General features: G+C 33.5%; 8 protein-coding genes across 12 annotated transcripts in view; 5 read left to right on the forward strand and 3 right to left on the reverse strand.

Moving 5' to 3' along the window:
* The window catches only part of KAK (HECT ubiquitin protein ligase family protein KAK), a 9,478-nt gene extending 9,134 nt beyond the window's left edge, over positions 1-344 (reverse strand). For 2 of the 3 annotated variants that reach the window (XM_018115572.2, XM_018115571.2), the window contains exon 1: positions 1-248. This exon is cut by the window's left edge and continues 960 nt beyond it. The gene's annotated coding sequence lies outside the window, so the exon portion shown is untranslated. The other variant, XM_018115570.2, reaches the window with a different exon arrangement.
* A 13,387-nt stretch (positions 345-13,731) lies between these two features.
* On the forward strand, positions 13,732-19,805 carry LOC18607556 (synaptotagmin-1-like). Of its 3 annotated transcripts, XM_007041797.3 has the most exons (13): positions 13,732-14,211; positions 15,037-15,135; positions 15,243-15,293; positions 15,397-15,520; positions 16,089-16,207; positions 16,318-16,419; positions 17,152-17,226; positions 17,464-17,540; positions 17,640-17,886; positions 17,969-18,319; positions 18,806-18,937; positions 19,118-19,216; positions 19,465-19,684. In XM_007041797.3, exons 1-12 carry the CDS (start codon positions 14,101-14,103, stop codon positions 19,187-19,189), a joined length of 1,560 nt encoding a protein of 519 aa, XP_007041859.1. In that variant the 5' UTR covers positions 13,732-14,100; the 3' UTR covers positions 19,190-19,216; positions 19,465-19,684. The 3 variants fall into 3 exon arrangements, with proteins under 3 accessions (XP_007041859.1, XP_088659899.1, XP_017971016.1); XM_088803773.1 differs by lacking the exon at positions 19,465-19,684 and having other exon boundaries at positions 13,733-14,211; positions 19,101-19,208; XM_018115527.2 differs by lacking the exon at positions 19,118-19,216 and having other exon boundaries at positions 13,742-14,211; positions 19,465-19,805.
* Positions 19,806-20,321: 516 nt separating this feature from the next.
* APX3 (ascorbate peroxidase 3) lies at positions 20,322-26,613 on the forward strand. The gene is made up of 9 exons (XM_007041800.3): positions 20,322-20,580; positions 20,780-20,904; positions 22,104-22,153; positions 23,474-23,539; positions 23,616-23,664; positions 24,765-24,847; positions 24,937-25,016; positions 25,120-25,222; positions 26,082-26,613. Exons 1-9 carry the CDS (start codon positions 20,468-20,470, stop codon positions 26,277-26,279), a joined length of 867 nt encoding a protein of 288 aa, XP_007041862.1. The 5' UTR covers positions 20,322-20,467; the 3' UTR covers positions 26,280-26,613.
* A 2,049-nt stretch (positions 26,614-28,662) lies between these two features.
* On the forward strand, positions 28,663-30,128 carry MYB4 (myb domain protein 4). The gene is made up of 2 exons (XM_007041801.3): positions 28,663-29,270; positions 29,389-30,128. Exons 1-2 carry the CDS (start codon positions 29,008-29,010, stop codon positions 29,876-29,878), a joined length of 753 nt encoding a protein of 250 aa, XP_007041863.1. The 5' UTR covers positions 28,663-29,007; the 3' UTR covers positions 29,879-30,128.
* Positions 30,129-38,933: 8,805 nt separating this feature from the next.
* Positions 38,934-41,647, reverse strand: LOC18607559 (proteasome subunit alpha type-7-like). Its single transcript, XM_007041802.3, has 3 exons — positions 41,273-41,647; positions 40,597-41,011; positions 38,934-39,301 (listed from the first exon to the last, which is right to left on the reverse strand). Exons 1-3 carry the CDS (start codon positions 41,443-41,445, stop codon positions 39,140-39,142), a joined length of 750 nt encoding a protein of 249 aa, XP_007041864.1. The 5' UTR covers positions 41,446-41,647; the 3' UTR covers positions 38,934-39,139.
* A 4,420-nt stretch (positions 41,648-46,067) lies between these two features.
* LOC18607560 (amino acid permease 4-like) lies at positions 46,068-48,810 on the forward strand. The gene is made up of 8 exons (XM_007041803.3): positions 46,068-46,228; positions 46,321-46,456; positions 46,552-46,785; positions 46,916-47,009; positions 47,147-47,361; positions 47,579-47,736; positions 47,819-48,046; positions 48,184-48,810. Exons 1-8 carry the CDS (start codon positions 46,181-46,183, stop codon positions 48,607-48,609), a joined length of 1,539 nt encoding a protein of 512 aa, XP_007041865.3. The 5' UTR covers positions 46,068-46,180; the 3' UTR covers positions 48,610-48,810.
* Positions 48,811-48,957: 147 nt separating this feature from the next.
* On the reverse strand, positions 48,958-51,799 carry LOC18607561 (protein EARLY-RESPONSIVE TO DEHYDRATION 7, chloroplastic-like). The gene is made up of 4 exons (XM_018115577.2): positions 50,808-51,799; positions 50,059-50,225; positions 49,566-49,650; positions 48,958-49,345 (listed from the first exon to the last, which is right to left on the reverse strand). The coding sequence occupies exons 1-4, from the start codon at positions 51,698-51,700 to the stop codon at positions 49,156-49,158; spliced, it is 1,335 nt and encodes a 444-aa protein (XP_017971066.1). The 5' UTR covers positions 51,701-51,799; the 3' UTR covers positions 48,958-49,155.
* Positions 51,800-52,376: 577 nt separating this feature from the next.
* On the forward strand, positions 52,377-54,656 carry LOC18607562 (pentatricopeptide repeat-containing protein At1g11290, chloroplastic-like). The gene has a single exon (XM_018114715.2). It carries the CDS (start codon positions 52,482-52,484, stop codon positions 54,429-54,431), a length of 1,950 nt encoding a protein of 649 aa, XP_017970204.2. The 5' UTR covers positions 52,377-52,481; the 3' UTR covers positions 54,432-54,656.
* The last annotated feature ends 16,415 nt before the right edge of the window (positions 54,657-71,071 follow it).

Raw genomic sequence — 71,071 nt, forward strand, 5'->3', positions numbered from 1 at the left:
TCCTGATCCAATTATTCCTAGCATCTCAACAACACCTGATCGAAACCCTAGAAAATAAAAGAGATAAAATCACGCTTTGGATAAAAAAAAAAAAGAAAAGAAACCCTCAAATTAACAATAAGGAGAAACAAGGGCCTGTGTCTTGATTTTGACGAAATTGAAATTCGATGATTAATTGGGGAAATTTGAGAGGGAGAGGGGTAGAAGTTAAAGACAAAAACCTGAAACCCTAAAGTGAAGAAGGAATAAAGAAAAGGAGGAGGCTTTCTAGATTTTTATATATATTAGTTGTGAGTAAAGATTTTCAGAGATAAATTTTTTTTTTAGTCTTTTAGTAATTAAAATATAAAAAAATAAAGCAACACTAGGAGTATATTATAATAAAGTAAAATAATAAAAAAATAGTAATTTTTTGTCAGAAAAAGTGAGAGAGAAAATATTTAAGAGTGAGCTTCCATGGCAATGAATACTTCTCAGCTTGGACCGTCTTTATCGGCCACTGTTGCTGTTGTTCATATTTTTTACTTCTTTCTTTTTTGTATTAAAATCTGGTATTTATATTTATTTTGTTTATAAGTAATAATATTTCTTTGTTTTATTTTTTTTTACTTTTTTTATATAACAAAAGTTGAAGTTTGAATTTTTTATCTTATAACCCACATTTAATAATTAAATAAAAAATAAAATAATCTCTTACAACACTCTAATCGATACCATTTTTGTCACGATCCGATACTCTCCTCGAGCCTGTGACAACCATCGCAGTTGTCACGGGCTCGAAGGGAGTACCGAGTCATGACAATTAAAATGGTATCAGAGCTTTTAGTTTTAAAATTGTTTTAAAAATTTACAGTATCAGTGTGGCCCCGGGTTAAGGTAGGTTAGGTTGAATAAAATGCATGCATCTGCATATAGAGCCTGAGGTTACCTAAACTTGCTTGTTTCCTCTTATAGATTATCATGCCTCCTTTACGCGAACACCCACCTCTCACTAGATTGGCTGGGAGGGGAAAAAGTCGTTCCCAACGTCGTCAGTTAGATACGGTAAAAGGGGAATCGGCTGCGTCCACCATTCGGGCAGCACCTGCTACTAAGCGGGCCGAGACTCATCCACATCCTCCACATTCTTCACATCCTCTGCCACCTACTGATATTCCTGCCATGTCTCTTGAGACAGTTCAAGCATTAGCAGCCTTTTTACCACTATTGCTGACCAGGCTCAGGCTGGTCAGGCTCCCCCTATAGTACCACCACCCCCACCTCTAGTTCCACCACTAGTATAAGATGTATCTATTTCTAAGAATCTGAATGAGGCTAGACAATTGGGTTGTGTTTCTTTTACGGGTGAGTTGGACGCAACCGTAGCCAAAGATTGGATTAATCAGGTTTCGGATACACTCTCTAATATGAGGTTGGATGATGACCTGAAGTTGATAGTGGTCACAAGATTACTAGAGAAGAGAGCCCGTACATGATAGAATTTAGTAAAATTTCATTCTACTACTCCTCCGACCTGGTCAGACTTTTTAAGAGAATTTGATGGTCGTATTACACTTATTTTCATCAGAAAGAAAAGAAGAGAGAATTTATGAATTTGAAACAAGAGAATTTAACTGTAGAGGAGTACGAAGCTCGTTTTAACGAGTTGATGTTATATGTGACGGATATGGTGAAATCTGAGTAGAATCAGGCCAGTTATTTCAAGGAAGGGCTCCGTAATGAGATTAAAGAGCAGATGACAGTGACTGGTAGGGAGCCACATAAAAAGGTGGTACAAATAGCTTTAAGGGCCGAGAAGCTTGCAAATGAAAATATGAGAATGCGAGCTGAGTTTGCAAAAAGGAGAAATATGAGTGTATCTTCTAGTCAGTTACCAAAAAAGGGCAAAAACTCATATGCTTCAGGAAGTACTACCTCTGTTTCAGTGACATTTCCTCGACCTCTATTTTCACAGACACATCGGAGGCCTCCGAGATTCAGCAGATCTGCGATGACTACTTCTGAAAATAGTTTCGGAGGTTCTGATAGATGTAGGAAGTGTGGGAATAATCATTTTAGGCCGTGTAGGGGATCAGTGCAATGTTTTCATTGTGGTCAATCGGGCCACATTAGGAGTGATTGCCCACAGCTAGAACGGGTTACTGCAACTGCTCCATCTCCACCAGCTCGTACGAATAACCAGAGGAGATATCCTTCTAGGTTACCACCGAGGTAGGGAGTAGCTATACAATCTGGTGTAGAGAGTAACACCTCGACATATCCACCTTCAAGACCACAGACTCGTACTTTGATAAGAGTTTTCGCTGTAACGAAATATGAGGTACGGGTTTGACTTGGAGCAGTGATAGGTACTTTGTCTTTATTTGATAAAGATGCTTATGTTTTGATAGATTCTGGCTCAGATAGGTCTTATGTGAATATGGCATTTGCATTAATTGCTGATAGAAACCTGTCACCATTAGAGGAAAAAATTGTAGTTCACACCCCTTTAAGAGAAAAGCTAATTCGAAACAGTTGTTATAGAGATTGTGGAGTAATGGTAGGTGAGGAAGAATTTATGGGTGACTTGATTCCTCTAGAGATCCAAGATTTCGATTTGATATTGGGTATGGACTAGTTAACTGCACATCGGGGCAAATGTGGATTGTTTCAGGAAAGAAGTTGTTCTTCATAATTCAGAGGGAGCAGAGATTGTATTTGTAGGAGAACGTCGAGTATTATCGTCTTGTGTAATCTCGGCCATCAAAGCTTTGAAACTGGTATAGAAAGGGTATCCGGCATATATAGCACGTGTGATCGATACTTCAAAAAGGGAACCTAAATTAGAGAATGTCCCAATAGTTAGTGAGTTTTCTGATGTATTTCCTAACGAATTACTAGGACTACCTTTTGAACGAGAGCTTACGTTCCTTATTGATTTACTTTCGGGTATCGCACATATTTCTATCCCTCCATATCGAATGGCTCCAGCAGAGCTGAAGGAACTAAAAGTCCAACTGTAAGATTTGGTGGATAAGGATTTTATTCGCCCTAGCACTTCTCCTTGGAGAGCACCGGTCCTATTTGTAAAGAAGAAGAATGACACTCTTCGATTGTGTATCGATTACTGTCAGCTGAACCGAGTGACCATCAAGAATAAATACCCTCTACCCCAGATCGATGATCTTTTTGATCAATTTGCGTTGTGCTATGATGTTTTCTAAGATTGATTTGAGGTTTGGGTATTATCAGTTGAAGATTAAAGAGCAGGATGTACCCAAAACTGCTTTTAAGACGCGTTATTGGCATTATGAGTTTCTGGTGATGCCGTTTGGTTTAACTAATGCCCCGACAGCTTTTATGGATCTTACGAACAGGGTGTTCCATCTATACTTGAATAAGTTCATGATAGTATTCATAGATGACATCTTAGTTTATTAGAAGAATGATGATAAACATGCTGCCCATTTGCGCATTGTGTTGCAAACCTTGCATGAAAAACAACTTTATGCTAAGTTCTCTAAATGTGAGTTATGGTTAAAGGAAGTGATTTTCTTGGGACATGTGGTGTCCGGAGTTGAAATTTATGTCAATCCCAAAAAGATTAAGGCAATCTTACAATTGGAGCAACCGAGAACGGTAACTGAGATTCGCAGTTTTTTTGGCTTAGCCAGTTATTATCGAAGATTTGTTCAGGGATTTTCATTAATAGCTGCTCCTTTGACTTGTCTGATTCGTAAATGAGTTAAGTTTGAGTGAGATGGTGTTTGTGAGAGTCGATTTCAGGAGCTAAAGAACCAGTTAACCTTTGTTCCCGTTCTAACACTTTCTGTTGGTGGGAAAGAATTTATGGTATACAGTTATGCCTCTAAGTTGGGATTAGGGTGTGTATTAATGTAGGATGAGAAAGTAATAGCTTATGTTTCCCGGCAGTTGAAGAAGCATGAGACGAATTATCCTACCCATGATTTGGAGTTAGCAGCAGTAGTCTTTGCATTGAAGATTTTGAGGCATTATTTATATGGTGAGCGTTGTCGGATTTTTACTGATCATAAAAGTTTGAAATATTTGATCACCCAAAAAGAACTTAATTTGAGACAAAGACGGTGGCTAGAGTTGATCAAGGATTACGACTTAGTGATTAATTATTACCTTGGAAAGGCAAACTTTGTAGCGGATGCCTTAAGTCGTAAATCCTTATTGTCGTTAGCAACGCTTCGGAGTTCTTATTTTTCGATGTTACTTGAGATGAAGTCTATAGGGATTCAGTTGAATAATGGTGAGCATGGAACCCTACTTGCTAGCTTCGTTATGAGACCTTCATTGTTGAATCAAATTAGAGAATTGCAGAAATCTGATGATTGGTTGAAACAGGAAGTTCAAAAGCTGCAAGATGGAGAAACTAGTGAGTTTAGACTTAGTGATAATGGTAATTTGATGTTTGGAGACCAGATTTATGTTTCTAAAGATGACCAGTTGAGACGAGCTATTTTAGAGGAAGCTCATTCTTCCGCCTACGCTTTACATCCCAAAAGCACCAAGATGTATCGGACTATTAAAGAAAGTTATTGGTGGTCGGGTATGAAACGAGACATAGTAGAGTTTGTAGCAAAATGTCTCACATGCCAACAAATTAAAGCGGAACATCAGAAACCATCAGGTACTCTTCAACCTTTACCTATTCCAGAATTGAAGTGGGAACATGTGACTATGGACTTTGTATTGGGTTTGCCATGGACACAAAGTGGAAATGATGCTATTTGGGTGATTGTGGATAAATTGACTAAGTCCGCCCATTTTTTAGCTATCCATAGCAAGTATTCTATTGAGAAACTGGCGAAACTTTATATAAATGAGATTGTGAGATTACACGGAGTTTCAGTTTTTATTGTGTCAGATCGAGACCCCCGGTTTACTTCTCTATTTTGGTCGAAATTTCAAGAAGCTCTCAAAACTAATTTGAGATTTAGCACTACCTTTCATCCGTAGACTGATGGTCAATCTAAAAGGACTATTTAGACTATAAAAGATATGCTACGAGTTTGTGTAATTGACTTCATTGGGAGTTGGGACAAGCACTTGCCTTTGGTGGAGTTCGCGTATAATAACAGTTTTCGATATAATATTAAGATGGCACCATACGAGGCTCTGTATGGAAGGAAGTGCTGAACTTCACTCTGTTGGGATGAAGTGGGTGAGAGGAAATTATTTAATGTGAAATTGATTAATTTGACAAATGTCAAGGTCAAGGTTATTCGAGAGCGATTAAAGACAGCTCAAGATAGGTAGAAAAGTTACTCTAATAGACAGAGAAAAAATTTGAAATTTGAAATTGATGATAAAGTTTTTCTTAAGGTTTCTCCTTGGAAAGGTAATAATTTGAAAATTCCAAGTATTAAATCTTATTTGATTACACTATTGTGATAATTTGTGGTATTTATTAGATAATGAAAGGTGTGATTCGATTCACGAAGCGAGGAAAGCTCAATCCGAGACACATTTGACCCTTTCGTATCATTGAAAGGATTAGGCCAGTGGCTTACAAACTTTAATTACCCCCGGAGTTAGATCAGATTCACAATGTTTTCCACGTCTTGATGTTGAAAAAGTATGTTCCCGATCCCTCCCACATTATAGAGACACCACCAATTGAGTTGCATGAAGATTTGAAGTTTGAGGCGCAACCTGTACGTATTTTAGATCGAAATGATCGAGTGCTAAGGAACAAGAGCATTCCAATGGTGAAAGTGTTGTGGAAGAATGCTCGAATGAAGGAGATGACGTGGGAAGTTGAACACTATATGAGAAACTAATATCCACATTTTTTCTTCGAATCCGGTAAGTGAAATTTTGAGGTTAAAATTTTATTTGAAAGGGGGTAGTGCTGTCAAGCCCGACTTTATAAAATATTAGCCATGTCATTCATGTGATTGACAAAATGCTTGCATACTTGGAAAACCTCGAAAAATCGTCAAAAGTCGATAGTGTACTTAGTGGTGCAACTAAATTGAATTAAGCCTCGAACTAGTCCAAATAGAGATTTTAAGATGAAATTGAGAATTTTAAAATCCCATAATGACTTAAAATGGTGATTTAGAGTCAAACTGGAATTTTCATGACTTAAGAGTAAAATGATCATTTTGCCACCCGAGGTTAAGATGTGAGTGTTGGATGAAATTTTTGACTACGAATAATCATTTGGAGTATAATTTGAGTTTGATAAGTGAAGAATTTTAATTTCGACGTTTTTCCAAGGATAAGGGCAAAATAGTCATTTTGCCACTTCATGAGCAAAATTGTAATTTTACACCACCCAACACTTGTCCAGCACATGAATTTCACCAATTATTATTATGGATAATTGAAGAATTTTATGTGGTGGAGAAAGAAAGCTTAATAGTTAAGAATTTAAAAAAGGACCAGTGGTAAGGTGACAAGTGTCAAGCTTTTATTTCTTTATTATTTTCCTTATAAATTAGCACAAAATTAGCCCATTTCTCTTCATATGGCCGGCCAAAGCAAGAACAAAGGAAGAACAGAAAGAACAAAAACCCTAGAGTGAAATTTTAAAAGAAAATTAGTGGATTTCAAGTAATCAAGCAATTAAAGGTAAAATTTCTTGATTTTGACTTGTGATCTACCTTTCCCATACATTCTTTTGCATTTTTCATGGTTGAATCACATGATTTCATGATGGGTCTCTTGCTGGCCGAACACTTAGAGAGAGGTTTTGATACTTGATTTGGTTAGATTTCAATGTATTTTAGTGTTTTTAGTTGGTTAGTGATGTGTAGCATGAAAAGCCAACAAGAAAAATTCATTTTCTCCCATCACCCATCATTGGCCGAATCTTCCATGTAGAGTGTGGATGGTGGATTTGATTTTATTTCAAGTGAATTGGTTAGGAAAATGATGAATTATTGTGAGAAAATCAAGTAGGAAAAATCATAGTATTGATGCACCCATCATGGCCGAAATTCCCAAGAGAAAATGTGAAGATGATTTTGCTAAATTTTATGCTATTTGACAAGTGTTTGATGGTTTGGAGAATTAGAAGAAAATGGAGTTAATTGGAGTTGAATTGGACATATTGGCCAATTAATCGAGTGATAAATCGAATTATGCCAATACCGTTTTATTTAGATACACATTTGAATTTGTGTAGAACACTATGTTTAGACGATAATTCGAACAATTTGCATTCCATTTCATGCATCATATAGTTTTATAACGGTTTAGCACCAATGTGGTAAATTGCTTGATTGTGCATTATGTTTAGGTGGTGAATCCTCCGATAAAGGTAAAGAAATTGTACCCGATGATCGATAGTCGGAGTACTCTAAAAATTTAACTCTCGAAATAGTGAGTAACCTTATCATCATTTTAATTATCTAAAGTGGTCTTTTTATTCGATTTTGTGAATTTTATGGAAAATGAGTTTAAATGGTTAATTTTTAGGTTTTATAAACAAAATGTGTTTAAATAAAATGATTTTATAAATTGTCTTGAAATTGAATGATGGCTTTGAAAATAGAGTAATTGGAGACCATTTGATGGATTATGAATTTATGGTTCTAATTGATTAGCTTATGACAATATTGGTATAAATGGCTGAATTGTTAAATGTGCTGAAAATGTTTGAACTGTTGATTTGCCTTCAGAGGCTGTAAAATAAAATAATTGCCATGTCATGCTATCGCAAAATTTATTGTATAGTGGGTTTAGCTTGCTGCAGTGGGCGGGTTCTGTGGACCAACCTATTAGAGGGGCACGGAATTCGATTATATATTTACCTTGGTCGGAGAGGTGCGTAGGGTATCTCTTGAGATATAGTTAGAGTTCACGTCACACTAAACCACATCGTGATTATGAACTCTGCTAACGCCAAGGAACGACTGTATTTTTCAAACTAAAAATATGTTTATGTGTATACGAAACTTTTTAACAGTCTTGGTGGACTTGGTTAAATGCCTCGGCCAAAATATTTCCGAGAATGATTTTGGCAAGAGCCAAGCTTTTAAGATTCTCATAAGCCATGTTGATTATTTAAATGAAATGAATATTTATGTTACGAAATACATGTTGAGATGGAATATTTTAATCGTCTCCATTTACTCGACTTTAGATATTTTGGATGATGTTTGTTTACTCACTGGGATTATATAATTTCACCACCCTATTTTCTACCCATTTCAGGCTCAGAATAGGCTGTAGATAGCTGATTTCATCGAGGGCTACTATTGGATTTGCATCCTCAAAACTGTAGGTTCACAGTCTTCCTTATTTTTGGTTATTCGAGGGCCCACTGGTTATTATAAATTAAATTAAATACTCTGGCTCACTGTATTGCAGTATGTATGAATTTATTTTGCTTTTACGTTGTAAAAAAAAATTATTTACATATAACTCTAAAAATACTGTTTTATAAAAAAATATAATATTTTATTGAATATTTTTTTTATTTTTTTATATCCAAATAATCATAATTTCATTTTAAATGAAGGTTTTAGACGTTTAAACTTATTTTTGATTATGAATTACGTGTTTTGTACTCGCATACTACATTTTAGCGGATTTCGAAATTTTTAAAAAAAGATGACCAAAATGTCCCTGTGAGACAAAAATAATTTTTTTTATTGTTTTAAGTTGGAAATAGCTTAAAATCTATTAGAATATGATATTTGGCAACGGTTACTCACAGGGAAAATGCAAAACTGATATTAAAGCCTTGCGGGGTTTCGATTGATATTTTGGGTAATGAGTGTCTATTGGGACACCGTAGCGGTTGTCATGGGCTCGAGGGGAGTACCGGGTCGTAACAATTTTATTTTGCTTTGAGTTAAATGGCATGAAATCTTAAAGTGATTTGTATTCATAGACTTGAATAAATATTTTAATAACTCGTTGCATTTATTTAAATAATTACCAGGTCATAATATATTAAAAATCGACCAATTCCATAAGTTTTAGCCATTGAACCAATTATCTCAAATCATTTAACATTAATACCATGTAATTAATTAATACACAGTATTTGACTCATTGGTTGATGCATTATCTCTGTTTAAATAGTATGGTTCAACTCCTCTTACTTCGATAATATAAAAAAATTAATTAATTAATTATATTAAGTATTTCTATGACTAACTGTAACAATTTTGAATCCAATAATTTTTTAAACCTAAATCACTAACTCCACAAAACTTAATCTCAAGTTATAAGTAGTGATCACTTAAAATCTTATATAAATCTTAACCTTACATTTATGTGGTATTAAATATCGAAATAACGCAATATACTTATCAATAAGTAGTGCTCCATATCATGCAAATTGTAATAGAAGTGTTATACAACATGTTGTAATTAATGTGTACAATCATTTTAGATAAAATTGTGAGGAATGACCTTTCTTAATAAAGGCATTTTAAAAATAAACATCAAAATAAATTTAACTGTTTTTAACTATATTTAGCTATGACTTTACAAAAATACATTTTAAACTATTTTAAATAAATTAAACCATTCATCACAATTTCTTTCAAATTGTGCTTCGAATTTCTCTCCCTCACCATCCCATATTCTCAAATTTTATCGATTTATCTCTTAAGTATTCGTCTGCTATGCTTCCGATTTCTCTTTCCTGCGTTTTTAGATTTCTCTTTCTTGAGCTTTTAAGACACCAAGCAATGCTTTTGACGTGCTTAGGTGGGCGGCTATTTGGAAAATTCGATTTTTAATTATTTTTGATAAAACTAAAATGGTAAAAATAATCACAAATGTATAAAATAGCTTTTAATTGAATCAATTCGTGACCTATACACCAATAAACTCAAAATTTTAAAATTTATAAATATTGGTTTTCAAATGAATTTTTTTTATTTTTTGTCAAAGTAGGTGTTTTAGATACAAAAAATTTATATTTTGATTTATGAAAACATGCTGAAACACTTTAATCGATGTTAAATTGTAAAAAATACAAAAAAAAGTGAAAAGAGTTTATAGGATTCGAAGTTTTGGTTTGTAAGTAACAACAACATTTTAGACATTAAAGTGTAACAAAATGTTTTTGAATATGTAATGTAACAACAATATTTTTTCAACATGACGTGTGAAAACAATATTTTTTTTTCAACACGGTGTGTAACAACATTTTTTAACCATGGCGTGTAACAATAGTATTTTTTTTCAACATGACGTGTAACAACTTAACAATGACGTGTAATAACAGTATTTTTTTTTAACATGATGTGTAACAACCTAACAATGGCTTGTCACATGTTTTTGTACATGACATGTAACAAACTAATCAAGACGTGTAACAACCTAACTATGGCTTGTTACATATTTTTGTACATGACGTGTAACAACCTAACCATGACTTGTCACATTTTTTTGTATATGGCGTGTAATAACTTAACCATGACGTGTAACATATTTTTGCACATAACATGTAACGTTATAGCGTGTAATTTCATTACGAGTAATTTCGTTCAACTTAGCTAAAAATAGCTAAAATTATAAAGAGAACTATTTTTGAAAACATCTTATCTTTAAGAGTTATTTTTTAAAATGTCCATTTTCAAACCCTTTTCAACTATACATATTTTTTGATTTAGTTCAAACCCTTTTCAAAAACATAGTTAAAATATTTTAATTTCATATTGAATAGATACAAAATTTTAAAAAATTTATAAATGTGCGAGTTGTAGATCCCACAAAATTAGTGTTTCTAAACAGAGTACAACTGTTTCGTGACCTAACCTCTAGATAAAGAAAGGCAAGATAGTATAGAATTAAAGAAGAAGTTCAATAAATTAGATGGAAGAAAATATCGCGCTAATAGAAGTAAACAAAATAATTTAATCCCACATCAAACAAATAAGAAAATTTTAAAAAATTGCAATTACGTATAGTCGTCTATCATAATTAAAGTAATAACAATTAAAATTATATTTGACATAATTTTAAGGAATCTAAATTCATTTAACAACATGATGACTATTAAATCCTGTCACAAATAATTAATCAGAAGTTTCTACTAAACCTTATAGTTGGTGAACTTGTTTATCAAGAAAGGCTATAAAAACGATGGCATGGTTTTGTGGAAGGCAATCACTTTGGAATTGGTTCAAATATAAATTTTGCTCAACAAATGCCCATTATTGGGATAGACAATCAACTGCTCTCGGTGTAATCGATAGGTTATGGCCCTTTTTGATGAAAGTGCTTAATGCAATGAAAGCACGTAATGTTAATGTGGTGAAAATTTTGAAATGTGGGGCGACTATGCTAGCACTTTATAAAGTAAGCACGAGGTACGTTTCTATTTAATTTATCTAAAAGTAAAAAAAAAAATCAAAATTTTGTTATTATATTAATTACATTAACTATTAAATTGAATGCTTGAATATCAATCAGTAATTAGAGTGAAAGATAATTTGATAATTTAATTTTGATTAAACCGTTTTTACACTATGATTTAATTAAAATGATGATGTAGTCAAGCACACTATGTGACCATCCCACTCATGACATGGACAGAGAAAGTAAACTTTATCTTAATTTCAATAACACCAAACTATCCTACTGTTAGTGTCACATAGGCCAGCCAATAATGGAATAAAGCATTTTGGGTATCGGGAATTATCAAATGGTTTTGACTGTGAGTAATTGCTTCACCGACATGCTAAGCTTGTAATTATCCATAAGACAACAATAATGATTCATGGTATGATTAAGCCATCGGCTTTTGTTTATATGAAAAAAGCGGTTTAAGTTTGAGGTCTACCCAATTAATAAACACTTAGTGAATGGAAAACATGGTAAAGCTCTTTTCCTTTCCTCTTTTTTTTTTTTTTCTCAATGACTTTGTTCGTTAAGGGGAAAATGTTGGATCTGAAAGGAAAGAATTCGGATTCCCGGGTAACATTTTTCCTTCACAGGCAACATTGGGTAACCAAATTTGCTTTCTGTTGTTTGCCATTTTCGTTTCCCCTTTTACCGCAGATGAGAGTACCATGGAGGCTCTGGAACGAGCATCTGCCTGTTTGTTTTTAGCTTTCACTGGCTGGGACAGATACGTGAAGTATGAGCGACTCGTCGAGTCGTCGCAGTTATACAAACTAGGCCGCGTTTCAAACCCAGTTTGCCTTACAAGTTGGGCTTGGGTTTAAAATTTGCCCTATTTGGAATTCTACAATTTATTTGGGTTTGGAAATTTTATTAAAAGGGAAAAAATTAATTAAAATGATCCTAGTAATAAAGCTTGTATTATTTTTAATTAAAAAATTGCATACAAAAACAATAAGTAGAGTAGTTAAAAACCCAATCAAATATGATAGGTTTGATGTACAATATAATAAATAAAATGTAAAAAAAAATCATCTTATTTTTATATAATATTTAACATTTACTTAAAAAAAACGACAAAATGATATATTATAAATAAGACGAATTATCCTTTCAATATATAATGACTCAAAGTTGTAGTGTAACCGATAACAACATATTTATATGAATGAGAAAAATACTATGTACATATAACGGACATCCATCAATTAAAAGAAATAAATGATATACCTTATTTATTGCCCATTTATGAACTTACAAAACGTTTAAATTTTAAAAACAGTATATTATTTACTTATTTAAAATCAATGCTTTCCGAGATTTTATTCACTCAACGTTAATTGCTATTCATTTTCAAACATGCATATGATTTGATAAATTAATATTAATTAATATTTTGTGTCATCATGCATATGATTTGATAAATTAACTTAGTCACCTTAAACTACTCATAGAAAAAATCATTTGGTATTAGTTCCGTTGATTAAATTTTTAATTTATTTAGACACAAATTAAAAAAATAACTTATTTGAGTGTGATAAAATTTTAAAAATAAAAAATTTAATTAATAAAAACAATAATTAATAATTTTTTTTGCTATTTAAGCTTTTAATGATCAAACGTGCAAAGAGTAGGCTTTTTAGCCCTTTGGACATGTGTCATATTTTTTTTTTGGACTGGACATGTGTCATATTTTTTAAACCATTAATTACGTGGAAAAGTGTATCCTTTTACTTTGAAAATATGCGACTTTTTTTTTTTAAATAATTGGAAAATGGAGCAAAGAGAGGATCTTGTCTTTGTTTACGACAAACACCATTTGAAGAAGGTTGATAAGGACACCTGGACGTGGAAAAAGAAATTGACGGAGACAAACTAGATAGGGTGGATACGTCAAAGCGATGAAGCATCCAAATGTAGATATGGAGAGGGTTACTCTATTTCCTTTATCATCCTTTGCCCTTCGGACCCATTCAATTATTTGCTGACTTTTTGTTGGTACGTAGCCACGATTCGGACGCAAAAGACCTTAATACCCATTCCAATTTTATATTATTTATTAAATCACATGGGTAATATCGGTACCTTAGTTTCCGCAGTCGGCAACTCGTGTGCACGTTATTTAATACAGCTAGCTAACCGAACCCCCTTGATTAGAAAGGTTCAACCCACGTGTCAAACAATGTAGTCATTTCAACCATGGACCTGACCTGACCCGATCACGAAATCATTCCCCAAACTCAAAACGCATCCAATGATTTCTCGCCACGTAGTATGGCCCCACAGGCGGTGCCCCAAAGAGAGAAAAACCAAGTGAAGATTAATTGAGAAAATAATTATACTTAGCTTTGATTATCCGCCACTCTCCAGTGTCCAAGAAACACCTGTCAGAAGAGGTCGGTGACCTGTTCGCCTTCCCTTCCTTTAGATCTTCCCTTCAGATTTTTTTTTTTGGTCAATAAACGTACAAAATTTCGTTACGAAATGAAAGACACATAGATCGGTGAAGGACAATACCGTCATTCCATTTTTTCCATCGGTGTTGTAATATTTTAACTGCATAGTATCTCCATTTTCATTTTCCATTTTTTTTTCATTTGATTTGCCGGCGTAAACAGTAAATTCTGGGGAACACGAGGAGTTTTCTTTGAAGAGAGTGATTGATCCGAAGAAAGTTCCAGAAACTTTTTGATTTTAGGGATTGTTTGGTACACAGGGAAACTTCAAACAAAAAAAAAGAAAAAGAAAAAGGATTATTGGTTTTTTGAATTGATGGGGTTTTTTAGTACTGTGTTGGGATTTTGTGGATTTGGAGTTGGGATTTCGGCGGGTCTTGTGATCGGTTATTATTTCTTCATCTACTTCCAGCCTAGCGATGTCAAGGTAATCTTTGGTTTTTTTTTTCTATGTTCTCTTTGTGTTAAAAATGTACTAGAAAGCTTATTTTAAGCTCAGAGTTTTCTCATGGGATTGAATTTTTTTTTTTATGCTTGTTTCAATCATTTTTTTGGCAATCAAACGAACCATAGTTTGATGTTATGCAGAAATTGCTGGTTAAATATGTGCATCGCTTTGATGTTTTCTGTTGGATAATTAGTTTATTAGACGATTAATAGTTACTCATTAGGGAGAAACGGCTTTTGAAAATTTTAAGATTGCATAAGAAAATAGCATGCCAAATCATTTGACTAAAGGATATGATTTACGTTGGATATCTGATGCTATTAGTGTTGTTGCTGGTTGACAGTGCAGGAATTTGTTTCTTTATTCATTCTGCATCCACCTGATGAATGAATTAACTAGTTAAATTTTTCACTCTGTTAACTGGTGGGAGTTGTAGTGATCAAATGCAAGTGAATCATATTGGATTAATCACATGCATACACTTTTATTATTTGAAATTTTGCATGCGTGTATGAATTTCAGGGTTTAGTTATGATTCTAGTAGCAGGGTCCGAGAGCTGGGTTTAAGAAAAAAATAAGCCACAATTGGGGTAACTTGAAATCAGGGTACCTCCCTCATTTTCTTGATGCTAAAGAAAAGAATAAAATGTTTGTTATTTGTTCATGATAAATGGGGAAAAAGGAACATAGAAGGAGAGCTGAAGGAAATAATGTTGTATGTTCTGCATCCTGTGAATATTTGAATATCTGTCACCTTTGTTTGCATTTCCTGGAGTTTATTTAGGTTCATGCTTGGTTTATCAGGATCCTGAAATCCGTCCATTGGTTGAGCAAGATTCAGAGACTTTACAAAGGATGCTTCCTGAGATACCACTCTGGGTTAAAAACCCAGACTATGATCGTGTATGTCAATGCCATTAGTATCTGTCACATTCTTCCCATGTCCTTCTACATGTGTTTACTGCTTGTATTCTGAAAACTGCCTTTTTTCTGTTGTGTTGTATGTGAAGGTTGACTGGATAAACAAGTTTTTGGAGTATATGTGGCCTTATCTTGACAAGGTTTCTCTTCTATCCCCCACTAACAGTTGTCTTTTCTTGGTATATTCTTGCTTCTTAATATGTTTGTTCTGAGCTCTTTCTTCATTTACTCAATTTTTTTAAGGCCATTTGTGCAACTGCCAAGAATATTGCCAAACCCATAATTGAGGAGCAAATTCCTAAATATAAAATTGACGCCGTTGAATTTGAAACACTTACATTAGGATCTCTGCCACCGACTTTCCAAGGTTAGTCAATCAATTACTCTTGAATGGTTGTTCTACCACCTGCAAATGCTATGCTACTTTTCTTTTTATTTAGAAAGGCATTGCCAGGAGAAGCTGGATAAGATTTGAGAACTCTGCTTGTTAATGTCAAATAGGTATTGGAGATGGCATAAATTGTATTGTATTCGGCATGAATAATTATTTTCGAATGCCACTTTCTAGGAATTACTGCTATGATATATGCTAAATTATTGGAGAAGTCAGCTTGTCACATAAAAGACAAAGATAATGTAGTTATCTATGTTAGTTCAAATAATTTGCTCTGCATTCCGAGATAAATTTTGGGCCACAAAATAAAAGGTAGCTGTCCTCTTTACCTTACCCCCAAACTAGAGGAGTAGGTTCTGGATTTTTAGATGTGGAAACAACATATTCCCACCACAAAGGATTGGTGCTTAAGTCATTAGACAAGCCTAGATATTCAGATCAAAAGCTATATTTGTGCTGTTTTGACCTAGTTGATTTCTTTTCTTTTCTTTTTTTCCTTCAGATTTTGCACTGATCTTGTTGCTCCTCTTCTCCTTGACAGGTATGAAGGTTTATGTCACGGATGAGAAGGAGTTAATCATGGAACCTTTAATAAAGTGGGCTGGAAATCCTAATGTTACTGTTGCTGTAAAGGCATTTGGACTGAAGGCAACTGTTCAGGTTGTTATTTTCTCCTGCAACATCAAGGAATATCTTTTGACACTGAACTACTTGTGCTGGAGAACTAAGAGGAGGTTGTTTGTTAAATTTGTGTTGCTTGGTTATTTCAGGTAGTGGATTTGCAAGTGTTTGCTCTACCACGCATTACCTTGAAGCCTTTGGTCCCAAGCTTTCCGTGTTTTGCAAATATCTACGTGTCCTTGATGGAGAAGGTTTGAGATTATGGATGAAATTACATTCTTTCTTTTATTTAGATCTTTGATGCATCAACATTATAATTACAAAATGCATGGGTATCCAAATAAAGTATGTGCCAAATGTGCCCGTTGTTAGACATGTATTTATTAGGTAAATAAATAAATGGAAAATGGAATGGTTTTCAATATGCTACAAAGGAAGCCAGAGTACTCTCATTTAGTATCAAATGGGAACTTTTATACACTAGTGCCAGGTTTCCACTTTAGGATATCATGTTTTTCATATTTCACGATGGAAGTGTTATTGAGTTTTGGAATGATATTTGAATCTCCAAAATTTATCAAATAATTTATTTCCCTTGCACTTTTGGTATTAAGCACTAGATAGTTCTGAATTTGTGACAAACCAAATTAGCCTTAAAAAAAAAAATCATAGCTTCCCCTGGGAATGCTTTCAACACTATCTTATCTAATAGGGATGTTGAGGTAACGTACACAGTTCATATGTTCAGGTATTCTTGTAAAACCATTAGACCACCTTTGATGAAGGACTAAAGTATTCAAGTGCGCAAATTATATTCAGGAAATGGGAGAACCATCTCATTGCCTCTGTTTTATTACCCTATATATATTAGTTATCTTTCTCTCTTTTGGTTGTATTGCCTCTCTCGCTTTCTCTCTCTCACACTTTTGGATGTTTGGTGATTAGTTCTCTTGTCTCTTAATCATATGTCTTCTAATCTGCAGCCCCATATTGACTTTGGATTGAAGCTTATAGGGGCTGATCTCATGTCAATACCTGGTCTCTACAGGTTTGTCCAGGTAAAATTCCATATAATGTTTTCTTTCTCATCTGGGTAGTTGCTATATGACGCTTTATTAAATGTTTGAAATTGCATTTCTTTTACCAAAAATGCAATCTGTTTTAGGCTTCTTGAAGGATGAGATCATATATTTTGCAGACATAGGAAAAAATTTCTCATTAATGCCCCAGCAAGCTTTGTCTATATGAATTCTGTAGTTCATAGCTTTGAATGTTAATAAAGGGATGTAATGCAGGAGCTCATCAAAGATCAGGTTGCAAACATGTATCTTTGGCCTAAAACCCTGCAAGTACCAATTCTGGATCCGGCAAAGTATGCTCCAAGATGTTCTCATATATTATTATGAGTTATGTTGTCATTTTTAACTTTCACCTTTTTGGTCTTGGCTAATCAATCCATTTGAACTTACAGAGCTTTTAAGAGACCTGTAGGAATTCTCCATGTGAAAGTTGTAAGGGCAATGAAGCTCAGAAAGAAAGATCTTTTGGGTGCATCAGACCCTTATGTTAAACTAAAGCTAACTGAGGATAAGCTTTCATCTAAGAAAACCACTGTGAAGCACAAGAACTTAAACCCCGGATGGAATGAGGAATTTGATATGCTTGTTAAAGATCCTGAGACCCAGGCCTTAGAGTTTAATGTTTTTGACTGGGAGCAGGTAAGTATTCCAAACTTTTTATTGATTTGAAGTTTAGTGTTTTGCTTGTATTGTTACCTCAAAAGTGTGTTCTCTTTCTCAGGTTGGCAAGCACGACAAGATGGGTATGAATGTGGTTCCTTTGAAAGAACTTACTCCTGAGGAGCCAAAAGTTATGACCCTTGAACTCCTTAAAAATATGGACTTAAATGATCCTCAAAATGAGAAGTCACGTGGGCAGCTTGTGATGGAACTAACATATAAGCCCTTAAAAGATGATGAAATACCAAAAACTTTTGAGGAGTCAAAAACAGTGCAGAAGGCTCCTGAGGATACACCTGATGGTGGAGGTGTGCTTGTAGTCATAGTCCATGAGGCACAAGATGTTGAAGGAAAGCACCACACTAATCCATATGTGCGGGTTCTTTTTAGAGGCGAGGAGAAAAAGACTAAGGTATATTATGGCATTAGCATTTAAATTTATTTTTTCTTTTAAGAAATTAGTATCTCCCTTTTTGGTTGTTAATTTGATTTGTGAAGTTTCTAGGTTTTATTTTTTGAAAGACTTCATACCTGTAAAACCTCTTGTTAAACTGTTTTAACTTTTGCCTGTATTTATTTTGCTCCTTCCATATTAATTTGGTCTTTGTAGTTTGCACTAGGGAGCATGCTGAGTCCTTCCAAATTCATACATTCTGTTTTCTGTTACTAATTTTATCTTTTACGGAAAAGAATCAATGATGGTGGGTGGTAACTCTCTTTTGTCGAGAAATAATCAACTCAACTGGATGAAGAAATATTGAACAGCAAGGCAACATTTGTGGAGGGAATCCTTTTAGTGATTCATGTTTTCTTTTATGTTGAATAATTGGGTTATTGAGAGTTTGTCAGTTGTTTGTATTTCCTATAAATGACATGTTTTGTAATTTTATTGGTGCAGCATGTAAAGAAAAACAGAGATCCAAGATGGGAAGAGGAATTTGCATTTATGTTAGATGAACCTCCCACTAATGATAAATTGCATATGGAAGTTCTCAGCAGTTCATCAAGGATAGGCCTGCTGCACCCTAAGGTACTGGTTGCAACGTTGCTTGCATGCTGTGTAGTAATTATCTCTTTCAACTCAGTATACTTGCCAGATTTCAGTATGTCATTTTACAGGCATACTTGCATTAAACTATGTTGCTTGGACTTGGATTTGGGTGTTGGACATGGACTAATGTTTGACTCTTAAGTGCTAAATATTTCATAGTGCTCTTCCTTGTATTTGGACTTGGAGGATTGTACCCGAATACTACTGTTTATTTCGAGGGGTGCGCTTTGAATGCATGAAGAGTTCAAGTCTTTATAGGTATTAGATTGTAAAAATCGTTGTGGTTCTTTTCTGTGTTTGAACTTTGAAATGTTTTGAATAGCATGGGTTGTCAGGAAGTTTTTACTGTTTTATTTTCACAAGGAAAAATGGTAAGCTGGCACCTCTCTTTATTGGGGCCTGGTTGAATTCTGTGATATGGTTGGTTGATAGTGTATTTGGATATATAAGTATACTGATTTCCCAGTTTGCTATTACCTGTTGACCGATTTTCTTCCTGCAAACAGGAATCATTAGGTTATATCGACATCAATCTTTCAGATGTTGTTAGCAACAGAAGAATCAATGAGAGATACCATCTTATAGACTCAAAGAATGGACGGATCCAGATAGAGTTGCAATGGAGAACTAAATGAGCTTAGTGTATCTCTTTCGTTTATACCCTTGAATATTGTTGGATTTTTCTGAATTTGAGGATTTACTGCACCACAGCAAGCCATTTCTTAATCTGTCTTCAACATTATAGGTCATTTTATTTGTTTGTTTCTGTACATGATTGTAATAATAGCACCAACTACCGAGGACGACCCTTTCTATTTTTGAGCTCGCTTTGTCTTCTTACGTTTTACTTCACGTGTCCCGCAACTTATAGCCTTGAACTTCCATGCAGTTGTTGCAAGAAAGAAATGAAACGTTATGCTTGGGCACCATTAAACAGTTCAAAGCACACACGGTTTTGGGCCGACATTGGCAGGTGGACCTGGGTAAGCCCCCGGCGACGAGCCCGCACCACGGCCTAGCTTGCTGATCTTCTGTCATGGAGTGGGAGGCACAAATGTTAAGCAGTCTTATCCTGCTATGCTTGGAAGCAGGAGTGGCCCAAAGTGGCCTTCTGTTTTAGAAATTCAATTAGTTGTATTTTTAAGGTAATAATGGTCATATAAGAAGAATATTTTGAGAAAATTAAATTAACATTTGAAAGTTAATGGACAAAATAAAAAATAAAAAAATCTCTGTGCTCACTCGTCTTAAAATGAGCTTGACCACACGTGATTGCTGCTCTCAGACGTCAGACCATATCTAATCCCGTTTCATTGGCTTACCTTCTTTTTCGAAATCCAAAAAAACAAACCAAAAGGTGAAAAGAGTTCCTCGGCCCTCTCCTGTTTTCTATTTCTATTTCTATTACACAGTTTAATCAGTCTTGACCATTTGGTTTCCTCACTATCCTTAGGAAAGGCTAGCAAAATCAGTTGATAGTTGATACTCTGAAAAGAGAGAAAGATTTCAATGGCGTTTCCTGCAGTCAATACAGAGTACCTTAAGGAGATCGAGAAAGCTCGTCGCGACCTTCGCGCTCTTATCGCCTCCAAGAACTGCGCTCCTATCATGCTTCGCTTAGCGTATTTCTTATTTCTTCTTCTTCTTCTTCTACTTTGTTTGTTTCTAGTAAAGACGCAAGAAATAAGAGAAGAAAATCGACTTTAGTAGTAATCAAGAAAGAAGAAATACACGGGAAAATAGAAGCAAAGAAATATTGTTAATGATAAATTCTACTTTTGAATTGATTGATTTTCTGTTTTCCGTCTTGTTTTCTTGAAGGTGGCACGACGCGGGGACGTACGATGTCAACACCAAGACCGGTGGACCAAATGGCTCCATAAGGAATGAAGAAGAGTACACTCATGGCTCCAATAGCGGCTTGAAAATCGCTATTGATTTTTGTGGTCAGATTCAGTTTTTTCTTTTTATTTTCTTTAAAAAATATCCTAGTTCCTTAAGCTAACCATCGCACTATTATTACCAGTATAAATTTGCGTTAATGTTTATGGATTAATTTTGTTAATTGTAATTAATATCAAATGCCATAGTAGAATCACGTTTACCATGAACGACTCTTAAGTGGAAACGTTGCTTTAACTATTAATTAGGTAGTGAGCATTTCAAGATTGGAAGATTCTAGATCAATTAGTTCAACATAATCTTAAAGATTTTTATCCTATCCGCAGCAGTGGGGTTTGCAAATTCCATAAGTGACTTTTATGTTTTCATTTGTCTATTTAACTATAAATAATTTAATCAATTTTGAATGATGGAGTTAACATATTTAATTAAACGGATATGTGACAAACATTTAAAATCATTTGTTGAGTTTTTAGATTCCACTACCCTAGATATGGTAATGATTCTCATTTTAAAGGTATGAGAAGTATGAGCAGCGTTGCTATGGGTTCAAGTCATCATGTTGATCAAGAGGTTTTAGAATCTAGAATGCTTGAATAATTGTTAATTTTTCACTTACTAGAGAGGGTACTTTCTTTTCCTTGTTTTAAAGGTTAGAAATCTTAGGGGTGGAAGCAGGAGTGGCAGGTATGTTGGTGAGTGGTGTTGACTTTGGGTTTAACAACAGAATCATTTGTTCCAAAATCTCAAATACGAGCTTTACATGATTGTTAGACAGGGAGTACGGCAGATCTGCACCAATTGCTTAGTAAAAAATTAGTTTGAGGGTACTGTAATTTGTATGCTCGTTTTGCAAAAAATGAAAGATATTGTAGGCTCAAAGTGATTGGGTGATCTTATTTTGATTGCACTATATAAGGTTGAACTTGTGTGGTTCCATTAGGTTTGAAGGTGAACTTTTATTGTCTGGTAGTCGGTTGTCTCCTCCATCAGAAGAAGGTGGTAGAAATATATCAATCTTCGCAATTCATCGGTGCAAATTTTGTCCCAGCTTCTGTCTGAGTCTGAATTGCTAACAAGCGTTTGAGGATATATTACTACATTTTTGTATTTTCATGCATGTAACTTATCTTCATATGTATTGTATGTTAGTTCATGTTAGAATAATCTCAAAATTAAAACAGGTTTTTATTTATATATTTATTTATTTTGACCAAAGAGTATTTTCTTTTTCACATTTCAGAGGAAGTGAAGGCTAAACATCCTAAGATCACGTATGCAGACCTATATCAGGTGATTATGGAGTTGAAAGAGTTAGCATGCATTTCATTTGAGATTTACTTTCTTCATTGGGGAATCAAAAAGTATACAGTATATTCTATTTGATTTTATATGAAGAATTCTGTGATGAGGAAATTAAAAGACAAACATATAGCATTAAGAAATCATGATTATGTTGCTTGAGAAAATTATTCTCAAACTAAATTTATTTAAGTCTTTTTCCTTTTAAAGGATATCTTGCATGCTTCCCGCTACTGGACTTATATGAGAAAGAATTTGTTTCTTTTCTGTTATAAGCGCAAATTCATCACAGAAATAAAGAAACATTTACTTGATGATTAGATCCAAAAAATGAATCTAGAATCCATGCTGGTGTTTGAGGCAAAGGTCTGCGGTTTAGATTCCTCAGAGGAAGGCATATGGTTTATTTAATTAAATTAACTAGATTCTCTCTATAATAGCATATGTGGGCTAATTCACTATTATGTAAAACTATTTCTTACCTAGGATAAATGATTGTCCTAATAGAATTCTATTATGAAAGATCTTGGAGAGTTAGATGTTGAGATGATTGGTGGTGCTTGAAAAGATAGACGAAGCTAGGAACTGTAATATGGTGTTAAAATGGCAAAAAAAGAAAAAGGTTATATATTAAGTGGTAGAAACATTGAAACCAGAACCAAATAAGAAATTAGTTCAGAGGTATTGTGGAATTTGAGAGTGTTTGTTGCATTTATGGAAGCAACTCTCTGTTTCTTATTATGAAAGATCTTGGAGAGTTAGATGTTGAGATGATTGGTGGTGCTTGAAAAGATAGACGAAGCTAGGAACTGTAATATGGTGTTAAAATGGCAAAAAAAGAAAAAGGTTATATATTAAGTGGTAGAAACATTGAAACCAGAACCAAATAAGAAATTAGTTCAGAGGTATTGTGGAATTTGAGAGTGTTTGTTGCATTTATGGAAGCAACTCTCTGTTTCTTATTATGAAAGATCTTGGAGAGTTAGATGTTGAGATGATTGGTGGTGCTTGAAAAGATAGACGAAGCTAGGAACTGTAATATGGTGTTAAAATGGCAAAAAAAGAAAAAGGTTATATATTAAGTGGTAGAAACATTGAAACCAGAACCAAATAAGAAATTAGTTCAGAGGTATTGTGGAATTTGAGAGTGTTTGTTGCATTTATGGAAGCAACTCTCTGTTTCTTAACGAATGTGTTCTTCATGTGCCACACCATTGTCCTTACATGAATTACTGCACTTAGATTAAAACCAAAGTTGTTGACTATGTGATGCATGATGAGTGAACCATATTGTATCATTTTCATTTTTAGCTTGCGGGTGTTGTTGCGGTTGAAGTCACTGGAGGTCCCACTATTGACTTTGTACCGGGCAGAAAGGTATGTTATAGTGGTGTATTCTTGCAAATGTAGTTTCCTATTTAATTCATTTGATTGACTATGTTCTGTTTAATAGGATTCAAACAGTTGTCCCAGGGAAGGGCGACTTCCAGATGCTAAAAAAGGTAATATAAATTTCTGAAGCCATTTATGAAATTGAGAACTTGAATTTCTGATTTCAACACACTGGAATTTGTAAAATCTGGGTAATTGGGCACTTCGAAGATTTGTATATTTTGATAGTCAGATGATCTATCTAATTATCCAGTCATCGCTTTCACTACTTTTAGCATTCTTTGTTATTTGTTTCCTCAAACCAGATGAAGAGATAGAGATGAGGGCATTTGGCACCATGTTACCATTGCCTCATGGCTAATATTTGTGTGACTTAATGGCTGTAGTGTTGTAATTACCCTGTTTTTTGCAGTTCTAATGAACTAAATATGAGCTTCGTAGAATATATTATGACTGTAGTGTTGTCATAATCCATTATGATAAAAAAAATTATGTACTTTAGGCATTTATTGCTGTCACTTGGTCAGAGTAAATATTCTCTTGTAGAATGCTTATTTTGGATGGAGCATAGGTTACTCTTAACGGATCAAAAGGTTATCCCTGTGACCTTCTATTTCCCTAGTTCAGCTTGGATCTTGCTCTTAAAATTATTGGTATATTGGCAAACAAATGTCTGGGTTGGGAGTCTTGACCAGACATTCACCGCTTTCTTTTGGTGGTTTTAGACTCCACCAAGTGAAACAAGTCCACAAGTTACTGGTGTGGTTTTTCTGTCTAGAGCCAGGAATGGGAGTAAGGTACCATAGCGACTGGAGGTCTTCATGACAGCAGCAAGCTGTTCCCTATGAGCCTCTTCTATACCGGTCAAGTGACACCAGCTCGATTAGTTAATAATAGTTACATCTGATCAGTATGCTATACAAAAGGAAATTGTCTTCGTACATATCATTTTATTCATTGACCAATCATTCTGTTGTTTCTAGAAACTAAAATAGACAAAATTTCAACAAATTTTTGTTGTTTTTTTCCTTGGTAATGAGTTCTGGAGTAATTGTGCAATCAATTGTTGCACCTAATATGGTATCAGTAGAAACCAAATACAATTCATTAATCCATGAGTTCAGCAAACATTTTTGAGTATCTTATGTTTCCATTGAGATAAGTTATATGGTGCTAAATGTTGCATTTTTTTTTTGAATCCTTGTGATAGGTGCACCTCATCTGAGGGATATCTTTTATCGAATGGGTCTATCTGACAAGGATATTGTGGCATTATCTGGTGGTCACACTCTGGTACTTTTCTTTACATGCTTTTGTGAAGGTCTGCATTTGTTGATTATAGGTTCAACATCAGACTTTTTGTGTTGGATTTGGTGTTATAGGGAAGGGCTCATCCAGAGAGATCAGGTTTTGATGGCCCTTGGACCAATGAACCACTGAAGTTCGATAACTCATACTTTGTGTAAGATCAAATCTGTGATTGGCAAGCTATTATGTTTCTTTCTGACTCAGAAATATATAGATCCTTAGAATTCATGTGAAGCCATTTACTATTATGGTACCAGGGAGCTGCTAAAAGGGGAATCAGAAGGGCTATTGAAACTTCCAACAGACAAGGCTTTGTTGGATGACCCTGAGTTCTGCCATTATGTAGAGCTCTATGCAAAGGTAATGGTACCAATGAATGGCTGCCATTTGTGTTATTTGTACATCATTTTATGGGGCCTCTTAAAGACATTTATCCAAAACTTTGTATGCAGATTTATCTTCTTTGTTGTTACTTTCTGATGTTGCTAAATTTGTAATGTAATTGCCTGAGTATTTAATATGGTTTAATGCCTGTTTTTGGTAGACCTTGTTCTTGGTAGATCTTGTTGTTGCCTTTACTGTTTCTTTTTGGGCGACTGGTGCACTGTTATAAGTGTCAGAATCTTACCTAGAGCCTATCCTGTAAACCTACTTGAAATAATTAGATGCTGGTTGAACCAATATTTGAGCAGGTAATTCATTTGTCCTCATCTCACTGAATTCAACCTTATCTTCAAGTGGGTTTGTGATGTTGTAAAGACGCTTTACTTACCAACCTGAGTCCGGCCTGTGCTTCTTCAAAATTAGGAATTACTTCTGCCTATGATTTTTCTGTGTGATCCTAGCCTAATGTTTACCCAAACTGGATCAAACACTGGCTAATGCCAACTACTATCAACTATATCGCAAGAAGCATCCCATTAGGTAATACAGACCAATCTTGGACTGAGACATTATGCAAATAAATATCTATTCTTCTATGATTACTAGACTAGTAATTACCTAACTCCTAGGTTGGTATTCGGTTAAAATGATTGAAGTTGTTGGTTGGCATCCTCCAATGCTCTGTCATGATATTGTCTTTAATTAAGCTATCAATGGCATTCTATTTCTTTTGAACTTCATCTTGTCATGTTAATTTTTTAGGTATATTGGCCAATCCTATAGCTGACACGTATGATTTTTCACATCATTCCCTCCCATTTCTTGCATTTGGCAGGATGAGGATGCATTCTTCAGAGATTATGTAGAATCACATAAGAAACTTTCAGAACTTGGGTTCACTCCTAGTTCCTCTCGCTCCAAGCTAATTGTGAAGGACAGCACCGTATTGGCACAGAGTGCTGTTGGGGTTGCAGTTGCTGCTGCCGTGGTGATCCTCAGCTACTTTTATGAAGTCCGCAAAAGAATGAAGTGAAGCTAGATTACTCGGGGTCTTTGTAGAACAAAATATGGATTCTCCCTTATCAATTAGCACAACTTGGTCCGCTCATCTGGCTAGCTATGTAGTAGTTGTTTCTCTGACATGATATCCCCTCCTGCAGGCCGCATTCATTGCCATCTAGACATATTGGTAATTAGAAAAAGATGAACACACCGAAGTCCTCCCATCCGAAGTGAATAACAAACACATGGATAATGCTTCAGAGCAACTTAAATCTATGACATTTTCTGATACAAAAATCCTTTCTCTTGTACTTTGGCATAATGAAGTTGGAGATTGCTCTATTAGTGCATGTTTTAGTTTTTAATGCTGTATTTTCATGTTATTGTTCATGGCATTGCTTTTCGATGCTGACTCCTTTTGATTATTTCTAACTGAGCCGACCTCGTTGAAGCCACGGGTAATGCAACCAAACAAAATACTGACCTTCCGCTAAGGATAATGTGTCCCACAGGGTAGGGGAGGAGGGACAGCCAAAATAGAAAGAGGTTGGTAGCTCTCCCCTCTCCTTATTCCTCAAGTCATGCTCAATACCTAAGCACATGACATCCACGTGCTGCTGCGCTGGCTGTCACCACAATCCGATTACTGACAATCCTAGGGCTCAAACCCTCCCTCTTAGGACCTAAACCAACCGCGTCATTATAAGAGTCCGTCGTTTATGGGTTTTTTTGGGTCAATCAAAAGCAGTTGTGTATAATTTTTTAGAGCAGTCATGTGGTTGTGCTGGGGGAAGGCTGGTTGGGAAAGAGACGTGTTAAAAAGCCAACCTAACTGACTGCGATGATGAGCGCCGTCTGATTGAAACAGGTGAGGCATGATGAATTAATGCGTTTAGGTATATGTTTGATCCATCATTTTTAGGAGTAATTGCAAGTTGGTTTTCTTGTCTTTCTCCTCACCCTTTGCTCTCCATCTAATTGCTTCTGTTGAGCAGAGTTGATGTTAAGATTTAATTTGTTGTTCGTTCGAATTTTGAAAGCCAAAAAAGGGAAATGGATAGGCTTAGGTGGGTTTTTGTTAAAAAAGATAAAAAGTTCTGAGGGAGAAGAATAAAATCTTATATGGGTGCCCATATGGTTCAACATCAAAGTGAGGCCAGCCTTGGACTAGGTGCAAGGACAGTCAGAAAGGTGAAAAAGTAGGTGAAAATACATACAGATTATTACAAAGGTGGACCTCTCTCTCTCTCTCTCTCCCTCCCTCCCCTCATGTCAACCTGATCCTTAGCTCTTACCATCCACTTGAATTTCATGATGAGAGAGAGACAGAGAGAAAGAAAGTCTTATGTGTGGTAGTGGGTAACAAATAATATGCAAATTGGGAGGGAAGGATAGAAGATAACAACAAAAAGGTGAAATGAATCAAGCTTTCCCATCCCTAACCCTTGCTCCCTCTGCCCCTTGTTGCCTAAACTTGCACCACACGGTTTGGGGGAAAGATGATATATATATAAAAAAAAAAAGGAAAAGTGGAAGGTGAACCAAAGCCCACATACAACCACAACCACACTCAAATCTTTTCCTATTCTCCCCTTTTCTTTCATCATCCTGCCCTGAACCCAACCTCCCAAGTCTTCTAGAAACCCACTCTCTCTCTCTCTCTCTCTCTCATGCATGATAGTACATCAATAGAATAAAGAACCGCAACCACCATCTCTATTTTATGATTTATGCACGAGAATAGCCAATCCACTTTTACATTTTCTTTCCCATCTGACCACCACAACTAACTAATATGGCAAGATTTTTATATTTTTACCACGAAAAAAACGCCACTCCCACATATATATATATTTCCATCTTTAACTTTGCTTCAAGATTTGATTTAGCTATATTATCAGAAACCCACTTAAGCAATGAAGACTGTCAGGATACAAATAAGCACTTCAAATATGATCAAAAGAACAAAAATCTTATATTGGAGTCATAGCACTCCCCTCCTCTCAACTGGCAAACAAATAAGAAATGCACTTTAGCTGGAAACTAGGCCGGTATTAGGGGAAACAGATGCAGCTTTCCGAAAACCTTTGGCTCAGCATGTTAGTTCCAACAACATGATAAAATATTCAAGTTGTACATGTATTCTGGTACATGTTGTCTAGTGAGTTGGGGAAAGATTATGAAAGCTAACTAAAATTACTAATCTAAAGCAGTACAGGTTTAGGCAGGGGCCAAGGAAAGGAAGGAAGGAAGGAAGGAAGGAAAAGAAAAGGTGAGGGCAGAGATCACACTTTGTCCTGCCTATACTTTAATACCTTACTTTACACCTACCTGAGGGTTACCTACAGTTTAATATACATAACCCCTTTATTTATATATATATATATATATATGATTGATGCTAATATCATCAAGACACAGGCCACCAGCCACTCCCTCAAACCTGTCTCACCAACTCACATCTAGAAGAAAATTAGGGTCACCACCCTTTTTCTCTCTCTTTCCCTCCCTGTGTGTGAGAGTAATAGTCAAAAGGCTATATAACCGCATCTAAAGTTCTCTCAAAGGGCCGGCCTCAATGTTCCAGCAACGCAAAAAACAAGGCCTCCATTCCATTTTCCACCACCACTATTCTACTTCTTCTAAATTCTAAACATATAAATTTATACTACTTACTGCTACTACTATTAAAAAAAATAACACAGCAACGTAGCTACTACTGCTAGTTTCCACAACTTGGAAAAGTTTCTAGTACTCAAATGGGAAGGTCTCCTTGCTGTGAGAAAGCTCACACAAACAAAGGTGCATGGACCAAGGAAGAGGATGATCGCCTCATCGCTTACATCCGAGCCCATGGTGAAGGTTGCTGGCGCTCCCTCCCTAAAGCTGCGGGCCTTCTCCGTTGTGGCAAAAGTTGCAGACTTCGCTGGATCAACTACTTGAGGCCTGACCTTAAACGTGGCAATTTCACTGAAGAGGAAGATGAGCTCATAATCAAGCTGCATAGCCTTCTTGGTAACAAGTAAGTATCCATTGATTCAACTTTGGCTGTGTACTGCAATTGCATATATATGCTACCTTGAATATATTGATTCGTTTTTGTTGGTCTTAATTTTTTTTTTTTGGGGATTCTTTTATAGGTGGTCTCTTATAGCTGGGAGATTACCAGGAAGAACAGATAATGAGATAAAGAATTACTGGAACACACATATAAGAAGGAAGCTTTTGAACAGAGGTATTGATCCTGCGACGCACCGGCCACTCAATGAGCCAGCTGCTCAAGATGTAACAACAATATCTTTCAGTGGGGCTAAAGAAGAGAAAGAGAAGATGAATAACCCTAGTGGATTTGCCAACATAGATGAGAAGAAAAACCCAGTTCAAGAAAGGTGTCCAGACTTGAATTTGGACCTCAGAATCAGCCCTCCTTACCATCAAAGCCAGCCAGAGCCATTGAGAACCGGAGGGAGGAACCTTTGTTTTGTTTGCAGTTTGGGAGTGAAAAACAGCAAAGACTGCACTTGCAGCATCGCTACTGCTGGTAGCAGCAGTAGCAACAGCAACAGTGGATATGATTTCTTAGGCTTGAAAACTGGCTTCTTGGATTATAGAAGTTTGGAAATGAAATAAGAGATTGGAATTTTTAATTATGTAGCTCAAAAGAAATGGAGAGAAATGACAAGGAGATTGTTATTAGTTTAAAATCCCCTCTAATTTGCTCTTTATCTCTAATTTGTATGATTATTATAACTATATCTAGTATTAGCATCTATATAGTAATATTACAGGTGATCATTATTGGTGAATGTTTTTGCATTTATTGGATTATGTATACTTTCTTTTCTTTAATGTAAATTGTTTTTGAACTTTCAAGAGATCAGGGAAGCCTCTTTACAAATTTGTTTTTACCGCTCTTTTCCAACAAAAAGTTGAGCTTTGTCAGATCTCTATGATCAGATCTTCGAAAGGGTCATGGCTCCGATCTTGCTGTTGTTATTCTAGTGTTTACTACTTCTCCCAGAGAGGGAGAAAGAGAGTGAGGGAGATCCTTTTCTTACATTTCTTTCAAAAACAAATGATGACCCTTTTTTCTTATTTTCCACACAGGAATAATGAAGTAATTTGGAATTCATTTGCATGGACACAAGAAGGTCCTCTCTCCTACCCTCTAAAAGAAGATCTTTCAAAAGCATATTTCCCCTTCTCTTTCTTTTGTTTTCTTTTCCAAACTATTGTGATGTATGTTGATTCATGTGACAAGGAGAGGATTTTGTAACCTCTTTTTCCCATTTTAGATTCTTTTCGTTGGGTTTGTCTTTTCTGGGAAAAAATAAACCTAAAGGGCTTGATTTTCATTTGGAAGCAATGGATAAGCTGTGAGAGGAGGAGAAATCGAGAACATGGGAGTGGTGGGTAACCCATCTCTTCCACTATAATAAAAGCTCCATTCGCTAAAATAAAAGGCGTGAAGAAACTAACAACTATCCGTAGTACCATCCTTCTACCAACCTAGCATTAATCATCTCGGCCATGAGCCAACCAACCGAACTAAGTTCAGATATCAAACCCCCTCCCTCCTCTAACTAGCTAGCCTGCCTTTAGCTTGTACCCAAGTTCTACCTTTCAATTCATTTCCCATCTCCGCCCTCATCCCACTTTAATTATATCATCTTTGCTATTTATTGTTTTGGAGCTTGGCTAGCTAATTATCAACGAAATATACTTAATAGTCTCGCAGAACAGAATAACATGCTCCACACTTTCTTACTAGTACAAAATCTTTTATTGGTATATATGATTAAATCAGTTGAAGCTTCAGTGGTTGCATTTTACAATTATTTATATGTCATTACAACGTTTGACAAAAGGCGTGTTGCCGTCCCAATTATTGTCAGGAAATTAGAGCCCATTTTCAGAGGTTCAAAAGAGAGAAGAACGATGACAAGAATTGCAGTGAAGAGTGTCAAACCTGACATGGAAAGTAGGGAATAGAAAAATGTGGATATGGGAAAGTGAAACTGATGAAGTTGGTAGGGAGAACATGGCCCGTTGGTGAAGCCAGGAGGTTCGAATGTTGACTTTATGTAAAGCTTAATGTGATAATTTAAAACTAAAAATAAATAAAATCAGTTAACTACTTCAGTTGTTCTAGAAACAATGTTAGGTGAGGGACTCCAGAGTGTGATTAAGTTCCTCGAATCAAGTCAAATTATCGTGGCTATGACTATATTATATGTTGGACTATGTATTAAGGTATCGACATCCTACTTCTCTAAAAGGAGATTTAGCTTTGAATCTTCCACGTTTCAACTTTCAATCCAACTATTAAAGACAAATTAAGCTACACCAAAAAATTATTATTTAATGCTCATTGCCATTTTCTTTTGACCGTCAATTACAAATAATTATATTTAAATGTTTAATTTAATAATAAATTCATATATTTTCGATTTAAAATTAGGATTTTAATTTTTTTTTATAATTAAAAAAAAAATTCGAACTTTACTCTTTAAGTAAGAGATTATATACCAACTAGAGAATCAAATGTTCGAGTGCATGTTTAATTTTTTTTTTTACAATTATTTTCAAATAAAACGGATATCGCAAACAATCGTACATTTGTTTGTTATTATTAGTTTTTTAAGTTTTATATGCATATATGAAAATATACATGAATACAATACCTAAATTGTACCCATGTCATTGTAGTGGGCCAATAGCAATCGACTTTAGGAGTTTGGCTACATTTTTTTTAACCAATTGTATAATCCTTTTGGATGACATGTCTAGGGTTTATATATTTGTATATTTAGCAGTTAATGAATTGTGATTATGCCCGAGGTAACGTAATTAACTACTTCACGGACTTATTTTATTTGGTACCCAAACTTCATTAGAAATACACTTGTTTGATACTCGAATTTTTCAGTGCTTTATTAACCCTAATATAACTTGATTAAGTTAAGAGGTCAAGGTGATAATTTATCAAAGACCCAAAATTGAAAATTGGCAAAGCTGCAAGAATCAATACATGGTCGAGTCACTAAGGTCGTTAAACTTGGCCTTTCATCAGTATAAATAGGATGGCTAGCTTCACGAACAACCGGATAACATAACAAATATAAGAATAGCAATCATTCTATCTATTATGGATGTTGTACCAACCAATTATTAAATCACATTTCATTAGAATCATCTATAAATAATGAAGAGAGAATATGATAAATAAATGTCCCCAAAATGAAAAAAGAGAAGAGAAATGAACATTATTATAAGAATGAAAAAAGAGAGAGAGAGAGAGAGAGAGAGAGGGATGAAGATGGAAGAAGCCCCATAGCCTGCAAAGCAAGGGCAAAGACAAAAGATCAAGCAAAGAGCAAGAAAAAGACACATGGGTGTTAGCTTGTTTGGAACAAAATCCAAAAAACAGTGGCCCTTCACAAACAGAAAAGGGGGTCACTTTTCCACAATTCACCACTTCCTCTCTCTCTCTCTTTCTTTCTTTTTCTCTTTTTTTTCTTTTGGGTTTTGGCCTTTTTCAAAGGTGTTAGGTAGAGACATTGGAAGCTTCCATGGGATATTTTTTCTCATCCCCCCCCCCCCCCCCTTTTCCTCACTTGCTCTGAAAGAAAATTATTTAACAAGTCTCCAGTTATTAATAATTATAGCTGCTCTCTCTATCAATAGGGTAATAATTGTTCCATCTTCATTTTTAATACTTCAACTCCCACCAACATCACATGCATGACCCTTGGGGTGGGACCTTTGGATTTTTCTTGTCTTACCCATTTCACCCCTTCTATCTTTAATTTATCAAGTTAATTACAAGAACGCCTTATTCTTCATACATATACTTCCAATTATAAATACTAGGCTCCGTAATGGGTCTTTTTTTTTATTATATTTTAATTTTAATTTAAAACATACTTTTTGTTTTATGAATATTGTTGTACTATCTTTTTTTTTCTAAAGTTTTGAATTTGAAATATTAAATTTGATGGAAACTAAATTATATTGAGAATCTTGCTATCGTATTTGTTTCAATTGTTTTTATACTTAAAACTAGAAGTGTTAATGGAATTTATAATTGAATATTCTGCATTATCCGAATAAATAAGATTATGGTATTTTTAATCAGATTTGAATAGTATTTTAAGAATATGCAGTGTCCCAATTTTGATTATAAATAATGATTTTTAATATTAAATTTTAGTTTTTTATATATTGTTTTTTATTTATAATTTTTTTTATAATTAATGTAATTCTTACTAAAACTCATTATTTGTTCTAAATATGATTTTAAATTTTAAATTATTTTTTATAAACTAAATTTAATTTTTATTAATAATATGCATAAAAATTGTTTTTAAATTTATGTTAATCTGGTATTTAATGTGTACAAGTATTTAACAGGTAGTGTCTAAGATATTCGAGTACGAGTTTGGATAACAATTCAAAAGTTTAATCAAATATTTATAGGGTTTGGTACCTATTAAATAATAAATTTGGAATTAAAGTATTTTGAAAAAATAGTTACTCTACTCGTTAAAATCCTTACTTAAAGAACCTACTAAAATATTATTATATCTATATTCTTATTACTAATCATTAAAACTGTAAATAGTTAGTTCATGAGAATAAATGCATTTATCTATATCATTCCAATGCTCAATACTAAAGTTAGGTGATAAATCCTAGATTGGGTTAGTTAGCTTCTATAATTTAAATTCAAATCATTTCATCCTCTTTTCTTTTTTGCAACATTCTAATGGAGGAATTTGATGAAGAAAGATGCAAAAAAATTATTATTATTATTATATATATATATATATATTTCAAAATGATCATGATCATTTTAGGCTAATTAAACACAAATTCAACAATCATAAGACTATAATTAAAATTTATTTTTCTTTATTTTTTCCCCTATGGGTGGACATTATGAGATTAGTTAAAAGTACATGGTGGACTGATGAATGGAAGCAACAGAAGATTGTGCTCCATAAAGATGGTACCACTTCTAAAAGGTAGGTTTGGCTTCCTTTCTTAAGAACTATCTTTTGCTTTTGAAAGCAATTTATGCTCATTCAATCCAAGTTATGAATTTGATCTAACTTTTGGTTTCATAATCTCATATATCAAATATAACATATTCAAAAACTTTTTAAATTACTATAAAATTGAAGAAGGTGTTATCTAGTTGACTGATATGGTACGCAATTTCCTTTTTTCCTTTTTTTTAAACTATAAGTAAAAAAAGGATATGAAAATAATTAAATTTTAAATTTTGAAAGTTTTATCAAAAGAACTGTAATTGCAGAATTGAATCATATTGTAACTTCATCTATATTCAATTATTATGCTAATTATAATAAATATGTTATTTATTGTGCTATGATAATATATGCATGTATCTCAAGGGGGGAAAAAAGTAATAAAATATAAAGAAAATTGATTACGTGATTTATAATAATTATTGTTATATAAGTAGAAAAATTTGGGAAAATGGGATGGCAGAGTTGTGGTTAGGGCGAAAAGAAGGGGGAAAATGGTAAAAGGAATGAAAACGTCTGTATCCCACACGGTACCAACTCCTCTCTTTTTGGGCGGTGGTTGGAAGCCGTCCGACGTAGGCTCATGTGCGCGGTTGCGGCGTTGGGACCCACTCGCACACCACTTGTGGGCCCCAATCCAACACCCTCCTCCTCTTTCTTATCTCCAGCTCAGCTGCCCCACCCCCCTCATATCCTTTTCTCCCCTTTTTCCCTGGCCCTTTTCGTCCTTTTCTCTGCTTTTATTATTATTATTATTATCATATTACAATTAATTAGTCAAAATAAAAAATCTAATGCTAAAAATATTGATGGGACTTCAATCAAATTTTAAAAACTTTTGATGAGACTCATAAACCTCCCTTTTTAATTTATTTATTGTATTGTTCCAGTTGACAAGTAAAACGTGTCTTGAAAGATGACGTATTAATGATATAGTTAATTGACTCTTTATTAATTAATATTAAATTATGAATAAAATTAATTATATATATATATATATCACTCATTTTAATAATATACACATAATTTCAAAATATAAAATTTCTTTTCTTCTTGTAATAGTGTTAGTATAAAAAAAATGTTCCAATTTTGTTGAAAAAGGGTAAGAAGATTCAATTTGTACTTTAACAATTTGTTATGATTGGGTGTTTTAATCTCAAATTAAACTCAAATTTTTTCATTGGTAGTCTTTGGAGTAATTTATTTTTGTACTTTTTTTTTTATTATTGAGAAAAGGATAATCGAACTCTATTTTTTAAATAAAAAGATCATGTACTAATCAATGAGTCAAATACTTATGTATTGTACCTTCACTAACTTAATTGTTTATTTTGTTTGAAGAAATCAAGCTAGAATTCTTTCCATTAAAATGTTAACATAGATAATTTGTGGCTTAAGTTTTATACAATCAGTTTTAACTTTAATTTGTTCCATTTGGCCATTTCGCAAAAGTATATGACTTTGATATATTTATTTAGTTATTTAATTGTTGATCCAGTCAATTAGGGCTATAATTAACAATTTTCATTTGTTCAAACTAATTCCACGTTCATTGTACTTAATCCATTTGAATAAGTAATTAGACATAATTACGGTATTCACTTTTATCATCCATAGAAAAAACATGTCAAAATTCTGAATTTGTAAGAATTTATTAAATTCTAAATTCGTTGAAATATCTTATAATAAACTTTTAATTAAAACCATAAAATCAGCTAGCATTGGGTTTATTTAAAGTTATACATCCACATTGTTTGTTGTTAAGGTCAAATTTATGAACTGATTTTCAACCCAAGAATGGGTCCTTTTAACATGGATTCATACATAGAATTAATTGTATATGTGAACGTTAATTTTTTTTTTTTTTATATTTGGTCAATTACACCGCAAATATTATATTCCAAGTTAAAAAATAAACTAATGCTTACAAGTATTTTTAGACATTCCATATGGTTAAGACTTAAGATTTCATTGGAACATTCGTAATTGAACAATAAACACCAAAAGCCTCACGGCAATGCCAATTGGCAATGGAATCATACAAGTCCATAACTTAATAAAATTTTGATAATTAACTTTTCATTTTCTCATATTATTATAAACTTAATAAAGTCAATATATTTCTCGTCTTTTACGAATTTTATTTGATATATTGAATGTTTGAATATCAAGACACATAAATATTAATTTGGACGTGCTTATTAGTATGGTAAGGTGCCATAAGAGAGGGATTTCCCGTTGTATTATAAAGATACGTAAAACTAAAACCATCCTAGTTGTAGTTGATGATAATAATGTAAGAGAAAATAAAAAGAAAGAAAGAAAAGAGGAGGATGCGCATGTTACACACAGGCTTAAGATAGCAAAACCCTAGCTGGTGGGAAAAGTTAACAGAGTTTGGTGAGATGCCCCAAATACTGATCAGAGAGGATAAGCAAGAGAGAGAGAGAGAGAGAGAGAGAGAGAGGAAGGGAGGGGGAGAGATTAAAGACGTGACAGTGTGTGGCTGAGATATATAGAGTTCAAATTGGTTAGGTGGAAGTCCCCCTTTGTCTGAGGGTGATGGATCCCAAAGGCGAAAGACTCCTCCTTACAACAATGTATGGGTCAACTATCTGTCCTCTTCACTGAACTTAGCTCTACCTTCTCATATGTATATATTTTTCATTTTTTTTTTGGGTTTTGGCATTAAATGTCTTGGGCCCTCCTCTCGTTCGAATCATATCTATGTTATATCTTCCACTTTGTTGTCCACATAAATCTCCCTACCTGCCCAACATCTTGCAACATTATCTTCCTAAATTTATGCAAAGAGAGAAGAGGGACCTGTAACCCAGTCAGGCACATCATCCACCAAATCACTCCTCATTGCATAGTTTGACTACAAAAAAAGCACTAACTAGAACCTTAGACATTGCAATGTGTCTACCATAAGATGAAGATTAATTTATTAAGAGTCCCTTTATAAGTTTTGGTTAATGAATCTGATATGCTTTTCTACAACCTTTTTCTAGCAGAGGAATTAAATATGGTAGGGCTTCTCACAACTAACAGGTTCCTAGAAGGGGACCTTTGGATTCGTAGGTAAAGCTTCCCACATTTCCACCCTAAAGATGGATTGGGATTCATGCTAAATTTGGTCATTTTCGGCACAAACTGAAGTTTGCTCGCCAGGGGACCATCACTGGCTTGATATGAGGTCTTTTCAGTACTAAGGCAAAGCTTTTAATTGACCCACTGCGACTAGACATTAACATTCAAAGCCCCCTCCAACTTCCTACAACACCCGCCCATTTCGTACATGGGCATCCCCCACTAATAAATAAGGTTAGTAGACGAAGAGAAAAAGGCTAATCCTCCTACTTTTGATGTAGCCCGTAGGCCAAGCTCCAAGTCTATGGAAAAAGGCAACAAATCCCGCAACCTTACCAAAGAAGGACCATCCTTGATTTATTCATGATTTTTATTTAATTACGTTTGCTCTTCCAACGTATTCAACTGGTTAAATTAAGTCAATCAAATTTGTTTCAAATTTCATCTCATTAATTTTTTGCTTTTCTTGATGAATATCACGTTTGTTATTATGGTGCATTAGACTTTGCACAGCTAAATATGAGCTATGTGCCAACTGGGATTAAAGTGATAACATGATTGCCAAATCTTAGGGTTCCTGTTGCATACTTTAATGTAACAAGGCCAAACTGACAAGATCTTGCACCCAGATTCTCATCCACTAAGGTTTGAATTTGCACGGGAAAATGCCCAAACGCCTTTTTGAGCCCTGCAAAGGATAAATTCCTTTTCCACGGAAAATTATTGTTGTCATGTTTAACTGATGTTGGCGGTCTTGTGAGTGGAAACCAGAACTACTGCTGTGTCTAAATTTTGAAGCAGTGGATGCCGATTTATTGCCCACCTTACCTATTAATTTGGGTCACAATTATGATTTTTCTTTTGAATCTTGACAACTTAGAATACCATCGTCTCTGAGCCTGAAAAATATCTTGCATTTTTTAGACCAGTAAAGCCGAAAAGTACTTTGGCAGCTACTCCTTCCTCCATTTTCCATCATTGGGCCTGAAACATAGCACCTATGTATCTTTATGGGCCAGCCATCATTCCAATATAGACAAAAGTGAGGAAGAGCTGCAAAATGAACATACAAAAGACTCAAGAAGCCAGCGGGGAAGCTCCATGCCACCAACGTTTTATCTGCCTTTCCTAATGTTGGCACGACAGAAACGTTAACCTGGAACAGTTGGCAATTTATTTTAGTCAATGTTTTCAAGAGAATACATGAAAAAGGTTATGGCAATGAGAGAAACTACACTTTGAACTTGAGGGACCAAGACCGGACTAGCAAGTGATGGTAGTTGAGATTTAGGAAAAGGACGTCTTTCCAAGAGAACCTTCAGGAGACGCGCATGATTTATCTGACTTCTAGAACCAAATATGAAGTTTTGCTAGAAGCCTCCAAGTTTGGAATAGGACAGGCGAATACGCCAGCCTTAGGTCCGTATGTTGCTTGGATTCTAAAACTAGTCATAGATAGCACCCAAAACTCAAAAAGAGTAGGTTTTTAATTGATAAGAAATGTCATTTTGTCTTTCTTGGGTGCAACGAAAAAGGGAAACGTAGAAAGAGTTGGATATTACTCTATTTGTGACACAATCAAGTACCATCAGCAAAAGCATGATGCTCAAAATACATGTAAGGTTTTGCACGTATCAACATTCAACATGTCCAACCAATCGACATAACTGAATAACGTTTCAAGGGAGACCTTATGAAGGTCAAACTGAGGCGTGGCCAAGGATTTATGAGGATTCTAATTGAACTAGGGTTCTTTAGGTGGGGCCTTCTTTGCAGCCTCTGCAGCTGCTTTCTCTGCTTCGATCTCAGCAACAATGGCATCGATTTCAGCTTCTTCTAGTTGCCGCAGTCCATGTTCTTTTGTCATCATGGCAACTTCTATGTTCTTTCCCCCACTCTCAACAACCTAATTGTAAAAAACAAATAAAGGAAGAAAGAGAAAGGAAACCAAAAGCATAAATCACAGGTTAATACAGGTAAACTAGAAATACAAATGTTCTCACACCATGCTACCATTAAAGACATATCAAAACAGAAGAATTAATGCATTAATGAGATTATGCCTGGCAATTTATTTTGCCCCAAGATTCTTGCAAACATGATCATCAACCATTAGCAGACAATTCACCATTGGGGCTGAACCAATTTGTTTTACAGACTGCACAACAGGTGCATGCGGAGCAATTATACATCAGTAACCAACTCAATGGGCAGTATTTTATGTGAAATCTAACTGCATCTCTAGATGAATCATGATTGCAATCTAGGCACTAAATTGTATCTTAGTACAAGATTATGTTCTCTGGTAGCTTTCGAGCTTTCTTATGCATGTCTCTACATCAAGTTATATCCATTACTGTAATCCCATGGACTCCCGAAAGAAAATGATCATCCTCTCTTTCTTTAGGTCCATGGAATTTCCTTGCAACACTTATTCAACAACTCATAAAAAGAAATCCTGAAATCCTCTGTAAATCATTATAGTAGTTAAACCTCAAATTAGAACTACTGGTGACTCCATCCTACATCAAGTAGATGGTTCCAAAAGAACCAATTAGAATTTAAGGGTCAACTCAACTACTCAAGCCACATGTCATGTGTAGCCAAGCTAGAATGTTATCCCATTAAAAGAACAAACAGTTATAACACTATATATAGCAGTTACATGCAAACAACCTAAAATGCCACAAAACCCTTTTACTTAGGCATAACCAGATAATAATCTAAACATCAAGTGTGTATGTCCCTAAGTCCACAAAACCTTATTCAATAGGCAAATAAGTGTATCACTTAAGACAAACTAATTAGCAGAGATAATTTGGCCAAATATTGGTAATTTGAACAAAGTATTTGGCCTTAAGCTGAGAAATTAGGAGACAACTCAATCTGAGAATCTCGCAGTTAGTGTAATAATTTCTAACATAAAACAATGTATTTGATAAAAAGAAATGGTTTCACATGCATTTTTTAATCATAAGTATAACTAAAGAATGCTTATTAAACACCCTGCACGCAGCCTTGCCTAAAAGAGCATCTCATATCTACAAATTACCAACATAAAAAACTGAAGCAAATAGAACATGCCATCCATTCTAGATAGGTAAATCCAACTTAGAAAATAGTTCAAGCAGTCACATTTGGAACATTAAATAAAATGACTAAGTCCAAGGTATTCATGCACATGTGAAAAGCAAAACTTACTTCAAGCAAAGCACGAATGGCTAACTTTACTGTTTCTTGCCCAGAAGTCTCCTTATAATTTTTCTCCAGAAACTCCCTCATTGAGTTAGAGTTTCTCCCAGTTGCATTAGCCTTCCAAGCAGAAAATGTTCCCGATGGATCAGTCTGGTAAAGAGAAGGAACACCGGTGTACGGATCAAAACCAACAATCAAGGTAGAAAGACCAAAGGGTCTCACACCACCGCTTTGCGTATATTTCTGTTGAAGACCAGCAATGTACCGTGTTATATATTCGACAGTTACAGGATCCTCAACTGTGAGCCTATGACTCTGACATTCAATTCGAGCCCTATTAATCAAGACGCGAGCGTCTGCTTTTAAACCCGCGCAAGCCAGAGCAATATGATCATCCAAAGACACAATCTTTCTAACAGTTCTGCAAATAAAAGTAATAAACAAATTATAGTGAGCATATATAAGTTAGAAAATCCTATTTTTACAAGCATTCAAAATTAAAAAAACGGTGATTTTCCTTCGAAGCTACGATAATTAGAGGATTCCATAATTAATCTAATTAGGGAAAAAAACCACAAAATGAACAAAAGGACAGCATTTCAACAAATTAACATAAATTTTAAGTCCTAAATGACCTTGAAAAATAAGAGAAAATATGATCGGTGTAAATGGAAATTCGTACCTGGAGTCTTGGAGCTTGGCCGTGGACTTTTTCTCGACGCCGAGGACGACGATGTCGGCTCCGCGAACTCCGACGGCGGCGTTACCTTTGCGGACGGCTTCGAGAGCGTACTCCACCTGGAATAAATGCCCGTCGGGGGAGAAAACTGTAATTGCTCGATCATATCTCGCCATTTTTGTCTACGCTTTTTCTATATAATCACACCTTGTTTCTCTATTTTTCTTCTCTCTTGTTTGTTCTCTTTTCTTACCAAAAGGAAAAAATACTGCGTCGAAGGATCTGCCTTTGCTTTTGCTTTGCGATCTGAATTCCAAGAGTAAGACGCACTGTTTTTGAGTGAAAGAACTTGGGGGACAAGCCAAGAGCCCAAGAACACACTGCGCTGTGTAATCCTTGAAGCGTCGTCGTTTTCTCTGTTTGCGTTTTTTTTAATTTCATACAATAAATTTTTAATACCCATAATTGCATGGGTATTAAAAATATAAAAGAAATTTACGTTTCAATATTTCAATTTATTGCAAAATGAATGAAATAAGATACATTACGAACACAAACTCATTTAGTTTAGTGGTTTAAGATATTAATTTTAAAAAATTTTGAAATTTGAGTTAATATCATTTTGGTATAAAAAGATTAGATTTTAGATACTTACAATATATATGTATTTCTTTCAAACAAATATATATTTTAAACGTCAAATATAAATGCATTATATATATATATATATATATTTATATGTCACAAATCTTACAATTAAAAAGAAATGGAATGGATTTTGGTTTATAAATAAAGATTTTTTTCACTTAATAGATATATCTTTTGAGTTGAAGTTGGATTTGTGATAAGTGGTATGAGAGTTTATACAATTCTTTACTAATGTAGAATCTTGAGCAATTGAATAAGAAAAAATGTCATGAATCCCACATATAAAAAATATATAAGATCGAGATAATTTTGAATTATGGTGAATTTTTTTTTGTGAGTAAAAAAATTAGTGCAATGAAAACATTATATAATTGGGTGAAAAAATTGTCACTGATCCACGCATATACCAATTAAATATTATTTCCTTATGCGTGTAAAAGAAATCATTATTAAGAAGTAATAACCTTTTTTTATTGTAAATGTATAAAATAATACTCTTATTTAAAAATATTGTTTGTGAAAAAAAAAAATCATTGAAGTTGACAGAAATTAAAAGGAAAAAATTTAAATATATATATATATATATATATGGTTTTTTTTTTTGTTATAAGAAGTTAAAGAACCATTATTCATAATTGTAAAATTTGTTATTTTGTGGTGGAAAAATGTTATATTGAATAGAATGGGAAAATAATTTGATCAACTATTCCTATAGCAGCATTACCTGTCGTTAGCTAAAAAACAAAATGCAAGATGAAGTGGATATGCTCTACCTTTGTTAGTGATCTTCACAATTGGTACTATGCTTTATATCACTTTGTGCTGGGCATTTCGGTACTCGATACTTGTTTTGTAAATTGCTTGTCTGATTTTGTATGTTAATGTTTCTTGTGATTGGGGATGCCAGATGAGGAGCTGTGTTATACTGTGGTGTACATGATTGTGGTACTTCGCTTCTGTTGGAGGCAGGCGAGAGCTGCAAGCCGATCACATGTCACAGTATCCAATCCTAGAAGAAGTGATTGCTTTAATCTTTTTTTAACATGTTAACAATGGTCTTCAAATTAACCAATGCCTTGTGGATAGTCCCTTTGACAATCTCCAGGAGCACAACATCTTTAGCAGTGCTGCACGGGTCTAGATGCATGATGATAGCACCCATTTATGTTTTATCTCTAATCCTGTCTAATGTATAGTCATGAGCACTATTTGACTTCATTGATGGACTACGATGCAGTATTTTTTGTTTTTCTGATTTTCCACCAGACTTTTATAGGCGTCTGTTATTAAAATGGATGATCATTTGGCTCATTTTTCACTGTATTTTAGTGGTTTTAATAAATTAAAAACCACTTTTGGTTGAATAAAAAAAATAAAGTGGATAGCACTTAAAAATCTTAACGACAATGATCAACAAAAGAATAAGAAAAACACTTGGAGATGAAGGGTACATCAATTTTCGCACGAAATACCGGTCGGGGATAGTACGGTGGGAGCGTGGACTTGGGTCAGCTCTCTTTCAAAGTTTAGTGCGATAGAGAAATCACGTTTGGAACCAATACCCCGTTTGGAACCAATACCCAGACCAGTTCTAGTTGATTCATTTCAAGTTTCAATGGCCCAAAACAAAATGATGCCTAGTGCCTACCATGAATCCTCCTCCACCGCTGATTCCCCTTGGGCGGCATCGAGACTCTCAACACCCACTAATCTTGAGTTGATGTTTTGCCTGTATATATGCTTTATTTCTTACTTCTGCAACAGACATTCTGAAAAGTACTGCTCAATTCTTGTAGTTTTGTTTTAAATAGATGAGTAAGCAGGAAATTGTATATGTCAAAAAGTTTTTACTTAAATTGGTTTCATTTCATCAAACGTTAATTTTGTATGTGAAGCCGTGGATTGAGTGGTCTAAGTCAAGAGGCCGAGTAAATTGAGAAGTGCTCTCACTCTGTTCTGAGTTCTGACTTCTTTAAGTTGACCTGTAAGTTGAGAAGCTATGTCATCATCAGGCCATGGCGGTTCTTGTGAAGGAGTCAAATGTCAATCCATAGGAAGATTAATGTTAAATGCACACATTAAGTAGCTAAAATGATTACCAAATGGTTAAAAGAAAGCTCTTCTTTTATATGTAATAATTGATCTCGCCTTGATAATCAGAAACAAAATGTGGGAGCTCTGTTATCAGAATTAAATATCAATCCAACTTTGCATAAATATTTGAATATCCCAGCAAGAAAAGAGAAGGGTATTAAGGAGCGACATGCCAGGATGCAAGAGAAATTAGGAATGATCAGGTTGTGGGAGCTGTAGCTTGTGGTGGGGGTGTCAGCAAGCATTTTTGGGAAGGAGAAGATTCTTTTTTACATGATTAGTCTTTGATAAAGGAAGGGGGACTGCCCAAAACGAAAGGCACTCCACGTTCCATTCGAACCAAGTCTTCGAAAGGTTTAATTCAGTTCAAGTTGTCTAATATCTAAATACCAATCTCCCTGTAATGGAAAACAAGAAAAGACAAAGGGGTGGCTAAAGGATTAGTATGCTTTTATGCTAGTCATTTCCCCATAGTGGAAAGTTGACATCCTACCACTTCAATCAGATCAAATGAAAATGAACCCTAACCACCATCCACTAGGGGAAAGAAACAGATACCATAACAATGGAGAATGAGCTAGGGGTAGGTATAGCCAGATACAAGGAGGAATATTGTTCCCACAAGCATTTAACCAAAATGGAGATTCATGTGCCTAAAAATAACTGAGTTAGGCTTAAGCCTGAATAATCATGAGTCAACTGGAATTCTCTGGATGTAACAGCTAATTAACAAAGAGATCTTGCTGAATCAAATCCTTGGCTAAAATGTTCTTTCGACAGCCACTCAGATTCTTCAATTTGTGACAAAAGAGAATGAAGTATTTGTTTAAGACCGATAAAGTAGAAAAGATTGAACTTAGGAATATTATTCTTAGACTTTGGAAAACTGAAAGCAATAACCTGCCAAAAACAAACGGATCGAGAAAAGAGATGCAATGGCCTGAGCCAAGGCCAGCAACTTTCCTGTGGAGCAGAATCCAATCGTGGCATGCTGGTGATCATGTGTCCTGACACTCACATTAACTTCTTGGAGTTGTACAACATGGGAGAGCAATAAACATCGATGAGTCAGCGACAATAATGAAAGAAAGAAAGAAAGAGAGACAATGAAAAAGAGGTGATCTGTAATTTTTGGATACCATAAAGAATTGATTTGGGAAGTTATTAGCATCCAAAGCCATTGCAACAGCTCACCAACTGGATCAAATAAGAAAACTCACATTACGTAGTTAGAAATAAAGTACATTTAGTGTAAAGCAACAGTCTTGGAGCAGTGAGGACAACACTAATCTTTCCTAGAAACTAGAAAGCCGTGCTAAGAGAAGAGTTGTCCCATTGGTTCGATTGTCAACCTCTCCTATGTAGTTCATTGATTATTTCCAGTTTCTCAAGCTAAGTTGTCCCCGTCGGTTATCTGCTTCATTGATTATTAAACAGTCTTGCACCTTCTGCCCCGTATATTCCTGACAATGATCTAAAGGCTGGAGAGATGAAAAGGAAAATACAACAGATTGTCCCAAAACTTAAATAAAGGAAAATTCTTTCCTGTTAACACTTGTCCTAGAAACAGGTGGTGTCACCAAGACAAACCAGGCTTATGATTAAACTTTTTGTATAGATGTTCATAGATATTTTCTATAGATTTTGGCCATTTTTTGCCAGTATATCATGCACTTATTTTTTGTTGGGGCTAATTAAAGATATCATGCACTAATGTTCAGCCTTATGATTCCATAAGTCAATATATTTAACAGCAGAGTCGTACTAATCTCTTAAAAGACAACAATATCAAAGAGACAATTTAGACCACTAATTAAGACTGCTGAAACTTTAATTTTAATGGGAGAAAGGTAAGAATTATGACTTGAATGCGTAATGATAACTTCCTGAGTTAACTAATTTGTTTAAGTACTTTGGTTTAAAACTGAGGAGATTTTAAGATATGGACAGAGAGGGGAAAACGTGTTACATGCACGATTGTTCATCGATACCTTTGGACCTATAGTAACAGCTGACTGTATTCGCTATCTTCTCTCCTATAAAGGGCCCTTTATACAAATCCGATGAAACATCCACCATCTTCTGCTTCTTCTTAGGTTTCCCTAGCTACCCCTCTCCTTCCCTCTCTCACCGTGCAATATTTTTATCTTCCCATTAATCTGCACAACCATGTTGCCGAGGAGTCGGACTATGCCTAGCAGGATCAACCATGGCGTTGTAAGATGCTGCCCCATTTCCTTCTTCATCGAAAACACTTACTTTTTCATTTTGTTGTTCTTCACCTCTTCTAACATTATGTTCTCTTTTAGATCGAAGAAAGGCATGATATCAGGCACTACTTGCAAGTGGAAGTTCAGCCTAAAGCTCAGAATGAGAGTGAAGCAATGGACCCTCAAGCCAACCATTCCAAGTGTTTTGATGATGATGGCCGCTTGAAGAGAACGGGTAACATTATCACATACTTGATATGGAGCTCTAGTATGCTTATTACCTTATGTTTCTTTCGAGTCCTTGAAACAATAAAAATTACGCGGATGCAGGTACTTTTTGGACTGCAACATCCCATATTATAACTGCTGTTATAGGATCGGGAGTTCTATCATTGGCATGGGCCATAGCGCAACTTGGTTGGGTTGCAGGGCCAACTGTCCTGGTACTTTTCGCCTTCGTCAATCTCTATACTTCCAACCTCCTAACAGAGTGTTATAGGTCTGGTGACCCTATCACGGGACAAAGAAACTATACCTACATGGAGGCTGTCAAGGCACACTTAGGTAACAGAATTAATGCTACTGTATATCATTATCAGGCAACTAATAGTTTTCACAGCATTGTTATCATGATAAAATCATGACATTATAAAAGTTATCATGCCAATATTATTGATATATTTTGATATTGCAGGAGGATGGAAGGTCAAGTTATGTGGATGGATCCAATACCTGAATTTGTTTGGTGTCGCAGTTGGGTATACAATTGCTGCATCAGTCAGTATGATGTGAGTTATCTTGACTAACATCATCAACTCTTTTCTGCTTTGGGAGTTTCACTAGTTTGAAATGCTTGTATATAATCCTATTTAGATGGTTACATACTATGAACTAAAATCGAGTGTATGTAACTGTGCGTGTTTAGGGCGATCAAGAGAGCAAACTGTTTGCACAAGAGTGGCGGGACAGATCCATGTCATATGTCAAGTAACGGGTATATGATATCATTTGGAATTGCGGAAGTAATTTTTTCTCAGATACCGGACTTTAGTCATGTATGGTGGCTATCCATAGTTGCAGCTATTATGTCATTTACATATTCTGCCGTTGGTCTTGCTCTTGGCATTGGAAAAGTTGCAGGTACAAACATGGATAATAATTTATGCTCCCTTGACTGCAACAGCAGCTGTTAACCCCACTTTTGAAGAGTTGAAAAAGTTCGGAAAATGGTTTACTTTATTTTTCCTTCATTAATAACCAGAATTGAAAACAAAGTACATGAAAAGCTTTTCGTTGTCACCATGCATCTAGCATTCATTTATATGAATAGAAACGAGTTTCAAATTCTTTTCTGCAGAACACGGGAAAATTGATGGAAGCCTGCTGGGAATAAGCATAGGTACGGTAACACATGCTGGCACAGTTACTGGCATGCAGAAGATATGGAGGACTTTGCAAGCTCTGGGAGCTATTGCTTTTGCATACTCCTATTCTATAATCCTTATTGAAATTCAGGTATATATGTGGAGGATAATATTAAGTAGTGTATAACATAGAAATGTTGCCGATCGTTATAATATGGCCTGCGCATCTTCAGGATACAGTAAAATCTCCTCCAGCGGAGTACAAGACAATGAAGAAGGCTACTTTATTCAGCATCACTGTAACAACAGTGTTTTACTTATTCTGTGGTTGCATGGGATATGCAGCCTTTGGTGATCTCGCCCCTGGAAATCTTTTGACTGGGTTTGGATTTTACAACCCTTACTGGTTGCTAGACATTGCTAATCTAGCGATTGTTGTCCACCTTGTTGGCGCATATCAGGTATGCTCTGTCAAAACACATACTAAAGAGAGTTACCAAGTTCACCAATAAATTTAGCTTTGATTAGCTAATATGACCTCCTGGAATTTCTGTTTTAGCTTTTCATCAGAACTGAGTTCTATAAACATGAAATGTAGGTCTTTTGCCAGCCCTTGTTTGCATTTGTAGAAAAATGGTGTGCTCAAAAGTGGCCAAAGAGTGACTTGGTGACAGCAGAATATGACATACCTATTCCTTTTGGCGGTGTGTACCAGCTCAACCTCTTCCGCCTAGCATGGAGGACAATATTTGTTGTGATGACAACTGTTATAGCCATGCTCATGCCATTTTTTAATGATGTCGTTGGATTCCTTGGGGCAATGGGATTCTGGCCATTAACTGTTTATTTCCCCGTTGAGATGTATATATCTCAGAAGAAGATTGGGCGAGGAACAACCAGGTGGCTTGCCCTTCAAATAATTAGTGTAGCTTGTTTCTTTGTAACAGTGGCTGCTGCAGTTGGATCTGTGGCTGGAGTTGTTCTGGATCTCAAGACTTACAAGCCATTTAAAACTAGTTACTAAGAGTCATGATGGTCCAAGAAATTAAAAGTCAGTATAGTAGGAATATAGATATAGTATGTACTCAATCCATGTTTTGTGACTTGTGAGCAAGAACAACAAATTAATAACCCTGTGAGGTGCCAAATGTAATCAAAAACAAATTCTGCAAGGAATAGTTCCCTGCAGATATCAATTATCAAGAACAAAGAAGTTTCTTCATCACCTCTGCTGCTATAGGCTTAGGCTAAATTGCCAGATTCTAAGAATTCTTTATTTGAGCTATATTATTGCTTTATATCACATTGACATTTATCCTTTGGTATATAACCCTTCAATAACTGTATGAAGTCAAGCACAGAATAACAATCGTGAGAATTTAAATCAGGGCAAAGGAGCTTGCCTCTTAACATTGACGAACTCATAACATTTACAGCAAAGAATAAAGAAACAAACAATATTTAAATACAATCGCCTTTTTGAATTTCAAGAAAAGCTCAACCATTAAGAAACTGCAGTGCTAAAAACATCTCTCCATAAATTCCTAACTGTCTCCTATATTACAGAGTTTTACTCCTTATTTTTGGCCTTCAATTCAGCAGCATTTGCTTGTGCAGCAGCTTTTGCAAGGGCTGTGGGTTTGAGAACACTCTTCGGGTTAAGAGCCTTTCTTATCTTGAAGACGGCCCAAGCAGTTCCAATAGCATGTCCTGCGGCATCAAGCCCTTCATTTGTCACCTGTCCTGCCTTTTCTCCATACCTACAACAACAAAACCACAATCAACATGTCTTGTTTCTCCAAGTTATGTGGGATACGTATTTGGATTAGATACTACATATTAGCCAATCTACGTCCATATCTAAGCCCTTCTGTCTTGCACTCAACTTTGGATGAATAACCTTATCCATGGCATAAACATGATGATCATAATGATGACAAGTGGAATTGAAATCATCAACTTTTATTTTTAGGAACATACCTCTGTGAAACAAGTCCAGTTGTCACAACCGATGTGGTAGACATGACATTCCTTCCAGCTACTTCAACAGCATCACAAACCTTATCTAAATGGACATACAAGGAGAAGATGGTAAGAATACTATTATAAGCAGATACCATGTTGCAATTTTATATGAATAAACATAACAGAGAAATACCAATAAACGAAAACAGTATCACAAACCTTATCTAAATGGACATACAAGGAGAAGATAGTAAGAATACTATTATAAGCAGATACCATGTTGCAATTTTATATGAATAAACATAACAGAGAAATACCAATAAACGACAAGCATATTGCAATTAGAGAAAGGTCAGACATGTAGTTATAGTTACTAAGTTATAAAATATAATTGCTATCCCCATTGAGATGCAGAGAAATAGCAGGCATGGAATTGGCATCCTAGCAGAGAAAAGCATCATCAGAGTCATAACAAATAAGATAAAGTTTTTGGGAAGAAAGAACTTACTAAATCCATCCAAGGAAGCAAGAACAATTTCTCCAGGTAGCAGGTTGAAAAATTTCTTGCCAACTTTGGAGTTGATAATTGAACTTGTGAAGAATCCAGACACCTTAACCACTCCAGAAAGAATTCCAGTGGCCACTTTCTCAGACATCTTTGTTAATTTCTTAACCCTGAAATGTTCACAATATCCATTAGATGCTGCATAGGCCACAAAGAACTATAGAGTCGACAACAACATTATCAAGATATATAGCAGAATCCTATCCCTCATCACTTAAACTCATTCAGTCAAAGAATTACAGAGGAATGTACTGACATTTGTCCTCCACAGACAGAATAAGATATCCCTCTAAAATTTAACTCAACAATTAAAGACATGCCAGAATTGGTATGGCATCAGACAATTACATAAAACTCCCATGATACTTAATTATAGTTAGTCCTTTAATTTCTTGCAACGGCAGTGATCATACCACACCCTTGTTGCAAACTTTCTTCAATGCTCCCAAAGATACTTGAGAACATTACAGATGGTTATGCAGTTCATTATTAATCATTAATTTAGCCAAACTATAATTCTGTTTCAGGAGCTCCTAACCTTTCTAAAAAAGATAAAAAAAAAATTAATCAGCTCAAGCAGTTACCCAAATCATCACTACCAGCTAGACAAAGAATGACAGAAATGGACAGAGTGTCTACCAGGAAGGCTAAAACCAAAAAAAGCCTTATAGTGATATGACCAAGAAACAAACCTTTTCATCCGTCTCAAGGCCCCAGGACTAATCTCTGATGTTGAACCTGGCTTCATTCTAATTTTCAAGAACTCATTGCTCCACTTCAACCTATCCACAGTAACATCACCGCACCACAAAATCCCCTTTACAACGTACCCTGACCCTGACGCAATCGCCCTCGCTATAGATCCGCTATAATCTTCAACATTAGGCGCCAAAGTAGTCCAATACGCCATTGAACTCCCAACTATCAACTCCCTCTTGTCCTCTCTGTCCAACTCCTCGGGCGCCACATTTCTCGTATCCACAACATTCCAATTCCCTATACCTTTCACTTCTTGAACCGAAAAACAGCTGTAAGTTTCCAAGACTCTATCCAGTTCCTTCAACAACCCCTCTTGCCCTTTTGCAGCTATTGTCAAGCCATAGTTCAAAACCTCCTCGCTTTCTTTAAAATCTTTACCATCTTCAAACGATCCATTTGACGGTACTCGAAGGGTAAAGAAATAGTGGGACGTATCGAGCTTAACTACAGGCTCATCTTTAGCCAAAGGCCATTGAATATCATCACCAACACGAGCAAAAACAGCAACAACGTTATCACCTTGAAGGAGACTAACAAGACAGAACTCACCGCATGCGAGCTCTACGCTGGTTTCTCGTTCAATAAGGTGAACTATGGCGCCAGGGATTTTGAGGAGGAGTTGTTCTTGAGAATCTTGGTGGGTGTGTAAAACAGTGTCGTCTTCCGGAAAGAGGTTTTCTGCTAAATCTTTCACGTCAATGGAAGGGTATAAAGAGGTAGAAGAAGGAGAAGTGGAGAATGAAGTGGCATCTGGGTTCGACAGATCGACTTGTGGGTAAAGAGAGGAAGGGTTTTGAGAAGGTGTTGGAGAAGAAGAAGAAGACATAGATCTCTTTCTTTGGTTACTTGACTTTGATAAGTTTGGGATTTCTGAGTTCTGTTTCGTATATTCAGTTTCTTGGATTTGGCTTTGCAAATGGAGAGAATTTAAGGTGGGACAGCCTTAAGAATGAAGTAAAAACAAAAACTACACAAAGACGTGTACGTTTGGTCCTGGTCCTGGATAGACGTGCAGCACGTGGCGTTACTAGGAGAAGCCGCGTCACCACCGTGGCAGCTTAACTGTCCCCAGTTTCTAGTTAGGTGTCATTTGTAAGGAAGAGGGATTTTATTTATTGACAAACGGACAAGCGGCAGTGTTTCGGTTACTTTGACTTGTCTATCTGCGTCCACATTTAAAGCTTACCAGAGACAGATAGAAGGGTCCATGGTCAGTCGGGTCGGGCTCCACAGACTTGTACATTATTCAACTATCTTCGAAAGTGCAAAGCGAAAAACAAATGTCTCGGGTTACCGATAGTTGAGACTTAAGGCTTGGTTAAAACGAAAGCAATACTAGTCAAAGGCCCAACAGGTCCAGATAGTGGCCACGTTATATCCATAGATATTATATGAATATCTGATAAACGTATAATGTTTTAAATATTATAGATAAAATAGATAATGATAAATATAAATGGATGGCTATAAAACACTTAAGCGGCGGGGGGTGGAGACTTAAGCCTGCTTAAAGGAAAGTAATAGCAGTAAAATACATTGATAAATAAGTTTTTAAACGGGTTTCACTACTGTAGTCCAAATCTTCAAATTCAACGCCTAGGATTTCCATGATTTTAAGCAAAATCCGGCGAAACCCATCTGCTTTTCTTCATTTCAATAGCTTCTCCACTTCTTTCAAACCTTCTTCTCCATGCGTTAATTCATATAATGCCTCCAAACTCTTGAGCAAGCACTTTAAAGCTGGGAGAATCCAAGAAGCAGAGAAATTGTTCGGTCAAATTCCCCAAAGAAACGTAGTTTTATGGTCCGTTGTGATTCACGGGTATTCAATAAATGGGCATCACATGAAATCCATGGAATCCTATTTACATATGCGAAACTCGCGTTTATTTCCAAATTCTTTCACCGTTGTTGGTCTTCTTGTTGGCATTCAAGACTTGCAATTGGGGCAATCGATTCATGGACTAATTTTGAAATGTGGATTAGATTTTGACTTAGTTGTCTGCACCGCAATGCTTAATGCTTATGCGAAATGTGGAAATATAACGGATTCATATAAATTATTTGAGGGACTGCAGAACCCGGGTTTGGTTTCTTGCAATGCTATGATTGCAGGCTTTGTAAACAACGAGCTGTTTGAAGAGGCTGTTTTGCTGTTTAAGAAGCTAAGGAAGTGTGGTTTGGTTCCTAATGTGGCGACTGCATTATCTATCATTCAGGGTGGTGTTGGTTTAGGCTTGAGAAATATATGCAAATTGATCCATGGTTTGATAGTTAAGTTTGGTCTTGGCTCAGATATAAGAGTTAATAATTCCGTACTTGACATGTACTCTTGTTTGATGGATTTGGATGCTGCTACAACAATTTTTGATGGGATGGAACTCAAAGATGTCATCAGTTGGACAACAATGATTGGTTTATTGGTAAATCTTGAGTATGCAACTGCTGCACTAGAGCTTTTCTGCAAAATGAAGGATAGTGGGGTCAGTTATGATGCTATAGTTTTTATGAATCTTGTTTCTGCTTGTGCAATCTTAGGAGATTTGAGGAAAGGAAAACAAACCCATGCTCAAGCTGTTGTTTGTGGATTTGTATCAGAGCTTCCGCTTGTGAACTCAATTATGGCAATGTATTCTAAATGTGGTGATGTAGATTCTTCAAGAATTTTGTTTGATCAATCAACTCAGAAGAGTTTAGTTTCATGGGCAGCAATAGTTTCAGGATATGTACAAAATGGTTTCTCAAGAGAGGCTCTGAATCTCTTTATTAAATTTAGACTGGAAGAATACTATCTCCCAGATTCAGTAATGCTGATGGGTGCATTAACAGCTTCCTCTGATATGGTTGATTTTGAGCTCTGCCAGCAGCTTCATTGTTGTGCTTTTGAAGCTGGATTCTTCTCTTATAGATCAGTTCAAAATACTCTGATATCAGCATATTCAAAATGCGGCAACATGAAACTTGCTTACCTTGTCCTCAAGGAGATGGGCTATCTTAAAGATGTAGTCTCTTGGAATGCAATTATAAATGGGTATGGTATCAATGGCCAAGGAGAAACTGCCCTTGCTCTATACCATGAAATGAGGGAAGGCATGGAAGATGCTGATAGTGCTACTTATTTGTCCATATTAAATGCATGTAGTCATGCAGGACTGATAAATGATGGCCTGATGATTTTCAATAAGATGGTGGAAGATCATAAAATAAGGCCTAGCCAAGAACATTATGGCTGTATCATTGACTTGCTTGCACGAGCAGGCTGCTTATCTGATGCAAGCGGGATTGTTAGTCAAATAGGGATTGGTCCTAATGCTTGGAGGGCTTTGCTTAATGGCTGCATGCTGCATGGTAATGTGGAGGTAGCTGAATTTGCAGCAAGGAAGGTTCTTGAACTGGAGCCAAGGGAATCAGATGAAGTTGTGCTCCTTTCTAATGTATATGCATCAGTCGGCAGGTTTCAGGATGCGGAAGCATTGAGATTAGACATGCAGAAGAAGGCGTTGATTAAAAATCCGGGAGTTAGCTTGCTCTGTAGGATTCCATATGACGGAGGCTGAAGATCCTTAATTTCCAAAGGATAGAGAAAAATAACTGTACTTGGTATTTGTCAATGTGCAAAAAGTATAACTTTGAGTCTGACTATTATTAAATTTTTTAGCTTATCATAACAGAAAATTTTCAAATTCTGGTTAGATCACCCATGTTTAATTATGAATGTTGGGGAGAAGAGTCTTGATACTGCAACAGGTGGAATTTGATGGCTTTGCAGATTCTTGCAGTAAGTGGTTTGTTAAGGAGTTGCTACAAGCAACAACTTCTATACTATTTTACGTAGAATTTTAAATTAAAATTCTTTTTAAAGTTAAAATATATTAATAGAAGTTTTAAATTCGTGCATAATTTGTACGTATTTCGTGTATAATTTATTCATATAAACATAAATAATTATACTAATTATTTATATAAATAGATTATTATATAGCTATAATTATATATTTATACTAATTATTTATAAAATCACATCCTCTTAATATGACAAGTAAATGATCTTCAACTTTATACTTTAATTTAAAATAAATTTAGTTGTGAACTCTTAAATCTAGTAAGTTAAATAAGGAAACAAAAACTGAAAGCATATGATCATTAATTTAAAGTGAAATATAGAATTTTAAATACTTTTTCACACCTATCCTTCACTAAATGAATAAAAAAAAAAGACATTCATATATAGGATAATGATGGTCACACCATTAGTTAACACTAAAACAATAAAATAAAAAAACCTACGCACAAATATACGTGAAGAAATAAAAAAATTACAAATCCTTAGTTGAGTCATGCATGCAATAACAGTCGAAGTTAACCACAATCTGAACAATCAAATTTAAGCTTGCCACTGTTAAAATACCATATCCATTATACCTTCAATTTTCTTTAAAAAGAGTTATAACTCCAATATTCCCTATTATCACCATTAATTCCTTTGTAATTTATACAAAATCTCTTTAAATTCTAACTTACTAAATTAAAATTCTTTTTAAAGTTAAAATATATTAGTAGAAGTTCTAAATTCGTGCAAAATTTGTACGTGTTTCGTGCATAATTTATGCATGTAAATATAAATAATTATACTAATTATTTATATAAATAGATTATTATATATCTATAATTATTTATTTATACTAATTATTTATAAAATCACATCCTCTTAATATGACAAGTAAATAATCTTCAACTTTAAACTTTAACTTAAAATAAATTTAGTCGCAAACTCTTAAATCTAATAGGTCAAATAAGGAAACAAAAACTGAAAGCATATTATCATTAATTTAGAGTGAAATACAGAATTTTAAATACTTTTTCACAACTGTCTTAAACTAAATAAATAAAAAAAAGACATTTATATATAGGATAATAATAATCACACCATTAGTTAACAGTACAGCAATAAAATAAAAAGACATACTCATAAAGATACGTGAATAAATAAAAAAACTACAAATCCTTAGTTGAGTCATGCATGCGATAGCAGTTTAAGTTAACCACAATTTAAACAATCAAATTTAAATCTGCCACTACTAAGATATCATAGCCATTATACCTTCTATTTTCTTAAAAAAAAAGTTATAATCCTAATAGTCTCCAGTATTACTATTAACGTCTTTGTAATTTGTATAAAATCTCTTTCAATTATAACTTACTAAATTAAAATTATTTTTGAAGTTAAAATATATTAATAGAAATTTTAAATTCGTACATAATTTCTACATGTTTCGTGCATAATTTATGCATGTAAACATAACTAATTATACTAATTATTTATATAAATATATTATTATATATCTATAATTATATATTTATACTAATTATTTATAAAATCAAATTATCTTAATATGACAAGTAAATAATTTCAACTTTAGACTTAATTTAAAATAAATTTAGTCGCGAACTCTTAAATCTAATAGGTCAAATAAGGAAAGTTTGCTCTAATAATATTATAAAAATAAACTATTAATTACATTCATTGACATCATGCGATATGATAGTCTTTAACCTACATTTAATTCACCTGTCAAAGTTACAAAAACAATAACTCTTTAATTTCATGTTTAAAAAATATTTTCTTCTAATGTAGGCAGTTGCTATGAAACAAATTTTTGTTAAATTGATGGGTATATCACAATTTCAAATCTTAACAATTCTTTTTATTCTTTAAACCTAACCATAGTTGTATATATTTCTAACTTATTAGAAGAGTCTAAAATTTAATTTTATAAATTTTATTAATATTTATTAAAAATATATTGAAAAAAACAATTTAAAGAATAATAAATAAAAATATTTTATTTTTATCAAATCAAAACTTCTATTAATATTTATAAATATTTTAGATAAATATTAATATATATATAATATATAATAAAATTAAAGTACATTTATTTAATACAAAATAACCAAACTACCAAACAATGTTTAAACCAAAATATATTAATTTTTTCTCTTCAACCCAAACTTTTACCCTTAAACCAAATAACTAATATTTAAACTCAACACCCTAAAGTAAAACACAATCCTATTATTTAATTTCTCAAATTTCTTTAATCTACCAAATAAGACCTCAGATTATCCTAAATCAAGGATACTTAGCAATCAACTGAAGAGCTAATTTGCCAAGTGTCCATAATAATTATTTGAGATATTAAGACTATAAAGGAAATTAAGTAAATTTTTCATTACTATCTTTTAGAATATTTTAGTATCAGCATAATCAAAATGTAATTATCGATAATAAATGAGGCATATTACATTTAATGCACTGTTTTCATTAAATTTAAAAAAGAAAAACATATAAATCATAATGGGTAAGAATTCCAGAATTATTAATACAAGTTCAAATAAATTTTCATTACATTTTAAAGGATTTTTACCCTTAGTTAAATCTCTATTGTACATATGGTTATTAAATTACAGATATACGTTGATTTTACGTGCATTTAAATTTTCATTTAAAGTCAAATGTCGATCCCCTAAAACCAAAATTTTAGACAACTAGTAATTATTTGATTTAATATTCTTTGTATATATAAATAATAATTATATATTGAACATAAAGTTATAATTTTTTTTATCTATCTTAAATAATAATTATTAGTTAATATAGATATAGCATATAGTACAAATATTTGAAGGTGCATATTAACTAAATTTAGTGTAAGAAGCTTCAAAGTGCAGTACGCTCCATTTCATGAAACAAAAAAAATAAAGAAGCGATGGAGTGCACCGTTTCACTTATACTTACTACCTGGTTTAAAGGTTTTACATTTTACTTTTCTGTTTTTGAATGTTAGTTAGTTCATTATTAGTTCCTTAATTAAGTAATATTTTCTCTCTTATTACTTCATTAGCCACATACTTATGTATATATACATTTTAATTGACCATTTTTCTTAATAAGAATCATCCTCTTTAGCATTTTTATCATGGTATATAGAGTTTATTATCTTACATTATATGATTCTAGCAGACAAAGTCTACTTAAATCGTGACACGTGCGATTGTCATGTTATATTTTTGTGAGGAAATTTTAGGTTTTTCACAGAATTGATGTGCTAGTTATTATTATTATTATCAGATCAAAAGACTACATAAGATCGAGTGACCCACCTATATATAAGATTAAAAGACTACAAAACTACTGATCTTAACAACAAAATTAAAAAACTATAAAACTACAGATTATCTTTAACATAATCATGGATGTGGTAAAAACCAAAGTCGAGAAGAATTAGAAATATGACACTTAAACCTGCCACCGCTAACATATAATAGGCTCTTCCCTTTTCATTATCAATGAGAGTTATAACTCACACAGTGCCAAGTATTACTATAATCTCTTCTGTCAGTTGTTGTCAATTATTTCTTTACATGAATAACACGTTAAATAAAAAGATATTACAAAAAAAAGAAACAACCCCATGTCGTATGACATATTTTGTTTAGATATAAAATTAAGAACTATATTTATTATAATGCACGTCAGCATACCTTCAATTTTATAATAAGCTCTGAGCCTCCGGATGTAGCGACGTATTGTTGTACCATGTCTAAGCTTAAGCTTGTACAGTGTCAACAAGAAAATAACAACACACTCAACAGGTATTAAAACCATGATTAAACCAAAAGTGAAAGTCATGTAAGTGCTGTGCAAACTTTCGAAATGTTGACCACTAAAGAAATATAAGAACCACAACATAAAGCGCGTATCTCATTTTATCTATTTGATAAAATGTATAAAAAATAAGAGAATATTTTTCAAGAGAAAATGGAAAATTCTAAACGATGAGAGAAAACTTTAATAAATTTCATTGATGGCTTCTCTGGTTTTGTAGAGTAGAAGAAAAGAAAGCTCAAAATAATATTGACCGTCAATGCCACGTTTCAGTCAACAGTCTAGTACTAGGAATATTTTATTCAAAACAACAGCTGACGCGTGGCTATATACACAGTGCTTTGGAGAAATAATATAGCTAAAAGGTAAACTATAAATATTAAATATTAAAAAAAATTTGAAAAAGAAAATCACGTGCTCTTCAAACACTATAAAAAGAGAAGCCCACGTTTTTATGCGTATTAGTAATAGAGGTTAGTTACCAAATCGGGTCTTTCTTTAAGTAGAGGGTAAGATTGGTAATATATTTGTGCAAATTGTAGAAATTGAGGAGAGTAGTGTTTTAGAGTTTTATGTCAAAAGGACGGAAAAAAATACAAGTCTTGGGTGAGCATGGTTCAAAAAGAGGCGATGGTGGTGTTTTGATGGCGAGGAAAGAAAAACAAGAGTGGAGCCACCAAATAGAGGGAACTCTGCGGTGAATGACAGTGGTAAAAGTGCAGGATTGACAAGGCAATCTGACACAATAGGAAAATTTGAATTAAAGGCAAACAAAAAGCACTCGGCAATTAAAAAGCAAAACAACGAAGATCATGAGATAAAGTATATCATCTATCGCCTACAACTATCAAGTTTAGGTGAAAAAGCAAAACAAAAGGCAGGGTTAAAAAAAGTGAAAGAAGCTCAAACCAAAACATTTTTTTCTTTTATACAAAATCTCTTTAAATTCTAACTTACTAAATCAAAATTCTTTTTAAAGTTACAATATATTAGTAGAAGTTATAATTTCGTACATAATTTGTACGTGTTTCGTGCATAATTTATGCATGTAAACATAAATAATTATACTAATTATTTGTATAGATAAATTATTATAAAACTATAATTATATATTTATACTAATTATGTCAAGCCCAGTCCTAAATTATCTGTCAGGTCATACATATAGTTGACAACATACCTGTGTACTAGAATATCTCGGTAAAATAGGTAAAAGCTGGTATTGTACTTAAAAGTATAACTAAGTTGATTTATACCTCAAACTAATTAAAATAGGCATTTTAAGATGAAATTTCAAATTTCACAACTCAGGGATTTCTCAAAACAGTGATTCGGAGTTCGAGGTCCAGTTTGGAGTCAATCGAGAGAATTGACCGATTAGGGACAAAACGGTTATTTTGTCATTTAAGGACAAAACGAGAATTTAAAAAAAAAATTGATAACAATTGATCAAGATTAATTATTTAGATTATTTAGAACATAATTGGAGTTTGAGGTGTGAGAAATTTTCAATTCTCGGTATTTTTGGAGTATAGGGGCAAAACGATAATTTTACCATATCAGGAGCAAAATGGTAATTTTGCACCACCAACCCTTGTCAAATTTGTCAAATTTAATTATGGTGGGAATGGATAAAGATGGAATAAAGGTGTGGTGGAAAATTAAAATGAAAAGTCAAAATTTTAAAAAAACGGGCCATTGATGCCACGTGTCATGCCTTTATTAATTTATTTTATTCATTTTTAAAAGGGACAATAACCAGCCCATCTTCCACTCCATGGTCGGCCAAACCAGCAAGAAGAGAGAGAAAATAAAAACCAAACCCTAGAGAGAGAAAATTAAAGAAAAAGTGTGAATTTTCAAAGAAATTAAGTGAAAAATGTAAGATTTTTTCTATTAAGCTTGAGTTTTCTTATTCCCAAGCATTTCTCCTTACTTTTCATGATTAAATTGCATATTTTCATGGTGATTTCATGGCTGGTCATATGGGTCTAGAGAGAGAAAATTATTGGATTGATTTGATTTTGATCTATGTTAGTGTTTAGTGTTAGTTTAGCATGTTAGTAAACAAAATATGTAGAAAAACATTCATTTTACCCATTACCTAGCCTTAGCTGAATTTTCAAGTAAATGGTGAGGAAGAATGTGATGTTATTTTAGGTTATTTGATTATGAAATCATGGATTTTGATATGGAAATTAATGAATTATGGAAAGAAAATCAAGTAGGAAAAATTGTAACAATGATGCACCATTTTGGCCGAATTTTTTCAAGAAGGAATATGAATGTGGCTTTGCTGATTTTTGGATTATTTGGCTGGACATTGGTGATTTGAAGCATTAGAAAAAGAAATGGGATCAATTGGAGCTAAATTGGATGCGTATTTCAATTTATCGGGTAAAAGACTGAAATAGGTCAATACGGTGTTTAGGCAAAATTTAGACCTTTTGCATTTCATACCGTGCATTAGTGATCTAAATTAGTTATTTCAATTTAAGGGCAACGTAGTAAATTCCTTGATTTTATATTGTGTCAATGTGGTATGCCCTTCGACAAAAGCAAGGAAATTATGCTTGGGGATCACTAAGCTGAGTACACCCGAAATCTGAACTTTTGAAACCTATGAGTAAACCTATTATCGTCTGAATTATCTAGAGTAGTTTTTATTCAATTTTGTGATTTGTGAAAATTATTTTAAATGATGAATTTCTTGTGTTATGAGAAAAATATGAATTTATAAAATAAATTGAATTTTTTATAAATTGATTTGAAAATAGAATTTTGGATTTGAAAATTTGAGTAATTGGAGACCATGTGATTTATTGTAAATTATGATTTGAATTAAATGGCTTGTGATAAATTGGCATGATTGACTGAATTTATACTTGTGTTGAAAAATATGAACTATCTGTTTTGCCTTGATATATTGGTTAGTAATGTAATTGCCATGCTATGCCGTTGAGATTTGATCAATTGGTGGATTAAAGATTAGCTACTGCAGTGGCGGGGTTCCGTGGACTAACCGATTAGAGAGGCACAGTAAACTCTTTTATATTCTCACCTCGGTCGTAGAGGCGGTAGGGTATCTCTTGAGGTGGGCTTTTTGAGTGCACTTCACGTTAACCACCACGTGAAGTGAGACTCAGTCAACGGTAAGGAACGGTTGCTTTTTTTTTTAAAAAATAAAAACAAGTTTTATGATTATATAAAATTTTTCACAGCCTTGGCGGACTCGGTTGAATACCCATTGTCTAGGTGTCCTTGAGTACAGGATTTGGCATGAGCCAAGTTTTGAGAAATTCACGAGCCATATTGATTATTTGGTTGAAATGAATATTCGTGTTGTGAAAAATTTACTGAAATGAATTATTTTTAATTATCTTCCTTTACTCGCCTTTAGATTATTTAGATGGTGTTTGTTTACTCATTGAGATTTTATAATCTCACTTTTTTTTATCCCATCATTTGAGGCCGGGTTAGCCTATAGATAGCAGACATCGTCGAGAACTATAGTTGGCCATACTACTTCAAAAACTGTAGGTTTACTGTCTTTACTACTTTTGTTCATTTGTGGGCCACATATCATTGTAAATTAAATTTCATACTTTGGTTTTTCGTATTATAGTTTGTATAAATATATTTAACTTTTATGCTACTAAAAATCATTTTTAGAATACTCTATAAATATTAATTTGTAAGAAAATAGAATATTTTGTCAAATATTTTTATTGTATTTAAATAGTTATAATTCCATTTTAAATCACGTTTTAGACATTCAAATTTAATTTCGATTTCGAAATATGCATTTCTCGCTTAAGTACTACATTTTGGTCGAATTTGAAATTTTTGACAAAAAATGACCAAAATGTCCTTGTGAAGTGAAATTTATTTTTCCACAATTTTAAATTGAAAAAAAGGCTTAAAAGCCTCTAAAATATGACATTTGGCAACGATTAACCACAGGAGAGATAAGAAACTGATACGAAAGCCTTGCGAGGTCTCGATATGGTATTCGAGAGATGAGTGCCTATCGGGACATCGCGACAATTGTCACGGACTCAAGGATGGTTCTGGGTCGTGACAAATTATTTATAAAATCACGTCCTCTTAATATAACAAGTAAGTAATCTTCAACTTTAACTTTTTATTTAAGCGCGAATTCTTAAATCTAATATATCAAATAAGGAAAGTTTGCTTTAATAATTTTATAAAAATAAAATATTAATTATATTGATTGACATCATGTGGTGTGACAGTCTTTAACCTACATTTAATTCACATGTTAAAGTTACGAAAACAATAACTTTTTCATTTTATATTTGAAAAATATTTTCTTCTAATACAACTATTTGCTATTAAACAAAATTTTCCTAAATCGGTAGGCATAGCACCATCTTAAATCTTAACAATTCTTTTTATTCTTTAAAACCTAACCGCAACTGTATATATTTCTAACTTATAAGAAGATTCCAAAATTTAATTTTATAAATTTTATTAATATTTATTAAAAATATATTGAAAATAACAATTTAAAGTAATAATAAATAAAAATATTTTACTTTTATTAAATCAAAACTCCTATTAATATTTATAAATATTTTAGATAAATATTAATATATATAATAAAATTAAATAAATTTATTTAATACAAAATAACCAAGCTAACAAACAATATTTAAATCCAAATCTATTAATTTTTTCTCTTTAACCCAAACTTTTACCTTTAAACCAGATAACCAATATTTAAACTCAATAGCCTAAAGTAAAACCCAATCCACTTATTTAATTTCTCAAATTTCTTTAATCTATCAAATTATACCTAAAATTATACCAAATCAAGAATACGTGGCAATTAACTGAACAGTTAATTTGCCAAGTGTCCATAATAATTATTTAAGATATTAAGACTATAAAGGAAATTAAGTAAATTTTTTGTCATTATCTTTTGGAATATTTTAATATCAGCATAATGAAAATGTAACTATATATAATAAATGAGGCACATTACATTTAATGCGTTGTTCTCATTAAATTGAAAAAGAAATATATATAAATCATAATGGGTAAAACTTGTAGGATTATTAATACAAGTTCAAATAAATTTATTTTAAATGTGTATTAATTACCTTAAAATATAAAAAATATTTTCATTAATTTTTAAAGAATTTTTACCCCTAGTTAAATCTTTATTTTACATGTGGTTATTAAATTATGGAGATACCTTAATTTTACGTGCATTTAAATTTTCGTTTTAAGTCAAATGTTGATCCCCTCAAAACCAAAATCTTAGGCAGCTAGTAAGGGTTTACAAAATTCTAACTTATTCAATTAAAATTCTTCTTAAAGTTACAACATATTAGTGGAAGTTTTAAATTCGTGCATAATTTGTGTGTGATTTATAAATATTAACATAAATGATGATACTAATTGTATATATAGATATATTATTATATAAAATATTTATATATTTATATATTAGTGGATGTAGCGACGAATTATTTTATTATAACTTAGCTGAAGCTTATCAACTGTCCAGAAGAGAAAATCACCACACATATTAACTATCAAAACATAAATGAACCAAGAGAGAAAATCGTTTCAGGATACTGCAAATGCTTATACTTGGGATTGAATGCTAAAAAAAGCAAAAATGTATAACATCGTTGAGCATGTAAGACATGCAACAACTAGAGCACAGAACAAGAACTTCATTTTATCTATATGATAAAATGTATGAAAAACAAAAGAATATTTTTAAGAGAAAAAAAAAACTTTAAACGATAAGAGAAAGCTTCAATAAATTTCAAAATGACTTCTCTAATTTTGTAGTGCAGAAGAGAAGAAAAGATAAAATAGTATTAATTGTCAATGCTACGTTTTAGTCAACAGTCTAGTACTATGAATATTTTCTTCAAAACAATAACTGACGCGTGGCTATATATACAGTGCTGCAGAGAAATAAAAATAGTTATGAGGTAAACCGTAAATATTAAACGGTAAATAAACTGAAGAAGAAAATCATGTGCTCTTCGTAAGGGTGTCAATATGGGTTGGCACGGCCCAACCCAGCTCAAATTCTTCTGAGCTTAAAAAAAAAATGAGTTTGGCCAAGCCAACCCATTTTTTAGATGTCAAAGCCCTAACTTAGCCCACCTTTTGCCAACCCATAGATTGAGTTAAGCTAGCCCACTTTTTTTTTTCAAATTTTTTTTTTTACAATTCTATCTAACAAACTCTCGATCAATAAAATTGTTCCATTATTTAATCCATAAATTGAATAATAAAAATATGTTATAAATAAATAAATTACATCAAATATAAATAACCAAATAAATTAAAACAAACATAAATAAAGTTTCAGTTTTTAACACAAACTACTGTCCCATAAATATAAGTATATAACCAAATAAATAAAAACTTTAAGACTCATTTATATCTTCCTCAATCCCTATCCTTAAGTAAAACATTTGAATTTTCTTCGGACAACAATGATGTCTTAAAATCTAAATCATTATCAATTTATTTTCTAATATTCATTGATATAAAGAAAAAGAGATAGTAAATTTCAATCTTAACTAAAATTATTAATTTGATAAGTAATACCATTGGTAATTAAATTATTAATTTTATATAGCTAACATATAAAAATATTAAATTAATTAAAATTATTAATTTATTTTTTTTTGGCCTGTAAGGTTGTCTCACCCCAACTTAGGACAAACCACTGATCAAATGGGCTGGCCTATTTAAGCTCGATTCTAATATGTGTTTAAATTTTCAAATCCAACTCACCTCATTTTCAATAAAAAATGGACAGGCGTAATAAGCTAGCCTCATTTTAACAAGTCTAGCTCTTCGTATGATAAACAGGTCATCTTCAACCTTAGCACTTGATTTGAAATAGATCTAGGTGCGAGCTATTAAATCAAATAGCTCAAACACCATAAAAAGGTTATTTTGCTCTGATAATTTTACAAAAATAAAATATTAATTACATTAATTGACAGCATGCATGCAATATGACAATCTTCAACCTCTATTTAATTTACCTGCCAAGACTACGGAAACAATAATCTTTTTATTTCACGTCTAAAAAATATTGTCTTGTATAACAGCTGGTTGCTATCGAAGAAAACTGTCTTACAAGACAAATTTGTGCTAAAACTGCAAGGTGGGTAACTTCACCGTATCTCTAGTTATTTCTAACTTATTATAAGAAAATATAATTCAATTTTATAATTTTATTAATATTTATTAAAAATATACTAAAAATAACAATTTAAAAATATATTAAATAAAAATCTTTATTTTTATTAAATTAAAACATTTATTAATATTTATAAATATTACATTTAATGCACTGTTCTCATTAAATTCAAAAGAGAAAAACATATAAATCACAATGGGTAAGAATTCTAGGATTATTAATGCAAGTTCAAATAAATTTATTTTAAATGCGTATTAATTACCTTAAAATATAAAAAATATTTTCATTACTATTTAAAAGATTTTTACCCCTAGTTAAATCTCTTTTGTACATATGGTTATTAAATTGTGGAGATGCTTTAATTTGACGTGCATTTAAATTTTCATTTTAAGTTAAATGTCGAGCACCCCTGACACCAAAATCGTAGGTAACCAGTAAGGGTTTACAAAATTCTAACTTATTCAATCAAAATTCTTCTTAAAGTTAAAACATATTAGTGAAAGCTTTAAATTCATGCATAATTTGTACGTGCTTCGTGCGTGATTTATGAATGTTAACATAAATGATGATACAAATTGTATATACAGAGATATTATTATGTAAATATAATTACATATTTACATAATAGTTGATGTAACAATGAATTATTCTACCATATCTTAGCTTAAGCTTAATAGCTTTTCATAACAGTAAACCACCACATATGTAAACTATAAAAAACATAACTGAACCAAAAGCGAAAATCATCTCGGGACACTCCAAATGTTGATACTTGAGATTGAAGGCTAAAAGAAGAGAAAAATGCATCTCATTGTTGAATATGTAAGACATGCAATAACCAGAGCACAGAATAAAAACCCCAATTTTATCTACATGATAAAATGTATGACAAAGAAAAGAATATTTATCAAGAGAAAAAAAACTCTAAACAATGAGAGAAAGTTTCAATAAATTTTATAATAACTTCTTTGGTTTTGTAGAATAGAAAAGAAGAAAGTACAAAGTAGTATTGACAGTCAATGACACGTTTCAATTAACAATCTAGTATTAGAAATATTTTCTTCAAGACAACAATTGATGCGTGGCTATATACATGTGTTCTATATTCGTCCATAATTTGTATGTTTTTTGTGCATGATTTATGAATGTAAATATAAATAACTCTACTAATTGTGTATATAGATAGATTATTATATAAATATAATTACATATTTATTGTGATAAAAATTAAGAAACTTTAAAGTCTATAATGAGATTCTAGATTGTGGATCAGGCAGCGTATTATTTCACCATATTTAATTAAAATGCTTAAACCACTAGAGATAAAGAGTATCAACCAAATTACCGAAAGTTAGTAAAAAACAATATAAACTAAAATACTCCACAAGATTAAAGGTTAAAAGAATAAATAAAAAAACATAATAAAGTTGAGTTAAGATAGTATAATAAAAAAAAGTTAAATTTGCTATTACGAAAATGATTTATTGTCAATTTCTAGTTAGTTTTACTTTTACTTGTAATAATAACAACTATAGCCTTCAATAACTTCAAATTTGAAAAAAAAAGTATTGTACTGTTATGAAATAAATCTTAAAAGAACAAATAAAGATAACTTGAAAGAATAATTAAAGAGAAGAAAGAAAGTATTTAGGGGGAAGAAAAGAGATCTTATTGAAGTGTATATATTTACAAATGAAGTGAAGGAGTCTATTTATAGACTAACAACCCCTTGAATCATAATCATAATCTAATTCTATTTAAGAGTTCAAATCATATTACATTTCTTGTATCTTGCCTTTTCGCTGTTTGACTTGATCTGCACTTCTTAAGTCATAATATATTGGACATTCACATATTTATTCATAACATTCCCCCTTAAATGTCCATTGTATTAAGAATATGCTTCGTTAAAACCTTACAAGGAAAAAACCTCATGAAAAAAAATCCGAGTGAAGGAAAAAGAGTACATAATTCTTTTCAAGAATATGCTTATGAAATATTGCCTCATTAAAAACCTTATCAAAAAAAACCCAATGGGAAAAACCTTGATGAAGGAAAAGAGTACAATGCGTATTTTATTCCCCCTGATGACTGCATTATTTGTTCCAACTTTTCAAATGTTGCAATAAGAAGGGCTTTGGTGAACAAATCTGCTAGATTGTCACTTGACTGAATTTGTTGAACAATAATTTCACCATTTTCTTGGAGATCATGAGTAAAGAATTTTGGCGAACTATGTGTTTTGTTCGATCGCCTTTAATATATCTTTTCTTTAACTGTGCTATGCAAGCAGTATTATCCTCATATAATGTTGTTAGAATTTTCTTCTTGGTTGACAAACTTCACGTTTCTTGAATATGTTAAGTTACAAATCTTAACCAGACACATTCATAACTTGCTTATGAGTTGCTAAAATTTCTGCATGGCTAGAAGAAGTAACAACTATAGTTTGCTTTATAAAATGCCATAAAATAGCCATACCTCCATATGTAAACAAATAACTTGTCTGGAATCGAGCTTTGCATGGATCAGATGAATATTCTGCATCTGCATAACTAATTAAATTTTATTTTGATGCATTTGAATTATATAAGTCATATCCATTGTTCCTCGGAGATATCAAAGTATATGTTTAATTCCATTTCAATGTCTTCGAGTTGGAGAAGAACTATGTTTTGCTAATAAATTCACCACAATTGATATATCAAGTCATGTATTGCTACCAAGATACATTAGTACTTCACTTGCAATAAGACACGGTACTTTAGGACCAAGAAATTCTTCATTATCCTCATGAGGTCAAAAAAAGTCTTTTTTTCACATCTCATAACCTTACAATCATTAGTGAACTCAATGGATATGCTTTGTCCATATAAAATCGTTTTAGCACTTTTTGTTATAAAAATTAGATTAATGGAAAAATATTCCATTTGTCCATTGTTTAATCTAAAGACTCAAACAAAACTTTGTTTTTCCATAATCTTTCATCTCAAATTCTCTCTTTAAGTAATCCACGACTTTTGATAACTCTTCAGGAGTTCTAATAATGTTCAAGTCATCAACATAAACAACAATTATAATAAATTCACATCTAAACCCCTTTTATAAAATACATGGGCATATAGGATTATTACTATAGCCTTCTCTCAACAAATTTGTACTAAGGGATTATACCACATGTGTCTGGATTGCTTTAATCCATATAAAGATTTATTTAATTTAATTGAGTAAATTTTTCGAGAGTTCAAAATTTGTGCTTGAGGCAACTTAAATCCTTCAGGGCTTTTCATATAGATATCGATATCAAATGAGCCATATGAATAGGCTGTAGATACACTCATTAGACGCATTTTCATTTTCTCATTTATTGCCAGACTAGTTAATATAGAATTGTAATTGTATCCACCATAGAGAATATATCTTTTTTCATATTTAATACCAAATCTTTGGGTAAAACATTGTGCGATAAGTCGTATTTTATATCTCATAATCTCATTTTTCTCATTTCGTATTCGCACAAATACTCATTTATATCTCATTGGTTTTACACCACTTGGTGTATGGACTATAGGTCCAAAAACTTCACGTTTTGCAATTGAATTCAATTCCATTTTGATTACGTCTTTTCACATTGGCCAATCATTTATATGTCTACATTCTTCAATAAATATAAGTTCAAGATCCTCGTTTTTCTTTCATAATATTGAGCTCTATACAAAATTTCGTCGACGTTTATTTACCAGCTCCATCTTTTCTCATCATGACATAATTTATTGTGATCTCTTTATTTTCACTGATTTTAGGTACTTGAATTTCTTTTGAAATTTTTTTCAATTAGGACAGGGGTCTCTTCTAGAGTTTCTACTTCCTCTTTCTGACCATCTTAAATATTTACTCCTTTTCTTTTTCAAAGATTTTATCTTTAGAACCGATTTATTTCCACGCTTTTGGCGTGCCTTGTCCTATAGGAACATCAATGCTAATAGGAGCATTTGCAGTTGGTATATAAGATTTAGTTATTCTCTTTAGGTCAGTAAATACGTTTGGCAACTGATTTACTATATTTTGCAAAATAATTATCTTTTGAACTTCAAGTTCATATTGCTTTGTGCAAGGATCAAAACTAAATAATGATAATTTACTCTAAGAAATTTCCTCTTATCGATAGTTCTAAATATTTAATTACAAATGGAGATTTGTATCCAACATATATTCCTAACCTCCTTTGAGGACCCATCTTTGTGCGTTGTGGTGGAGCAATTGAAACATATACCGCACATTCAAAGAATTCTTAGATGGGAAATATTTGGTTCCTGACTATAAATCAATTGTGTAGGGAGAATTTATAATAACTCGTTTGGCCTGATGCATACAAATACTGCTGCATCCAAAATGGCATGCCCCCAAGTCAACATTGGGAGTTTGAATTTCATAAGCTGGTAATCAGTTGGAAGCATTTAATAAATAATTCTGCTAAACCATTTGTGTATAAGCATAAGCAACAAGTTGTTCAATAGTTATTCCAAATAATATGTAATATTAAAGGCTTGAGATATAAATCCACCAGCATTGTCAAGACAAATAATCCTAATTACATAACCAAGAAAATGTGCTTGCAAATGAATGATTACAAATGCCAAATTGCAAGCTATAATAAGCACACATGTGATCATCTAGTCGATGCATCGATTAAAATCGTAAAATATCTAAATGGTTCACATGGTGGATGTATCAATCCACATATAACCTTGAATATTATTAAAAAAATGTAAAAAATTCTATCACGACCCGGAACTCCCATTGGGCCAGTGACAACCGTCGCGACATCTCGATAGGCACTCATTACCCCGAATGCCGATCAAAACCCCACAAGGCTTAGCATCAGCTTCCACATTTTCCCGGTGAGCGACAGTTATTAAATCTTACATTTCAAGAAATCATAAGTCGTTTCCAAATCAAAACAATAAAATATTATTTTCTGGCTCACAAGGGCATTTTTATCATTTTTCTTCGATAATACTGAAACTCGCCAAAAACATGGTGTAAAAGCTAAATATGTTCATACATATTTTAAATCAAATAACGAAAGTATAAAATTACTTTTACAATGACACGTGGGCCCTCAACTAACCAATAAGATGCGAGTCTGTGAACCTATAATTTTGACAATGCAAGGCTAACTGAAGTCCTTGATGCAATCAGCTATCTACCGGCTATCCCGAACCTGAAGTGTGTGGAATTGAGGGTGGTGAGATTATAAAATCTCAGTGAGTAAAAAGACACCATCTAAACTATCTAAAGGTGAGTAAATAGAGACAATT

This window comes from Theobroma cacao, chromosome 2 (genome assembly GCF_053813885.1).
Source record: "Theobroma cacao isolate CCN51 chromosome 2, ASM5381388v1, whole genome shotgun sequence".
Lineage (NCBI taxonomy): Eukaryota > Viridiplantae > Streptophyta > Magnoliopsida > Malvales > Malvaceae > Theobroma > Theobroma cacao.

Excerpts from the sequence above, each read along its gene's own strand:
- LOC18607556 (XM_018115527.2), top strand. The coding sequence starts at position 14,101 with ATGGGGTTTTTTAGTACTGTGTTGGGATTTTGTGGATTTGGAGTTGGG. Across the intron at positions 15,294-15,396 it reads TGTGGCCTTATCTTGACAAG|GCCATTTGTGCAACTGCCAA; the intron begins GTTTCTCTTCTA and ends AATTTTTTTAAG. Across the intron at positions 18,938-19,464 it reads TAGGCCTGCTGCACCCTAAG|GAATCATTAGGTTATATCGA; the intron begins GTACTGGTTGCA and ends TCCTGCAAACAG.
- APX3 (XM_007041800.3), top strand. The coding sequence starts at position 20,468 with ATGGCGTTTCCTGCAGTCAATACAGAGTACCTTAAGGAGATCGAGAAA. Across the intron at positions 23,540-23,615 it reads ACTTTGTACCGGGCAGAAAG|GATTCAAACAGTTGTCCCAG; the intron begins GTATGTTATAGT and ends TCTGTTTAATAG. Across the intron at positions 25,223-26,081 it reads ATGTAGAGCTCTATGCAAAG|GATGAGGATGCATTCTTCAG; the intron begins GTAATGGTACCA and ends TGCATTTGGCAG.
- MYB4 (XM_007041801.3), top strand. The coding sequence starts at position 29,008 with ATGGGAAGGTCTCCTTGCTGTGAGAAAGCTCACACAAACAAAGGTGCA. Across the intron at positions 29,271-29,388 it reads CATAGCCTTCTTGGTAACAA|GTGGTCTCTTATAGCTGGGA; the intron begins GTAAGTATCCAT and ends ATTCTTTTATAG.
- LOC18607559 (XM_007041802.3), bottom strand. The coding sequence starts at position 41,445 with ATGGCGAGATATGATCGAGCAATTACAGTTTTCTCCCCCGACGGGCAT. Across the intron at positions 41,012-41,272 it reads GCCAAGCTCCAAGACTCCAG|AACTGTTAGAAAGATTGTGT; the intron begins GTACGAATTTCC and ends TTTTATTTGCAG. Across the intron at positions 39,302-40,596 it reads CCATTCGTGCTTTGCTTGAA|GTTGTTGAGAGTGGGGGAAA; the intron begins GTAAGTTTTGCT and ends TTTTACAATTAG.
- LOC18607560 (XM_007041803.3), top strand. The coding sequence starts at position 46,181 with ATGTTGCCGAGGAGTCGGACTATGCCTAGCAGGATCAACCATGGCGTT. Across the intron at positions 46,457-46,551 it reads TGGCCGCTTGAAGAGAACGG|GTACTTTTTGGACTGCAACA; the intron begins GTAACATTATCA and ends ACGCGGATGCAG. Across the intron at positions 47,010-47,146 it reads GCTGCATCAGTCAGTATGAT|GGCGATCAAGAGAGCAAACT; the intron begins GTGAGTTATCTT and ends GTGCGTGTTTAG.
- LOC18607561 (XM_018115577.2), bottom strand. The coding sequence starts at position 51,700 with ATGTCTTCTTCTTCTTCTCCAACACCTTCTCAAAACCCTTCCTCTCTT. Across the intron at positions 50,226-50,807 it reads GCCTTGAGACGGATGAAAAG|GGTTAAGAAATTAACAAAGA; the intron begins GTTTGTTTCTTG and ends TGAACATTTCAG. Across the intron at positions 49,651-50,058 it reads TGCTTCCTTGGATGGATTTA|ATAAGGTTTGTGATGCTGTT; the intron begins GTAAGTTCTTTC and ends ATGTCCATTTAG.
- LOC18607562 (XM_018114715.2), top strand. The coding sequence starts at position 52,482 with ATGATTTTAAGCAAAATCCGGCGAAACCCATCTGCTTTTCTTCATTTC.